At 38.6% G+C, this 72089-nt stretch overlaps 2 protein-coding genes across 5 annotated transcripts in view; one reads left to right on the top strand and one right to left on the bottom strand.

Annotated features, from left to right (window-relative positions):
• Positions 1–17210: 17210 nt before the first annotated feature.
• Positions 17211–65007, bottom strand: LOC128519249 (histone deacetylase 9-B). 3 transcript variants are annotated; one of them, XM_053492911.1, is made up of 12 exons: positions 64883–65007; positions 62397–62478; positions 45851–46062; positions 44274–44454; positions 43100–43238; positions 42188–42312; positions 34117–34251; positions 33720–33826; positions 30174–30296; positions 25740–25887; positions 23200–23411; positions 17211–19642 (listed from the first exon to the last, which is right to left on the bottom strand). In XM_053492911.1, the coding sequence occupies exons 2-12, from the start codon at positions 62416–62418 to the stop codon at positions 19283–19285; spliced, it is 1764 nt and encodes a 587-aa protein (XP_053348886.1). In that variant the 5' UTR covers positions 62419–62478; positions 64883–65007; the 3' UTR covers positions 17211–19282. The 3 variants fall into 3 exon arrangements, with proteins under 3 accessions (XP_053348886.1, XP_053348884.1, XP_053348885.1); XM_053492909.1 differs by lacking the exons at positions 62397–62478; positions 64883–65007 and adding an exon at positions 54647–56016; XM_053492910.1 differs by lacking the exons at positions 62397–62478; positions 64883–65007 and adding an exon at positions 54647–56016 and having other exon boundaries at positions 43100–43217.
• A 6164-nt stretch (positions 65008–71171) lies between these two features.
• Positions 71172–72089, top strand: part of snx13 (sorting nexin 13) — a 45989-nt gene continuing 45071 nt past the window's right edge. For both annotated transcript variants that reach the window (XM_053492344.1, XM_053492343.1), the window contains exon 1: positions 71172–71339. In XM_053492344.1, coding sequence (XP_053348319.1) covers positions 71328–71339 — 12 coding nt within the window. In that variant the 5' untranslated portion in view covers positions 71172–71327. The remainder of the gene's footprint in view (positions 71340–72089) is intronic.

Raw genomic sequence — 72089 nt, 5'->3', positions numbered from 1 at the left:
AAAAGACTAGTTGTATATGTGAAAAACTGTAAAAAGCAACCACATGTTCAACTTCCCACATAAGTCATGTGATTTATTCACACAAGAACATCATGTAAATTCTTTAAGAGTATGTAAGCAAAAAAGTACTGTAGCTGCTATTTTTATGATTTGTAATTTTTTTGTGTGTGTGTTTTTTTTTTACTGCTCAAGACATTTTCTAAGTTAGGGTTTACTTCAGTTTCCAAAGTGAATCAGGTGGCTAGGCGGGGATTTCCAGCCGTCGTAGTGAATAATCAGGAGCAGGGCCTCTGTATCGTATAAACACCACACAGCACTCAATTCCAGAAATACTGCCTTAGTAAACACTACGGGTTTACGTACAATGTTTTTTTTAGCAGGGAAGAGTTGATAATGTTGCTCTTTTCTTTCCCCTGTTGCTTTAGCTCGGAGAGTTTTTCCATTTCTGCTCTGGTCCCCCAGTCTCCCGTATCCACATGAAACAAACCCAAATCCTGTAGGATTAGAGTGAAAATGCCAATAGAAATAACCAGGACAAGTAACACACACAGCGTCCCGCGGTCCTGCCACCTCTCTGCTCAACCCCCACTGAACCAATAAAAAATCCCTCCCCAAGTCTGACTCACCCACTGAGCTGCTCCTGGAAAATAATATTTATTCATCATCTTTCTGTTCTGTCCTTTTGCTTTGTTCTTTTTGGAAGACAAGTGGACATCTAAAAATATCCTCTAAAGTCCCCTTACCTCTGCATTTCAACAATGATGTTAACAGTCGCCTTGAAATCCAGTTGTGCGCTAGTTGGTTTTTTGGTAAAAAAAAAAAAAAAATATATATATATATATATATATATATCAATGCTGATGAATTCCTAAGTCTGGCTTTCAGAGTTTGGAAGATAATGATAAATTTGCTGTAATGGAAGCTCTGACTATATTTACACATATAATCACGTTTCTATGAATATACTTGTATAATTTGTCACAGTTTCCAGAGCAACAAATTATTGATAGGAACCTGCAATGTGGATCCTCTGTATAAGTTTAGCTTCAAATAAACAGATTAAGCAAATATGTGTTTATATTTAACAAAGAAAAACATAAAGAAATAAATATTATGTTTTAAGTTTTCTGTTTATGGAATGAGTCACCAGCGTTAGTGCTTTGTTATTTTTAGGAAGTTTTCCATCATGGAAATATCTTTGAGATATTGTGTGTTTCTCATTTTCATTTTCTCTATAATGTTGTCTTTTTTTCTATCCTAGCATTAAATATACAGTGGCCAAAGTATTGAATTTAAATATTTAATGTCATTATTTAAAAAAATTAAGAATCAAAATAACTAGAGTATTTTTTAAGGTATGCAATTAAATTGCCTCCTAAAGCTTATGTACAGAAGATGGTTTCTTGGAAATGGAATTTTTCACCATTGTCCAACAGTTTACTATTAGGTTTAGGTCTGGTGATGGCTCCAGAAGAAGATTACCATAGCCATATAGACAGTTTTTCACAAGTTTTTTTTTTTAATTAGGTTTTTTAAATTTTAATTTAATTTTTAACTCTTCAGCCAGATAAACTTAAACTAATTAGTAAAAATCACCTATTCTGTGCACAGAGAGAAATACAATACATGGCATATTTAGTTTTAACACATTTGTCCACCACTGTAATTTATAATGGTTAAAAGCATTTTGTTAAATGTTAAGTAATAAATTAGAAATTCTAATCCTTGTGTGGCATAAATAGACTAAAACATTGCATTGGGCCAAATAGTGGACAATAAGAGCTGTGAGGTGGCAAAGCATCCCATGATCCCGGCCTGATTATTGCCCTATAACAGCACATCCGTAAGCGTTTTTTCTTTTCTTTTCTTGACAATAACATAAACTGCTTAGTTGGATAAACCTGATGCTATACACACAGCTTACCAGGATATTTTGTGCTAAGGTGTGGGTTGAATCACAGCTGCAAGGTCTTGCTCTCTTTTTCATACCAGAGTGGAAAAAAAGCGGCTGAGGAATTTCAGCCGCTAATTTAATTCCTTGCTCAGCCGGAGTCAGCCGGGTTTGAATTTCTGTTTTGGCACACAAGCCCTAATTAACCAGTTCATCATGTAAGGTTAAGCATCCTGAAATTTTTCTTCTTTACCCTACCTCATTTTTCTTCCTGGTTTGGAGCATCAGTCTCTTTCTATTGTAATCATTTTCAGAGCTGCTTTCGGTTACAGAGATAAGACTACACAAACAATTTGAGTTAAAAGAGAGATTGATGTGTTGAAACATAAGGGCATTCTAATAGATTTAATGGATCACTTCTGAAATTTGTGGCATTAAAATGGCTCGAAATGTGATGATAGCAATGTTGGCAATAACGTGTGCAACATGATATATTCGCCAATTTATTCCAAGTTGAGAGTCAGACACAAAAACATTTCCCCGGTGACAACTTTAATCAGTCAGGGCTATTTGATACAGCACTGAATCCTGATTACACAACTGTTTCGGAAACATTTTGTTTATTTATTCATTTATTTTTTGATTTTGGTGTCCTCGGATATGTTTGCCTAATGATGGCATCTCTACAGAAATCTCACAAAGCTCTAATCAGGCATTGATGAATATGGCATAAACCTAGGATTTTGCACATGTACAGCCAGACTCTTCACCACCAGTGTCAGTGATTTCTAGACACCAGCTTTGCAGAACCACAAAATTGCCCCGTCTACCTCGGCCACAACTAAAGCACCAAAGCGTAATCTAGCACATGTTGAGAGGTAAAAAAAAAAAGGAAAGAGCTTTCCGCTAATCAAACGCTAGACTGCAAAAGCAACCGTAGCCGTCCTGTCCCACTCAACGCCTTGATGAGAAGACTGTTGGAGTGCCCGAAAAAGAGCTGCATTTTAATACCTCCTTCTCAGCTCCAACACACAGAAGGGATTTGTTCTGCAGTGCTCGATTTGTGGCTTCATGTGTAAGCAGATCTGGAACATTTGACCTGTGTTAGTGGGAGGGAAATCAATGCGCTGATTAGAAGAGTGGATCGTATTTCTGATTAAACCCACAGCAAGTCCAAACGCAGAAGATTCCAGAAATTCCATCAAGTAACACAGCAGTGATGTCACTGGGATCATTAATATAAATAATATAAGCATTATTTATATATATATACATCATTTAAATTACATATCAGGATTTACTTTTGGTAGAAAAGGTAGATTGGCCAGATTTAGTTCTTTCCTGTTGCAAATAAGACATCATCCTAAACCCTTATGAATACACACACTGTTTTAAGGACAGGAATTACAGAAATGACCGTTAAACATGCTAAACAACATAAACAAGATCTTTGGTGCCTATCATCTAGCACATCCCACAGAAAAGCCAATGTAGCACAGATTGCTAATAAAGTTAATTCTGGCTATGGTAGAAAGCTATCAGGACACCCAGTACATTACAACCTGCCACGTATATGTGGCAGGCTAAAAGTTCTACAGGTTGTTGATCCTGTCTCCAAATGACCCAGATCTCAATGCAATTGAGCACCCATGGAATGGAGATCTACTGTATCGAGGAACAACTCCATAACCTCCAGCACCCACCGTACCATTTCACTAACATCCCAGCTTAAGACTCCACAGAACACCTCCACATGTCTTACATACTGTAGTCATACTCTAAGGGGCCAGAGCTGGCCAGGTGGAACATGGGCGACCTAAACAATATTGGGCTTAACTTTAATATATCAATATTGTGCTGAATGGTGTAAATCAAATAATTACATGTTTGATGACAGAGCACCTGAGATGATTTACGCTTGTAAGACCTGTAAATATTACATTCACTTCTGTAAACGTTTCCGAACTTTATTCATTCATCTTCAGGAAGCACTTTGACATCTATTAAGGAAAAGGCTGAAGTACAAAATATGGCCAAAAGTTAATAGACACCTGACGACTGAATATGCCACTCCAAAACCATGGGTATTAATATGGACTTGGTCTTATAATATGGACATATGGTCTTATAATATTAATATGGACTTTGATGTTAAAACATCCTCCACTCTTCTGTTAATGTTAGAGTGTGGATGTGGGGATTTGTATTCATTGGTAAGGTAAGGCAGGATGTTGATGTGATGATGATGTTGGCACAAAATCAGTGTTCCATTTCATCAGAAAGGTGTTGGGGTTGAGGTTACTTGAGTTCTTCTTCTTACATTTACATTTGGGCATTTGGCAGACGCTCTTATCCAGAGCGACTTACTTTTTTTTTTTTATCTCATTACACATCTGAGCAGTTGAGGGTTAAGGGCCTTGCTCAAGGGCCCAACAGTGGCAACTTGGTGGTTGTGGGGTTTGAACCTGGGATCTTCCGAACCGTAGTCCAATGCCTTAACCACTGAGCTACCCCCGGCCCCGGGGTTCTTACTTGGCAAACCATTGTGCACAGGAACATTCGCATGCTAGAACAGGTTTGTGTTCTTCAGTCTGAGTGAAGAGAAATCTTAATGCTACAGAATACAAAGACCTTTTCAAAATTGTGGCAACACTTTAAGAAAGTTGGGTGTTCAATTACTTCTGATTTTAATCAGTACAAAATAAAAGGCACAGAATAAAGTAATTTTCAATTAATATTTAAAATCATGCATCTCTTTTTTCTCATTTCCCCTTTATATTCTTCCAGTTCAACTTTTGAATCATTAATTATTGTAAATGTAAAATCAATCATGTAATTTAGTTTTTTTGTTTATCTGTTTTATATATAGTTAAACTTTGGATTGCAAGCATAATTAGTTCCAGAAGCATGCTTGTATATCAAAACACTCGCATATCAAAGCAAATATTACCATAAAAAATAAAGAAAACTCAGATAGAGTTTTGGGTTTCACAAACCAAAAGTATCACAACCCAAAAGTATTCATGTAATAATAATTAATACAAAATAGTAGAAAGTAGGAATAAAACAAATTAACCTGCACTTTACCTTTGTAAAGAATCTTGAATCTCAAAAATGAGAGTGGGTAGGGGGCTGCTGTATATGATGACTTTCACGCACACATGTGCGCGTGTGCGCACAAACACACACACACTAACAGAAACACTGCTCTGTGGGAAACCTCTTTAACAAGGAATCTCTCTAATGACACTTGCTTTTGCTGTACACACACACACATACATGGGGGCACAATGTTACTGTATATTAAACAGTACATACGCGCATGGATGTTAACTGTACAAGTGATGCACTTTCACTGAGACTGATCCCTAATCCTAATCCAACAGCACGTGAGAGAAAAGAACCATTGACTCAGTTGTGATCATGTGATGCCCGGCAAAGAAAGCGTATGATTACTACTCGTATGTCAAGCCCTCGCACATTTATTAAGTTAAAATTTATTTTAAAAGTTTGCTTGTCTTGCAAAAAGCTTGCAAACTGAAAGTTACTCACAATCCAATCGCACCGTACTGTGATACATATATTGTATTGTAAAAATGTCCTCAAGTATCATAAGATATTCTTCGCTCTCCCCAAGTCTCCAGAGTCAGTACTTTGTAAACGTCAGAGGTAAAGTTGTAACTTCAAACATGTGAAAAGCCTTAAGAACAAAGGAATTTACTTTTTCATGATAAGCTTATTTCAGTGAAGAGTAAAAGGATAGGCTTGTGAATGAATCAACTGTTTGTAGCTAATATAACATAAGTGATAACAGAAACTCACTTCAGGCATTCCACAATATAAATGTAACTATAAATACTGAAGATAAAAAAGAACAGCATGCTATTCTTTAACATTTTTTTAAAAGGATGTAATCAGTGGCAAATTTCTGCAGTATAAATATATGTAGTATTTTATTAGAAAATATAGACTTTTGGGGTAATAATAGTAACTGTCAGGCCACATCACACAACACTATTGTTAATTCTTTTTTATTTTAACCACACTTAACTAAGTTTTATTATTTAGATCTTATATAGGTGAAAAGTTATATCTTCCACAATATGCTAATGTTAATATATGAGGTTTAAAGGTGCAAAAGTTAACTAGGTGCTTCAGTTTGCATTTTTTTCTATATTTAAATTTAAATATTATTTTTCTATATTCTTTTTTTGCACTTTTAATGACCGCATGTTTGTGCAAAACTTTATGATCCATCATGTAGCGTCTGAACATGTGCTTCAATAGAAGAGCTTAGACATAAGAAAAATCTGACCTTTTGTATAAAGCAGGTGCCATAGTAGATATTGTATATTTTCTTATGCTTATATAGGGACAGAGTCTTGAGCCACCTGAATGACCTTTTTTAGAGTAATGCTTACTTTTATATACTATGATATACTGGTGATGCTAAATGTCCAACTAGGAACCATGGAGGCCAGTGGTGACCATTGTATTTTATTCCCATTTTTACAACTGTGTTAGTACCTCCGGTCAACATTCACAAGCACATTCACACACAACGGGCAATTTGGCCAATTAGTCTAATCTGCATGTCTTTGAACTGTGGGAGGAAACTGGACAATCTGGAGCAAACTCCATGCACACAGACCTGGCACAGGAATTTTACCCAGGACCTGGAGGTGCAAGGTAATAATGATAACTACTAAGCCACCGTGCCTTTAAAAAAAATAATAATGGAAAAAAAAATCTAAAACTTTAAATTTTAAATAAAAAATTCTCAGATTTCCATCACACTATAGCTAGCAGTGATTAAAGTACAGTCATAAAAAATCTTTGCTAAGAAATCATTGCTTATTTCTAGCTTCTATATGTTTGTCAAAGTCGATCACAATCACATGACAGCTGAAAGATTAACCTAATTAATGATGGGTTTGCTAGTCAAACTTATGAACTCTTTTCCACATTCGATCATCCTCATTGCTACATTGTGCTATTTCAGAGCCCTTAAATAACTTCTCTGACCCAAAAGGAAGTAAAGGTTAACCTCCTCCTGTCCAAAAACACTCCTGAACTCCCTGAAGCCATGTCCCCTATGTCCACCGGCTCAGGCCAGCCTGACCCCCAGCTCACAGCAGCTGCCCCCTCGCTGACCAACTGCACAACATCTAGGTGTGTGTATGTGTGTGTAGGGGTGAAGGGGGGGGGGGGGGGTAGGTGGGCTTTGGTAATGCCTTACAGATGTGTGAGGATGGAAGTCTATCCACACAGATAAAGCTGAAAAGAAAGTCTTTCATGGAAAAAGGTAGTTATGGACATTAGGCATCATTTCAGCGGGTCACCAAGGTGCATGAAGATTAGCAATATCAGCATATCAGAGAGGAAGAGAGAAAAATAGAGATAATTCTCTTTCAAAACTTGCTCTGGGATATTTATGTTAAATATTGGGTTAAGCATAACCTTTTTAGCCCCACTGTTTTGCAAAATACTTTCTTTTACCTTTTTTTTTTTAAGCCAGCCCATTAGTGAGGCAAAAACTCAAGAAGGATTATAAAGGAAAAGCAGTGTAGATTCTCAAAGATAGGCCATAATTAGATTCACTTTAGATTTTAGGACTTATTATTAAATTATAGAGTGTTTACTTTTTTGCATTCAAGTCCTCTTCTATAACAAAATGTGTATATATCTGATTAAACAGAACTTTGTCTCTGTCCACATATATAGGGGGGGAAAAATCTTTCCGAATGCGTCCTACTGATTTTCTTCTTTTTTTTTAAAAGCACAATACAGTTCTGTTTGCAGAAATCAAACGTCTCTAAGTTAGCACCCCTGGAAAATTGGCTGAATATAGAGAGCATCATGACCTAGATGATCTCAGTGTTGCAGGAGTATTGAAAAAGATACACACCCTGAAGTCAGCTTCAATTAATAATGAGAAAGATTCTCCACCAAGCATTGGCAATCACTGCGCAGTGGTAAATTCCACCAGAGCCAGAAGTTTCATCAGTTTAACTCTGAGAGACGTCTTTATTTTCGGTTGCACTCAGATTGCACGCCATCTTATTATACGTCCTTTACCTGGGGGACATTATTAGAGTTGCTTACTTTAAAAGTCGCAAACCTGGACCAAACTCAAAACTGTATAATGAAGATGAAGACCAGACCCCCTGGACTTCAAGCCGTGTAGTAAGATGTTTTATGGTCCTGACATTTCAAATATATTTTGAGCTCATTACCATGAAATTAATTCTCCAAACTCCAAAACTGTGTATTTTACTCTGTGCATGATTTTTGCTCTATTCAAGTTTTTGACTAAACTACGCTTAATTTTTGATGATTATTACTAATGAAACATAGTGGCATAGGATGTGTAGTAGTTTGTGTTGGAGTTCACTAGAACCAGATGAAAACTGGACCACCAAGAGTTCGGATGTCTTTATGAGCTGGACACTTTTTTATAACCTTGACCAACTTTGGACTCCAAGATAAAAAAAAAAAAAAAGGTCTCATCAATGGTTCATTGGACAGTTCAGGGTTTTTCCTGCTACTTGGATTCCTGTCTTGGGAAACAGCCTGTTGTACAGGTCCAAGTCTTTAAGGTAGGCCAAAGAGTCCACAATACTTTATGGTGCTAGATAAAAACTTGTTTTGTTCCGGAATATATGATATCTTGACTATAGTTATGGGATAATATTATAACAAAAAATCTGAATAGTGTTATTAGATCAGCGTATTAACCCTGCGAAGTTTGGCATGTAAAAACCCGAAACAGGACACCAGAAAATTGGATAAAGACCAGAGGACTTTCTGGTTTCAATGAGTATCTACCCTGTACCATCACAATCTTGTTCTTGGCTGAAGGAAGTGGAACCACTTGATTTCCTACCTGGCTTAGGGTTCAAAGTGTTATGTGTTTTGAGATGTTTTTAGGCATACCACAATTGTAAATAGGAGTTATTTGAGTTACTATAACCAAGAATGTCCAGTTCTGTTGCTCACATGCCTATTTGCATCAATAAGCCTTGGCTGGGCCATGACTGTGTCATTGGTTTACCAGTCATTCATTTTGGGCCACTTTTTGTACGATAGGTACTAACCACTGTATTCCAGAAACACCCAACAACAACCCAGTTTTCTAGCTATCACAATACGGCCCTTGCCAAAGTCACTCAGATCCATTTTCCTGCTTCAAACACATCAACATCAAGAACTGAATGTTTACTGGCTTTCTAATATGTCCCAAACCTTGAGTGGTGCCACTGTAACAAGATAATGTATTCGTGACTTTGGGGACACACTGTATAATTTTATTAATATTTTTCCCAGTTTTAAATGGTTTGTAGTAAAATAAACAGGTATTAATCTTTAGATCTGCTTCGTTTGACAGTACAATAACTACCCAGGTTTTAATAAGTAATTATATAGTAATTACTAGATTACTAGAAATGTTTATACATACTCTGTATAAATCACATCACAATGTATGTACTGTATAGGTACAGCCGGATCTGGTGAAATAATTATATAGAGCCTAACAAGTATGTATGTAAAGTAGTTTTAGTATGTAAAAATGTAAATGTAAAAAGGAAAGTGTGGGAGTTGATTCGACAAACAAAATACAAAAAATATGAATAATTATTATGATAGTTTGCATTAGAACATGTGCATTAATATAACCCTGTGATTTGAATTACAGTAGGCACTACAGTCTGCTGCTGTTAATGAAAATTAATCATCATCTGAACAATAAGAATTAAGTATTTAATCAAGCATGTTTGGATAGCTAATAGACTTGTTTCAATTAGATTTTTTACACAAAGTATTTCTTCATATTAATTGTATTTGTAAGTAAATTATTATTAAAGTGAAATAATTACTAAAGTAAAAGTTTACATAAAGTGCAGTATCAAATGTAGTACAGCTGTACAGCCCTGGTATTTTTTACAGTTTATTATGTATTGTACAAAAATCCATTATTCCTATAAAGTTATGTACAAGAAAATTACTAGTAATTATGACATACTTATTACAATATTGTAGCTAAAATTAAAAGGGTGACCTTAACTCTTTTTTCGTTTTTCCTCTTTTAATGTTCTTCCTCTTTTTATGTTTTTTCTTTTTTTTTTGATGTTTTTCTTGCATAAAAACAAAGCTGATTAATTTGGTATGAAAATCTCAAATGTAGATAGAATTAAAAGATTAATAATATCATTTAGCAGTATAAATCTACTTTTTCTTTTATTTTGTGAATGTGTTTGTTGTGGGACTGTGCTTAATGTGGAGCCTATTCGATTGATCATGGACTTTAGCTTTGAATTTGGCTTGAGTATCTTTTGTGATGACGATTGCTAAGCAGCTGTATACCCACTCGGACCCACTGAGCTCTGACAGACCCAGTAAAACTGTCACAGGAGAGACTGTTTTCAAGTTTTGGATAAGGAGGTATGTGCAGATGGCTCAGTGCTCTGCCCCAATGGGACGCAGGTCTTTAAGGTTCTCACCTTCAGCCCTGCCAATACTCATCATGGAGGAGATAAAACAGCTCTCTTTGAACTCCTACAGATATGAGACCTGCACTCACACTTGCCCCTCCTTGAACCCCAGGCCTTATCTGCTTTCTCTGCAGAGGGAGACTCGAACCCCTTAAGAAGGTATTGAGATAACAGTATGGACAATGTGAGCCATCATGCTGACAGGTTCATAAACCTAGTCTGGTCTGGGCTCATTCATCTGACTATAAATGAGGTGTGTGGGGGGGGGATCTCTTTGTAGTATTCTTCTTAAAAAGGCTAAGTAACTCAGTTATCACACATTTTATTGATGTTGAATAAAAAATGTGTGTCTGTGTCACAGCCTTTAAAAATTAATTGCATATTTAATAATAAAGATTCATTTTAAAAACCAATGTTCGTCATTGTACGTATTATATTCGATCGAATGTGGTTTGTGCCGCCACGTTTTGATCACTTTGAAAGTCAGAAGCAGTCGCTCACAGGTTCTTACGTCATCCTGCGTTTAACTCAATTTTCTCCATCGCCGTTGAAAGCACTATAACAGAACAAAGCCACATTTTATAGTCTCTCGCCTGCTCTGAGCCATTTTGGCTGCACGAACAATCGGACGGCACCGTGCTAGCATGGAGCTTGGCCAGGTCTCAGGATAACATCAGCGCGTGGCCTTCGGGAACTGGGCAGGAGACGGTGGGCAGAAATAAATAGCTCAGTTGAAGTCATCAGCAGGCCAGCTCCTCTGTTTGCTAGTCAGAGGTGGTCCTTTTCTTACGTTCACGCTCGGAGTCTTTCCCCTGCCTGGCCTGCCAATGCTGTCCCACGCTGCCCGTGCGGTAACCATGCACGGAAAGAATAACAACCATGAGCCATTACCGCTTCATACTCGAACGCCTGCGCACACTAGAGTTTTTTTTTCTCTCTCTTTCTCGACAGTGGGACGTTGAAAAGAAGGATAATAAACCAGATTCCTCAGACTGTCCCACGTGTAAGTCATATCATAGTATGTTTAAACATCTGAAGACGGCTAATAGCTGCTGGAGCATAACCGGCGTGATGACAGGTGGGGGGTAAAGCGTACCGGTGTTCGACACAAGTCAATTAGAGATCTTGAAAACCTCTGACCGTCCTAAGTGAGATTCTTAATTCCAATAGAGACAAGGTCAACAAGACAATGAAGACCACTAAATGGGTCAATCCTCGATTCTAAACTTATACAGTACAAATGACCTCAGGGTATTTCTTAACATTAATTTCTGCAAAAGCTTAATCTTTCATATTCCTCTTAAAAAATGACCCTCCGTTGACGCTTTTTCTTTTATATCCTGTATGATGTCATCCAAAGACCATCTTCCAATCCACCATTTCAAATGATCTTTTACACATTTAGCTATTTTATGACTATCACCCATGGCTGAATATGTCCCTCACACACACTCACAACGAATCTGTTTTTCTCTGTTCAGGAGCACGGTCCAGATTTCACACGTTACTCAACACAAATATATTATCTTATACACTGAGGTCTTACCGCAGCTGAGCTCATAGCAAAAGTATGTGGGGGAGGGGGGGGGGATGTTCTCCTCATTTGTGTCAGTAAAAAAAAAAGGAGAATAATAAACTCCCCTCTTAATTGAAGAAGGCCTTAGTGTCACCACAGTGTCAGAGCATTAATAGGGATAGATGTTTTATTTGTTTAACATCCTGGCATCACGGTATTTTAAGACTGATCAGAGGTTACTGTTATGTGCACATAAATTGGACACAGTCAGTCTGTCTTGATTATATGCCCTGTAGGAGAGACATTCTCCCTGCAAAGGCTGAATGTTTATAGACCGTATCTCTCTGTACTCATAACTCTCCATCCACACCCTGACTCCCATTGAAGCATACTGTTAAAGAGTGACAGAGTGAAGTAATGCAGGAATTCGGCAAGGCATGCATATTACTATTGAGCACGCAACAGGTGCTTGACAAGTTTTTTAACCCCGCAGAACGTTTACGGAGCGTGTCCATTCTACATCCCCATGTACAATTTTGCTAGGTTTGGAACCTGGCAGCCAACGCTACTGTCAGAGCTGCTGTAAGAGAAACTAATCAACACCTTCTGACTGATCAGAATTCAGAATAATCCACTGCGCTAGTATAAATCATGTTGTCATCATCGTCATCTACTTTTCATCCTAATGGTATGCAATCTTTGGCACTCGGCTTGATTTTCCAGTATATTATCCCAGAGAAACAGTCCACGTGGCACGGGAAGTTATCAGCGTTACCACAATTCACATTTCCCAAAACCAACAATGCTACATTTCTAAAAAAGAAAAAAAATTTATATGAAATAAAATGCAATATGTATCACTGTCAGAGCTGGTTCTGCAGAAACCCTTTCACGACGTTAGCTTGAAGCAGCGGTTTGTGGAGCAATGCTTTTGCTTTCACAGCTGCTAAAGTGTGGTCCAGGTGGACCACCTCCTTGGCTATCGTCTGTGCAAACGAGAAACCCCTTAGAGGCTGAAGGTGAATACCACAATCCAAAGGGAGAAGGGAAAACCATGCTAATTGAGTTGGGGATAATTTCCGTTCCCTCTGTCTAATTGAGGCGAGGATAATCCCTCGGTTCCGAAGTGCTTCCTAAGCTCTTTACAGTCGGGGTTCACCTTCGTTTGCAGAGGGCCCATGGGCTTCTTGGCTAAATCTGGAAGTGCACAGTTAAAGGGAGGCCTGACCACATCATTTTCCAAGGCGTAAAAGAGTAATATGGCAGCAAATGGATCATATCAGACCACCAACTTTACAGAAAAGCAAAGAGCGGTAATGTGCAATCCATGAGCAGTAGTTTAATGGGTTTAAACCGGAAAAGTCTGAGAAATATGATGTTGTTAAATACTACAACGTGGTATATGTAAGTGGATTGAAGAGAAAAAAAAAACATGACCATGGTGTTATAAGGTTCTGTTTGGAATTTTGGTGAAAAACGATTTAACCACTTAAGCATCATCACTTTTGTGACACTTCATTCCTTTCATTCTTTCTTGAATAGCCATTCAGTGGAGCAACTTGGGTTTTATACTGTTAGATACTACCATAACCTTCATCCAAGAACAATACCGGCTCAGTGCAACCTAGACCATCTTTAATCAACTTCTATGTTCTGTTTTCTATTTCTATGTTACATACTCACAGAAAGTAACTTCACTTCACAAGAGTAATATTAAAGAGTAAAAACAGATACAGTACCATTCTTGTACCTTAAGAAAACTTCAGTGTAAGAGAAAGGTAATATTGCTCTATTAGAGTTATTTTATTCTTATGCATGAGCACTATTCCTGTTGGTGCCGATGACTCTTTACCTACCGTAGATTTCCGTCTTTTTTTTTTTTTTTACAAATAGAGTTCTTTACATCCCTTTATTACACTGGTTCATGACATATACACACGCACACACCCATTCACACACTATGGACAAATTGGAAATTAACCTAATCTGCATGTTTTAGGATTTTGGAAGAAAATTGGACTACCTGAACCCACCAAGAATAGGGAAAACATGCCAACTCCACACACACACAGACCCCAAGGGCTAACCACTACATGGTAACATGACGCTTTTAGGTATTAGGAATGAGAAAATAAAAAAGACCATGATGTGGTTTTAAAAGGTCTTTCTCTGTTGAGTTTATTACCAGTTATTTAGTTGTTTAACTGAATTCTGAAAACATTTATTATTTCTATACATATAGAACATCGTGCATTTGAAATAACCTTGTTTATATGTAAATATCAGTCATTTCGCTGGGGAAATGACCAAAATTAGCAAATTTAAAACTGGCTCTTTATCAAAAGAAAATTATATATATATATATATATATATATATATATATATATATATATATATATATATATATATATATAAAATAACCATGACAATATTCATTTAGGGTTACATGACAGAGGTTTTTGTTTAAACCTGGAATACACAAAGGACCTACAATCACATATCAGATGGCTTCTGTGCTCTGTGATCTAGCAATCGTATATTTGCATCAGGGACGTTCTACCGTTCACAGCCGGGGAGATGCCAGAGCTGAGCTAAGCCCCACTTCAAAGAGTTAACCCGATCCCTGAGTGCTGGCAAAGCACAGAGGGTTAACGCAACGTTCGCCAGCGAGGCTCAGGGATGTGAAGGGTTGTGGGAAACGTGTCAGAGGAAAAGAAATGAGGTCAAGACTGAAGCCAGACCCAGTGCTGGACCTGACATGTCTCGATCCCGGGCATTTATTTGAGCTGAGTAAGGATCAGGGAGCACACATATAGACACAACCTTTAACACTGAGAATTGAAAATTCAATTAAAAAAAGAACTGCTACAGAATCAGTGCTCTACGCTGTTCTCGGCCTCGTGTTTATGTGACCTGGTGTTTACAGGGATAACAAGCCCTCACACCCCTCTCACCCCTCGACCCTGAACCAGCAATAATGTCATAATCTGGGTTTGAGTAGATTAAGTGTTAAGCTGTAGAAACAGCTTTAATTTATGAACTTAATATCAGAATAAACAGAATTTAAGGCCAAAGGCTCTGCTTCTTGTTATTGGTCAAACAATCCAGGAGGAAAAATATTGTTAAGCAGGGAAGCGTATCACTTATTCATGGATTATAATATGTGGATGTACTCTCTCTCTTTCTCACTTGTTTTCTATACCTCTTGTTCTGTACAGGATCCCTGAGGGGCCTGGAGCCTATCCCAAAGAACTGAGGGCATGAGAAGGGGTTCCAGCCAAGCACGAGAAGAACCTGCAACTCCACGCATACAGACATGTTTACAATTAATATTGCTTTAATTTTTATTTATTTCGTTTTTAAAAATGATTTCTTGATGACAAAAATGGAGTGCATGACTTTATAATAACAATTCTTCTTGGTACTGAACTTGACGTGAACCAAACCAGTTATGATGAACATCTGTACAATGTAAGTAAAAAAAAAATACATTGAGGAAACTCAAAATATTAAGGCGATGTGATGCAATAGATTTTTGAGAAACTCAAAAATCTATTGCATCACATCGCCTTAATATTTTGACTCAATTGACCTGAGCTTACAGTCAATTTACTGTAAGCTCAGGCAACTTAAATAGTTTTATTTACGTTACTTACTTTTTTTTGTCAAAAAAGAACTTTTGTTAAACACAACATGGGTTAAAGTTTTAGATCACTGTTTTGTCAACAGCAGAAACTAACAGTAGCCAGATAAGCCGAACACGTTTCTCTTGCACCACTCACGAGTCCGCACACGTGCTGAGACTGATCGGTCAGTTTAATGCTGCAGGTTTGTTTCTGACAAAAACATTGAAAGTTTAAGAATGTTTTTATTTTGCTTTGAACTGGCTGTTCAATCTTGGCACATCCATGAACAGAAAAGCTTTTGCCATCTCATCTGGAGATTGTGAGTTTGAATCCCAGCTGAGCAGATCAGCTGTACTTTTGGGGAGGACTGGGTGGCTTGTTTGCACTCTCACACTAGTCTGAGCAACACTACTCAATCATGGGTGCAACCAGATGTGGGCAAATAGTGCTGTTGACAAAACAATTATCGAAAATTCTTGTTCTGTTTGACTACAACAGGTTTTGACTAATGATGAAAAGTTAAGTAATATTCAAGCATTTCCAGCCTTGGGCTGTAAATCATAAAATTGGAACACACCATTTAAAAACTAACACCAAACTAATTAAGGATCATGGGCAAACAAGGATCGTCTATGCTTTTGGAGACCAAAGACTGCTTCATCTGGTTCCATTCCAACAGAAAAACCCATGTAGCACAAATTTGCTGATAAAGTCAATGCTGTCTGTGATAGAAAGGTATCAGAACACCCAGTGCATCGCAGCCTGCTGCATATAGCGCTTAGCTAGATCAGAGTTCAAGAATGTTGACCCGCCTTCCAAATTCCCCAGATCTCAATACAAATGGGCATCCATGAGATACACCGAACAAAAAAGTGTGATAGAACCACCCTGGAACCCACAGCACCCAAAGAAGCTGCCACTAAAGTGCCACAGCACACCCACAGAGGTCTTGTGGAGTGATGCCCCTAGTGGATCATAACTGCCTGTGTGGCAGAGGGGTCCCACACAATACTGAGCTTAGTCTTTGAATTTTATTGTTATATTATTTTAGGGATTTTAACCCAAGATTCATCTCTCTCCTACCAAACTCTTGGAAACCCGGCCACAGCTGGCCATGGCATGAGAAGGAGTTGAACTTGCAGTCTCCAGATCATTAGGAGTTGTAAATGTTTTTTTGTTTCACATTTCGTAGGGTTGTGGACTTGTGAGGGGGTTTGCAGTTCTCACATCTTGTTTATTTTATTTCACTCAACAAGTATGAAATAATATTTAAAAATCAATATTTGGTTAAAAACCACCGAAACCTCTTTTATTCTAAGAAATTGAACCAGATAGTAACACATGTACACGCCAGCATTCAACTGATGGATGAGAAGTTTAATTAAACTACACAGGATAATAATAATAATAATAATAATAATAATAATAATAATAATAATAATAATAATAAATGAAAAATTTACAGTTTTTAACAAATAGTCCCAGTGTTCAGATGAATAAACATCAAGATTTGTAGAATGTAAGAAAGATCACTCAAATGAACTTGAAGGTTTGGTGGTTCACTTTCAAGGCAAACGTGGCAGAATGCACACTTTATGTTGGACAGCACAAGGGACTAAATAAAGATCAGCAAAAGGAGAAGAAAAAACACTCATCCCAGTTCTAATATATACATTTACAAACAGAAAAGCTCACTATCATGGAGTTTTTACACAGACGCCGATGATCCTGGCGGGTAAAAACAAAATCGTGGAGGTCATGGCTTTTCGATATTATACACAGAAATATACACATGAAAGAGAGAAAAGAACAGCACAAATCAGTGGTAGACTGTCGTGTGTGTATCAGTGTCACTCAAAAAGAGAGAGAGAGAGAGAGAGAGAGAAAGAAAGAGAGAGAGGGAGAGAGATCACAGTAAGATGGCATAACCGGCATCCCAGCAAATATAGTCAGGGTGGCAAAACATTTTCTCCTTCAATTTTACAAACTTTAAAAAAAAAAAAAAAAAGTTTTTAATCAACATTTTGAAACTTCCTTACAAATTTGCTGAAACTGTTTTAGCTGAAGGAACAGAAATGTCACAGAGATAGTTAGCATCACACATCAACACATGGTGATGCAGAAAAGATTACTCTCCAAGGTCCGCCAGAGTCAAATATTTTTCATAAGTTCAACTACCTTTTCTTGACAACAAAAAGAAGACAGTCTTAAGAAATATTTCATCGATATCAGGGAGAACAATGTAGAAGAAACGAATTAAGGCAGTCAGCTTACATACAAAGTCACCAACAACAGCTTGGCACAGTCTTTCCACACAGTTCACCAAATCAATCCACATCCTCCACCACCGGCATGCTGCGGGGAATTTACTTCTCGTCAATGCCATGGCTTGGCTCCACTTATCTCATTAGTAAAAGGCTCACTACAAATCAATACAAAGTACTTTCTAGCTTCTTGTCCATCCTCATGATCACTTCCTGGATTCCACATCCACAAGGAAAGGACAAGGACTCACTGTCAAGTTTGATTAGGATGATATTGATGTGAATCTTGTGCCACGGCCTTCAAAATGATCAGATCTCAACTTAATTGAACTCTTACTGGAGGTTTTGGAGCGATGTGTTGGAGAGCCATTTGCCACAATCGTTGCAACACCAACTGAAGAAAAATGTTTGGATGAAACACTTTAAAGTTCTTGCAAGTTTTAGTTTTCTTCCTGATATATAATAAAAAGTTCTTGCTGCATTCTTAACATTCCCAGATAAGTCCTTTTGAAAGTACAGCATTCCGCATTCGTTGCTTATGACACATAGAGATATGCGTCACATATATGGTATTGATATATTTGTTTTAGACTTTGTTTATATATAGTGGTGTATTTCTAATTTACTAATTGTGCGAATTTTAGGTTTGCTTTTTTTTTTTATTGCAAGCTTTTATTTTAATATACAACCATGAGCCACAAAACTAACAGCACTGCCAGATGAATTAAATAACACTGATTATCAAACATTTACCAGTAAACTGGTGGCAGAATCATGGCGACTAAGGCTCACTTAAGCCTGCTGGGACCAAAAGCCTGTCTGGTCTGATCCATAGAAAAGCCAATGTAACACAAACTTTAATGCTGGCTGTGTTAAAAAAAAAAAAAAAAAAGCCATCAGAACACTCAGTGCATCACAGCTTGCGGTGTGTGGGTCTTAGCAGGCAAAGAAGTCAAGGTTGATCCCGCCTCCAAATTCCAATCTCATTCTGATCAAACATCTACGATATGCGCCAGACAAATACGTCTGATCGATGGTGGCGCCGCCCAGGTGCCAGACACCACAGCAGAAGAGGTTTTGAGGAGTCATGCCCGAAGGGGCCAGAAGTGCCTTGTTGGCACAATATTGGGTTTTGCGTTTTAATGTCATGACTGATCTGTGGGTTTTAGTGCTGAAACATTTACAAATATAGTCAATATAACCATATTTTAAAAAATTCTACAATGTGTAGCTCTTCTTCCTCGTAATTAATGATATTAATTATTAGAAAAAAAATAGAAAACATGAATATGTGAAGAAAAGAATAAATTGAGAGCCCTGTATTGAGACGAAATTGTGTTTTTACTCTCCTGCAATCATATTACTACATTCTCTCTTCTTTCTCTTTTTCTTTATTTTTCCTTTTTCTCTGAAACTTTTTACTGTATTCAACCTCTCTTTATATCCTTCTCTCTGACTCACTCTGGTTCTTTCTTCTTTTCTTCATCTCTTTCTCAGACATCTGTCTCAGTCATACTTTCTACATTCTGTTCAGACTTGACCCCCGTCATTGGTTCTTCTCCTCTTTCTTTTCTCTCATGCCTTCCATCTGGTACACCTCCGTCTCTTCCTCCTTCCTCCATCCTGCTCTCGGGATCCAACGGTTCTTCTTTCACCCTGATCACGCTGGCCGGGGCACTAGAGGTCTCGATCTGGCTGCTGCTCTCAAACTGAATGCTGTTGTTGCTGCTGCTGCTGCTGTGGCTCCGGATGACTCCAGCAGGGGGCAGAGTGAGCTCCAGGCCTCTTGGCTCTTCGTCCTCCTCCAGGTGAGCGCTGGGGTTTCTCAGCTGCTCGATGGATTGCGACAGCATCTACAGTACATACAGTACAGACCAAGATAAAGTTTTCTCACAAACACCAAAGCACAGATATTGATAATTATTTCTTCTTGTAAGAGTAACAAAAGGATCCAGCTAAGAAAATAAAGACCTCCGTGAAAATATTATAATTATACAAATTATGTGCATATACAAATAAAAAATGTGCTTTGTGTCCAATAAAATCCTTTGTCTGAAGTAAACTCTTATATAAAAACCTAAAGATATTTTAATATAAAGTATTATATAAAGTATAATTTTACACATCCACATGAAAAAAAAAAGATGAGCACTAACACTACAGTAGGTAAAAAAAAATAACTTGTATAAAAATAATTAATGACATGGCACAGAATGATTTTCCAGGAATAGCATCAAAAAGTTTTCCACAGCAATTTTGGATATTTTTTTGGCATTTATTATAAATGAATAGTTACATTATATGTTAAAACCGCTCGTTCCATAACCAGCCTTGTTTCTCCCTTAATAATTAATAAGAGAAATACTCCCACAGACACAAAAACTCTCCTTATGACAATAAATAAATATTTCCTTATTTAAAAAAAAAATCATACCATCAGATAAACAGCTTTTAACTCATTAATCCATGGGGAGCCTCTGACAAACAAGTCCTTGTGTATGACGGTTGTGACCAGAATCGATCATTTATTTTAATTAAGAAATCGGAAATGGCAAATGATATATATGATATGATGCATTTTATTGTGAACCTTGAAGCTTCACACCTTTCTGTATGAACTAACCAATAAAAAAAATTGATTTAAGTCAGATATAAATCCTTTCAACAATATTAGTCCTAATCACTTTATACGCAACCCTGTAGAGGTTCACTGCATAGGATATAACCACATAGTATTATCAAACCTACACAGTTCACTATACAATTAGGAAAATAGGGTTTGAAATTTAAATACAGACCTAGTGATAGTACCGCATATTTAATCTGAGAATTACAATTTTAAGATATTAAATGGTAAAAATATGAACTTTAAGGTATACAGTATGTATTCACCACAAGATTCACTACTATTATACGGCAGGGTGAAAAAGGTTATATGTTTTCCGTCTGAAGTTGTATTTGCCTAAAACTAAGATCTGCCACAATTGGATGATTTTTATCATGTTTTCACACAAAAACACATAGAGTAAATAAACTAGGGGTACTAACTTTTAAACAAGCGTGTATAATCTTGAAGGTGTACAATAATCTTCTTTAAACAGTTATTATTGAGATGTCTGCACTCATGCTCTTATGGGCTCTAATCTGAGGTGCTGTTAATTAACCGTTCAAAAAAAACCATGTTATTGTTATTGTAGAACTGTAAAAATTCATAATGTATAATCATTAGTTTTAACATAATCTTTAACCTTAAGCTTCACCAGAGTTTAACATAAACGTAATTCACTTTAACATTTTACAAACCTCATTTAATTTCAGACAAATATATATCTAAGTTCCAGTGGGTTTTTTGGTGGTTTTCATCATTTAGGCTGGTTGTGTGTCTAAGAGACGGAATGCTTTTAACATGATCCTGAGGCAAATGAGACGGGAGAATTCAGTCGCTTGTGCTCTTTTTACAAGAAAAGATAAATTAAACATGTATAGTATGAGAGTGTTGGCAGCTTTTCTCTCAGGCATTCAGGAAATGAAACTGAGGTACCAGGCTCAGGGGTAAGGGGGGAGAAGGAGGAGGGGAAGCGAGAGAGAGAGAGAGAGAGAGAGAGAGAGAGAGAATAAAACTGATGAGCTGTGGTATAGACTGAGAGGAAAAAGATTGAGAAAATCAACACATACTGTATGTATTTAAGAAGAAATGTTTACTACAGCAGAATGTATGAATGGAAGTAAGATCGACACAGGACGAGGAGAGAAGCACAGAATTCAAAGGTAAGAAAGTAAAAAAGGGGGAAAGAAATTAAGGGTAAAATGAAAGAGAAGAACGAGAAGAAAAGGTGAAGCCCTGTTAGTCTGTTAGTGTGGCCCCAGTGTAAACATCCTGCCAAGATTTATCCACTTCCTGTCGCGTTTAGGCAGCAGCAAGAGGCCTTTAATTCGCCGTCCCTTTACGAGCCCTGAGTTCTTATAAAAAGGCCATCAGGAGCCACTTAACCTGAGGGCTCATTAACTCACCTTCTACATTCTCACACACACACACACAGAGTAGTGCTAACGCTGTAACCATTATATTAAATGACTACGGTCAGTTGAATCTGCGCTGCAATTTACTATTATTATGTGACCTTACAGTATGTCGGCATGAAGCTTTTTAAACTAGTGACATAATGTCATATTTATCATTGAAACTTTTTTTCACCCACTGTAAAAAACCTCACCTGTGACTCACACGAAAACAAAATGCATACGAAAATGTTCCACCTTATCTTTCAGGACAAACAATTAATATAAAAAATGCCTTGTTAGACAAAATGTTAGTTTAGCCTGTGTTTAACCAGTAATTATGCAACAATTAGTCTGGACTGGGTAATCTGATTGCACGAGTGGTGATAACAGACGGTGACAGCAGGTATGTTTAACTGCAGTATATCTATATCTACATCACAATTAATTACACTAACTTTCAGTTGCAGTATGAGTGAAAGTAGATCTGTAGGGTCAGCAGTACTAGAAAGAGAAGAGAGTAGCTGCCTGACAAAAACGCACATTTAATACCGACGACGGAAACACTTTCAGCAAGAAAAGATACGTCTTGAAAAAGATACGTCTCCTTAAACAATGTGTCTTCTGAATAATTGCTTCGTTCCAAATTGTCTCTGAACCGTCTGTGTTGTTCTATTTACGTCTGAGGCAATCTACAAACTAGCTACTGACACAACCTGAATCCAAAATCCCTCTCTAACCCCTGATCAAATGCAGTACTTGGTGTGTGAAACGTGCACCCTAGTGCACTAGCGTTTGATTTAACACTATTCAGGATTTAACTCTGGAACCCGATATTAGCTGACATTCTAAAGTGGAATAAGTGGAACTATAAAAAGAAACCTACAGTATGAGATTTATAGGACTGTCCATCAACTGGTTTATTTTGGTTTAAAAAAAATAAATAAACAATAACTATACTTATGTGTGCTTTTGTAGAATACCAGCCCCACCACACATCCCTACCCAAACCAGCTGTGCCCTTTCTAAAGGAAATGCTTCAGTGGCAAGGCTGAAAAAGCACCTAGATGTGACTACTCAGGTCTGCCCCACTCAAACATAAAATCTGCCCTGCGATCATGATGTATAATCTTTAATTCCCAATTCTGATCACGTACATTAAATGTTTCTACCAGGCCCCTTACTTTGTTTTCCTTTTAAAATTCACTGTGGTAACCCACAGGCATGCAGCATTATAATATGGCTGACTCAGGGTGCCACTCCAGACTGTCACACTTCTGTCACGACAAGCTACAGTACTGCAAAGTTAGTGCTTTTCCAGACCGCACGCACTCAAACAGCTCCAACCAAATGCCACTATGAAAAGACCATGGTTTGAGTGAAATCTCAGGGTTAATGCTAACTGAGGTACCTGGTTGATGTGGACCTGCTGGTGGTATTGCTTCTGTTTCTCTACAAAGTTGTGGTGCTGCTGCTGAAGGACGAGTTGAGCCAGTGTGCTTTGGGGTAGCGGCGCTGACTGGGTCCGGTTCAGAGGCCGGTGCCGAGGCAGCCTGGGACGAGAGCCTCCTCCCGAACGCTCCTTCATCACCAGAGGAGACTGGGGGAGGACTGAGACACTGCCTAGAAGCAGACAGGGATAGTGGGACAAAGAGAAAATGAAAATTGATTTTTTTACCTTTACTTTTGTGTAACTATGGTTACCAAACTAAACCATGAATCTGCCATGATTTCGCTATGATAAAAATAACTTTTAATTATAACATCCTCATAATTTTACTATTGTGCTTCAGGAGAGCTTTGTTACTAAAACAGTGTTGTTAAATTCCTCAATTCTGATTGGTCAAAAAGTGGTGATTTTTTTTGCAGCAGCTGCTCTGACAATAATGCTGGCTATAAGGCAAATAAAATTTTTATATTAATGTCCTCCTTTAAATATGTTATCATTTCTTTGGTAATTTCTCTGGCTCCTTTTGAGGAGCATAGTGGCAGACTACATTACTTGTTAGGCTGCCAGAGCTAAAAAAAATAGAAGCCGTGTTCTGAAAGAACACCCGACCCCTTCACTTTTAATTTACGGAGGGAGATATATTGATCCTTTCTCGATGCAGCGAATTTCTCTGAGCAAACTAACAATAATTTCCATGAATGAAAAGATGGAGCTTAAAGTTAGGCGAAAAGAAGAAAAAAGCTTTATAGGTAAATTCTGTGAAATGCTTCAAATGAACAGATTATGGCTTTGGCGTGAAAGAAAGTTCCAGTTCCGCTCTGATTTATTTATTTAATTAATTCAAAAGATACAAGACAATACTGCCAAAATGTAACATTTACAGGCGGTTAGAAAATATTCTGTGCATTGTCTATTATTGTTTAAATCTTGAATTCATCATTTAAAGTTATTCAGATCAGTGCAAAGTTAGTATGATTTTGAAAGTGCTATACCTCCACCTGGCACAGTTTCACCCCAATGGAACAATCTGACTACATGTGCAGTGCCATGAAAAAGTATTTGCCCCTTTCTGATTTTTTTTCTTTGCATATTTGTGACACTTGTATGGGTGAAACTACACCTAAACACTTTATGGGGAAAAGAGAAATTGGCCTTTTTTTGTGAGATATCATGAACATTTTGCAGGTGGTATCATCGTGATGCAGTGTAAGATATACCACTCATCAGTGAAAGCAGGTCAGTGATGATGAACCAGTGTCTGCTGATGATGACCAACACCTCTCCCCTGATCTACCAGAGCCGAGTGAAAAGAATCAAACTGAACATGTAAGCTGGAATAAAATCAGTAGCAGCAGTAACTCGTGCTAGTTATTATTATGGAAGTCTATATTCATTCAAAATAACGTTTCTCAGCATTGTTTCGAATTAATATTGACTACCATAATAATTAAAATAAGCCACTAGTTTACTAGCGTAAGCTACTGCTGCTACTGATTTTATTTCAGCTTACCTGTTCAGTTTTATTGCCATTCTTTTTAAAATATTGTCTTTATAGATGTATATGTTGTTTGTCTTGATGTTCTTTCCTTTGTTTCTTTGTTTTAATGATATGGACCAATATATGTTCAGTGATACTTCAAATAATATGTTTAAATAGCATTGAATTCTGTACTGTATTATATTTTTATACTAGTAACTGGTGTTAAAAATGTTTCTCTACATTAATGAGCCAATGTATTATGATGTGGGCTGCTGTGGGCCAGGAAGTCCAGGGCCACTGTTTGGTTCCAGTCCGCCCATGCCTGTGGCCTCGCACCTCCATAGTCGAGGGTTCAATTCCAGCCTCACCTGTGTGTGCATGGTTTTCTCACACGTACCAAAGACATGCAGATTAGGCTAATTAGACTTACAAAATTGCCCATAGTGTGTGATTCAGTGTGTGAGTGTGTGATTTAGTGTGTGAGTGTGTGTGTGTGTGTGTGTGTGTGCACTTGTGCCCTTGTTCAAAAGGCTTTCTGTGACCCTGTCTAGGGTAAGCAAATATGCCATTCTTTAATGAAAAGAAATTGTATTTTTTAAGATTGCGGAGATATAAAAGGAAAAAATCACTCCCAGGCATGCCATTAAAGGAGAATGCTCGTTACACCAAAACAAACCGGTACTGATGATTTTCCTATAACAGCGCACCCTGCTGTTTTCACCCTATACTGTACTCTTGACCAACACACTTGATATTTGGCATGTTTATTTGGTATATGGATTAAAAAAACAAACATTCATGAAATGAATTACGAAGCTGACTCAGTTTGGAATTTGCTATTTTAACCAAAACCTAGTTGGTTATAATATCATTGGTGATCAGTGTATAATGATATATAAGAAATAAGAAATATAGTGGTGAGTAAGAGATTTCTTAAATGTCAATTATTGAATCATATGCATGAAGTAGGTAGTGTTTAGAATACACAGTACCACGCGTACACTTTGTAATAGAAACTTACCAGATGAGAGCATCTTCTGCTGTCTGGTCTGCTCTTTCAATAACAGGTGCTGCAGCAAAGCCTGATGGCTAGTGTTCACTTTCGGCTCCCTTGAGGCGGCAGACATCGAGCTCACCTCACATGCTCGCTCCTTTCCTGCTGAATTAGGCTGCAGGATGACCAACAGACAGAGAGAGAGAGAGAGAGAGAGAGAGAGTAAGAAGAAGGGTGTGGATATGAAAGCTGGAGACATTCTGAACCCATGAATTGATCATATGTATAGCTCAACCACAACGAGGAGATTATTAAAAAGTATTATTTGAAAAAAAAATGAATTAATAATATCTTTAACAAACATCTACAGACTTTATATGGCAATTTATTATATTTAATCAGCAGAAGTTTGAACATATTTTATAACCCTAGCCGTTCTGTTTTAAATGAAAAGAGGTGGAATTGGGGGTCAGTGTCAGATTTAACAATCTGAGACGAATGGGGGTCTGAAATCCTGAGAGAAGTGATGTGTGTGACGCTATCAGGCGATTTAAACAACAGTACACAGTTTAATTTTTAAATGCTTAAATTTTTCTAAACACAACTTGAAAGCACTGGCCTTCGAGCATTAAGAGATGCGGTGTAAATTTTTCAGACAACACCAGCCTTCTACATTACTGGTTAGGCTGCCAGAGCTAAAAAAAATAGAAGCCAGTCTTAGAGTGCAAAGGCGTGACTTAAAGGAAGACGGCTTTTTAGTGCAGTTACTGTACGCACCTCATTAACAGTTTGCAGAGCTCTGAGTTTTCTAAATGATTTTAAATGTGTACGCATCGCTCATCCAACCTGCATGTGTTGTTACAAAAAAGCAGTAATATGGGGTGCATTTCTGACACGTTTTATACAGCGCTCTAGACGCCAATGCTGTATGGTTAACCATCACACCCACTCTAATAGCGGATCGCCAGAGCACACGCTGAGACGGCTTAACACCAGTATTTGTTGGTTCTGTATAAATAACCAAATGCAAAGGAATGCAGCATGTTGAAGAAGGGCTTCTTAGCCCTTTATAGTGTGATTTTTGTGTGAAAGAGGCGTATTTTTCACCAAAATCACTTTTTTTTTTATTTTAAACATATTATTGAGAGTATGATTAATTAAAATGAAATGTCACTATCAAAGCATCTTATTTTTTGTCTAAGAACATCAAATAATATAGCTAGTTATATTATAGTACCCATATTTTTTATATTTATCTGTTAAGCCGAATGATACTTTTATCTTTCTTGATGCCATTTAATACCAGAATTAGAAAAAAAGTTCTTTACTATATTACTACGTATCTACATGATATACAGTACAGTATATCAATCAGTACTCCATGTTATTGCCTGTCAGTACATCATGAAATGAGCTCTGAATTGTATGTGCAACTTATCAGCTCGTGTTTGAGCAACAGTTCACAATAAAAATGCTCAGAATGATGTGTGCTCTAAAATCCTGCTGCTAAAGTACATTATGTTTGGTAGCCAAAAAAATGGACCTTGAGCATAAAACAAGTTCAAAGCATTCATGCGTGCACACGAGTTGCATAACAAGTGGCTAACCTGAAATCTAAAACCTGGCAGTGCATATTTATGAGGGGCAGTTACAGGGCCCAGTTTCCTTACGGTTTTATCAGGCTGTGATGAATGAGGCGATAAAGAGCGCACCCTGAAACCCAAAACTCACTCTCCCTATTTACGCACAAAGCTCGAAAGCCTCTAGGTCAGAGGGCAAAACCCCCCGTAGCTGTGTCTGCATGAAGCTAAAGCAAAGGCGGAAAAAAAAACGAATACTAACAACATGTGTCTTTTTTTCTCTGTTATTCTCTCTTTCCTTCTGTATATCTATTTGAATATCTCACTGTGTCTCTATCTCTCTCCCTCTCTTCCTCTTTTCTCAAATATAACATACTATCTCAGCAGTCCTGTTCACCTTGCACCAAAAACAGGAGCATGCTTCTCTCTAAGGAGAATGTTTCTGGTCATATTCATTTCTGTCCCAGAAGGAGAATTCCTCATACGGCATTTCTTGCTTTCTCCAGAAATAGAAGGGGCCCGGTGGATCACTTACTCCTAAAAATACTGCCTTCAGATACCTTGTCTTTTTTCTAAGACAACCTATTCATATCTGTTCCAGTGCAAAGGGTCCTGTTTCTCGACACATTCTGAATTTTACTACATTGTAACAATTATGGACATAGAGGGAAGAACAGAGTGGTAGCAGTTCAATTCTAGAGGGAACTAGAAATATAGTTTTTTTATTCATTTTATTTGTATAGGACTTTTAGCAGGCAGCACGTTGGCTTAGGGGTAAGCACTGTCGCCTCGCACCTCCGGGGTCAGGGTTAGAGTTTGCATGTTCTCCCGGTGTTTGGTGAATTTCCTCCCGATGCTCCGGTTTCCTCCAACAGTCGAAAGATATTCAGAGTAGTTTAACTGGTGTTTCCCAATTGTCTGTTGTGTCTGAATGACCATGCATGTGTGTGTGCCTAGCGAGTTTACACTGCCTTGTGCCCTATAGTAAGTCCCGTGGGTTATGCTCTACTCCCCCATTACCCTGTATACAGAAATAAAACGATAAAGACAACAAAGATGAACACTTTCAGTACCAGACATTGTCATTGGGCAGCTTTTAATAAATTCGGTCTAGATCCCTAATGCGAACCCAGGGTAACCGTGTAAAAGAAAAGCCTTCCGGTTACTTCTGGCACTCATTTTTGTGTGAAATTAATTAACCACAAACACCGGAAGTGAAAAATAAATGTATGCATCTCAACAATCCTAAACCAAGAGGCATCAATCCCCCAATACACACAAGCTAACTATTGTAAATCTTTCATCTTTTTCTAGGAAGCTATAATACATGCAGTAAATTCCAGCCCTTATAATAACCTTCAAGGGTCCAAACACTTTTACAAAGCCCAACTGAACAGAACAAATCGACACACCAACAGAACTGTCATGCACTGGTCAGCACACATTAAGAGTGTTCAGAGTTGGCATATTTAATAATATTTACCGGGGAAAAGTTCCTTGTGTTCAGAGTCAGGTTACGTACATGCTTAAGTTTATTTTATGAGCACTCTATTTAGGATACTAAAATTACGTGTGCAGTTCACGGCCGCTGAGGTTGTGCTATTTTTCTTTAGTGGAACTGTCTGAGATGAGGTCAGCTGTCTAGACCACCACCTTACAACATAGTTTTTTTAAGGGGACCTATGCAAAATATGTGCAATGAAAAATATAAGGGGAAAAAAAAAACATTCTCTGCCTCTTGTCCTTAAACAAGTCAATTAGATGTTTCCCTATAGTGACCTCATACAAGAAGACCCCCTTCCCCGGTTTGTTCCTCTGCTCTGCTGTTCTGTGGCTCAGCAGTAGCTCATTTACTCACACTGAAACAGTGCATTTGGAGGAAGAGTGAAATAAAGGTAAAAACACATTATCTGAGGGGAATTTAACACACACGTTGGGGAGATTTGGAATTTACAGTACTGTGCCAAACTCCTAAGTCCCCTCATTTCTCCATATTAAATTATATCAACTGATGTTGATTAAATTAAAGAAATGGGCCCTGCAGGTCCTAAAAATACAAAATTAGTTGTTTATGTAGTAGCCCCAACATCAACATCATTGCCCCTCTTGTCTTTTGCAACCACTCAGGATTCATTCAGCATCACCAGTATACTGATCACCGACCTGATCATCTGCCATCATCTGCTTCTGGTTCTCACTGGTTGATTCCTTAAGTTAGATGTTTATATATTTATAATGATTCAAAATGCATTCCTCTGAACCTGGTCAAGTGCAGGGACTGGACTGAAAATCAGAGCCAAAAAAGTCCTTCAGGAAGTCTGGAGAACTATTCCCCAAGACAAAATTCACTCCATGCAGCCTTGCAGGAAGAAGATCCGAAATCCATATACAGTATACATCTTAGACATTTTTGCAATGTTAGGCTTATAAGCAGACTTTTGCCATGAACCTTTCACTATAACCACATACCTCATAAGTGCTGCATGTCAATGTAAAAATCCTCTTAGGGTTTGTGGTGACCTTGTTTACCAATTGGTTTAGGATCTATATCAATTGCTAAGTACACATCGGCTCTGTTGATGCTAACAAGTAATGCTAAACATGTTTCCTATTTGATGCTAACGGTGCATTTACAATATCTGAATGTGGTGAATGCTGAGGATATTTTCAATAGCTCCACAGTAATGGGAACCATATGTGGTCAGATTTACTCAGCGACAATATCAGATAAACACAGGTAAATCAATGACAGGACAATTAATGTCTCAAGATAGCAGATACATTAAGGTCTAAATCTCTGAGCGCCGATTTACGATGATGGGTCTCTGATTATCTCATCCCGACTTATTGTCTTTCGCAGAGAGGAATGAAGATAACTCACACTGATTGGTGAAGGCCCAGAGTGGAGGCCTAAGGTGAGGTTAGGAAGAGAAGGTGACGTGTAGAGGTTCAACAGAGCGAGAGAGCCGTCTGCCTTGATAATTCCCCCCTGGGGTAAATACTTCTGCAACAGAGAAACATAAAGAGAGAGGAAGATACGGTTATGCACATAAGTACTAATATTCAGGACTGGCTGGTATAAACAGTTCGAAGCCCTCCATCTCTTAAAAAAAAAGCAAACTGTCTTTTTTTTGCATTTAGTTTTGTAAGTAAAATGATATGAAGATAAGAGCTGGGGCTGATTTCTTTTTAACTCAGATTGCAGCTTATTATTCACAGTTACGTCGTCGTTTAAAATAGCATAACAATTTATGAACGCAGTTTTCCTGCAGTAGACGATTTAAACGGCTTTATCAGTATCTGAGGCTGGAGTGTATGTTTGGAATGATCTAATGTTTCACACCTTTCCATAAAGGAACTTTCCCTATCATGGCCTCGGATAAGGAAACACTATATGTGTGGTAGATTTAGACAGTGTGGTCAGACAGCCTGTTCAAAATTAGCCTGTTCATCCAGACCAGGTCCCCTGTATGCGTGTATGTGTGTGTGTGTGTGTGTGTGTGAAAGAGAGAGAGAGAGAAAAAGAGAAATAAAAAAGAGAAAAGATATTCATAAGAAGATCAATACTGGAATTTACTCTTAAAATGATATTTTTTGAGGACAAAATATGGAGTCGCATAGGCACTTATTTCCAAAATGTTCTAAATAAATGATCCTTCTGTCATTCCACTGTATGCACGTTATTTATTGCCTCCTTTTTTAGAATGCATGTTTGTCTGGAATAGCGCATCATGGGTCTTCCGTACCTGCTTGTATAAATCTGTTTAAACACATTTAGATGTGATTTAGGAGTTCATGATAGTATTCTTAACTGTACCATAAGACACGGTGCCATAAAAAAACTTCCCTAAATAGTGCACTATATAGTAAGCGTGCAGTTTTAGAATAAAGTTGGACATCATACTTTCTTATTAAATATAACAATTTAACAGTGTATATGTCAAGAAATTACGGGAAAAGTAGACCGCAAGTCTTTGGTGTCTCTCTTGTTTTTTTTTTTTATTTATTTTGGGTTTTTTTTGTTTTGGGCTTTGATTGGGTTCGATTCCTGCCTCGAGTATGTGTGCATAACTTTTGCATGTTCTTCTCGTGCTTAGTGGATTTCCTTCAAGTACTGCAGTTTCCTCCCACAAAGACATGCTGAAGACTAATTGGTGTCCCCAAATTGCCCTTAGTACAGTATGTGAATGAGTGTGTGGTGTGGGCATGTGTGCCTTGAGATGAATTGGCACCCTTTACCAGGGTATATACCACCTTGTGCCTGAAGTTTCCTGGGAAAGGCTCTAGACTTCCTGCAACCCTCTATACATGATTAGCTGTATAGAAAATGAATGAATGAAAAAAATGCTGATTTTTTTTATTAATCATTTTATATTTCCTGATAATAAGACTAATTTTCTTAATATTTGATGATGAACACTACATAAAATTTAACTTGTACAAATATGGCACATATAGGAAAATTCTAAAATGCTTAGAATGTTTAAATTAATGTTTAAAATAAATAACATTCTTTTATTAAGATGATTCAAATAAAAAATAGCAGAATTTACACAGATTCCTGGCTAAATACAGTAAAAATTATGGCATATATATTAGTGACAGTGGAATATCTGAAATTTTAAAGTCATAAAGTTAATAATAAATCTATATTCTAAGCTTCTTAACTCACAAATGTCCCCATGTGATATTACTAAAGCGTAATGCCACTGTGATGTTATGCTATACTACAGCATTTTTTTTATGAAAACTATAAATCAAGTTTCAAATGAATTGGACAACTTGTATACTATATGCACATACACGCCCTGTCTCTTGGGTTTCACCTTTTTATTAAACCCCTGGGGATTAAAATAGAAAGTTTAATGTAACAAAAGCTCATGCCAGAGCACCATTAAGCAAACAGGAAGCTCTGTGGAATGACTGTGGTTGTGTCAATATCATACCAAAAGTCTGTTTATAAGTATGTATATATATGTGTGTTTATATGCACAAGAGTGTGAGCAGCAGCCTGGGAGGTCTACTGATCCCAGCGGCTGGGATAGCAATTAAGCCTTAAACATATACACACACCCACTTTCGCACTCCCTGTCACAGGGCCGTCCCTCCTTGCGTTTCACTGCAGAATTATGGCAGACAAACACAAACAGGCCGTCTCTGGGGGGGCCGCGTGTGAAGATGAGCCGCAGAAAGAACTCCATTGTGTCCGGGGGTCGTTCTCTGCCCCGTGTGCTGGCCCGCAGCCCGATGAGGAAATGCTTGGGCAGAACTTCACAGAACTGCCACCCCCCCGAAGGTCCCCCCTCATTCCCCTAAGCCCCCAACCAGCTATTAGACCAGAAACCGCAGCACAGAGCGGAAAGGACCTGTCACTCACAACGTTCTGAGCTAAACATAATCACGCCCACATTCACACACACTTACAAACACACACATACAGTACTCAGACACACAAACTTCGGCATGTGTGTTGAAACATTCTCACAAATGCATGCACAGAACGCGCTCTACACGTGCATCTAACAGAGGAAAATAGACAGAGAGAGGGTATTAGAAAAAAAGAAGGCAGGAGGAAGAGGAAAAGATGGGAATGACAGAATGAACAAGAGAATAAAGGGAGGATGACGAGAGAAGAAATAAAGAAACATAGAGAGATAGATTAAAACAGCAATGGAAGAGAAAGAGAGTCGGAGTGAGAAAAAGAACGAAAGCAGAGTGAGCTAGAGTGAGAAAGTGAAAGATGGAGTGAGAACAAAAAAAGAGAGCATGAGATGGAGGAAAGAGGTAGAGGGAGAAAGGAAGAGTGAGAGAGAGAAAAAGTAGCATAAATGATGAGTAATAAATGATAAAAATGACAGATGATGTGAGAAACAAAAAGAGAGGGAGAGGTAGAATGAGAAATAGGTAGAGTAAGAGATGGACAAAGAAGTCCAGACAAGGGAAGGGGAAGATAGATAAAAGACAAAGAAAAAGAAATAATGAAAGAGGGTAAAATAGAGTTAAATAGAAAAATGTTGAAAGACATAAAGGAAAGAAGACATGGAAAGAAAAATTGTAGAGAGAATGAGTGAAAGAGAGAGAGAGAGAGAATGTGTGTGTGTGTGTGTGTGTGCTAGAGGAAAAGCAGATGCCTGCGCTCTGGGCTCTGATGTAATCACACTGAGATGCAAAACGAGTGTTTAATAGCGATGTTTACGATGCTGTGTGTTTAACAGTACACAGTTATGAGGACACACACTCGCTCTTTCACCATGCTTTCACAGTCGCTCCAAAACAATGGATCATTAGCTGAGCACTCAGCCTCTAGCCAATATGCATAAACAACACATTGCGTGCTAAAGCAATGTAGAGGTTAACCTGTGGAGTTTACAGTGACAAAGCACGCAAGCTGGTGTTGCAACAAGTGACACAAGGTTTCAGTCAGTACCTCGATTTGAGAAGAGCTCGCCTGGAAGGTTGTGCCATTCTCATTGCTGCATAAGCCAATGGGAGAGCTGGGACCAGAGCTGGGAGAGCTGTCATTGGCTGATGAGTCTGTGTGAAGAGGAACAGGATAGTAACATTTTACTGCTAAAATATTGTAAATCCTTGCTCAGAAAGGAAAAATCTGAATTCAGTAATACTATAATAGTTGAGTTCCGCATGCATAGTGAGGATTTCATACGGTTAAATTGACAATTTCATTGCGCCAGTATACTTTGTATAGAATCGAGCAGTACAGTAAACTGGTTTTCTTGCTCTCCGTAATGTCATCTATATGTACTGTACAATAGCCTACGTGTGTGTTGTTTTAAGAAGATTTTACAGTATCTGAACCTCCTCACCACTGAGCTCCAGAGGGCGTTTCTTGGGTGGTGTGACAAGCACACTGCCGTCTCTGCGGCGCTGGATAGGGCCACTTCTTCTCTCAGAAACCTTCTGCTTCAGCCGTGAGCGCACCTTCAGATTAGGCTCGGATGCTGAGACGGAAGGAGAGATAGATGAGACACACAGCTCATCAGAAAAGACCTTAATCTACTATTGTTGTTGCTCTTACAGTTATAATTTATGAGTTACTATAGTTATTATCTTATCCACCTGGTCAGTGTGCAAAATGATACTACATACTACGGAAAGGTTTGTCCCTGAATGATGAAAAAGCCAATATGTTACTTATATGCTGCTCTACAAATTAATAAAGTGTATCTGGGTTGGGGTCTGTGGCAAAAGTCTTGGAATAAAAAGCTCTCTAAATACAGTATTGTGCAAAAGTCTTGAGCCATCCCATATTTCTTCATATTAAATTAAAGAAATAGGAACAAATGTTGTACTGTTACCTAAAGATACAATTAAAAAATTTATGTTTTTGCTGTTTATGAAACAACCTCAACAGCAACCTAATTTCCCCTCTCGTCTGTTCCAACCACACAGCATTCAGCATCACCGGTTTTCTAATCACCCGCCTGATCATCTGTCACCATCTGCACCTGTTTCTCACTGGTTCATGTTGGATGCTTTTCATGCTTTTTATTGATTCATAGGTCATTGTGTGGCTTAACAAACAAAAATCATTTCTCTGAAACTGCTCAGATACAGGAACTGGACTGAAAATGAGAGCCAAAACCTTACCAAAAATGAGAGCCAAAAAGGCCTCCAGGAAGCCTGGTGAACTATTTCTCAAGTAAAAATAAAAGGTTAAGAAATGAGGGCTGGTTCAAGACTTGTGCACAGTACTATATGACGATATACACTTGGCAAACATAACCTAATATTTAATAAAAAATGCAGCTGTATGACTTGTTTTTAACCTCCTACACCACCCCATTGCTATGCTCTGTCCACTAGCTTCCTATAGCTGCCCACATCAGATTTAAAACACTGATGCATGCCTACAATGCCAAAAACAAGTGCCTATCACACCCTCACAAATTATGTATGTTTTTTCATGCTACTGTTGCCTCTGGATGGATCTAAATCAACATGTATGTATAGCTGCTGTTTGGCAATGGCTATTGATACAAATTTTACCTATTTACAATCACTGAGCCAAGTGGGACATTATGTTCATATTATTCTTTTTTTTTTTTTTATCAAATGGTCATATTAAAGTGCTCCAGATATTCACGACACTCATCAACAGTTACTCAATTCTGTGAGAATTTTCCAACGTTCTTTATCTCTGCATATAAGCAAGATTGCTATACCTATAAACACGCTGTGCTATGCATCAAACACAGGTACATAACCTCAGCTAAGTGTGAGAGTTATGTGAGAGCTCGCAGGCCTCACTGGGACACATCCCAGCTGTAATGAAGTTGAAATAGAAAGGATCGTTTCGCTGCCTCATCTGGAGTGGATTAGTCCAGAGCAACAGAGCTCTAAGTGAAAAAGTCCGCTACCTGCCGGCCAGGCAACCACAGTCCCTGTACGGTAGCAGCAGTTAAACTAACACAGAGATGCCGTGTGTGTGTCCAGTGTGTTTTTGTATGCATCGGCTGCCTGGTAAAAGGGAATCCCCCACCTTAACTTTTCGTCACACATCACCATGCCCCAAGCTCTTCTCCATGACCTCCAACTGAGTTAAGTTTACTCTACTGAATCAGCACGGGGCACGCAAAATACGAGTCTCAGAGACGCCACCTTCATCCACAGGCAACCAGTGGGTGGGCATCAAAGAAGCAGGAAGTAAACACACGTCAGGAAACGCCATGATTATAATGTGCTTTATTCACCCACTGTGGGATATGGGCATTCATTAGATATGAGATGATAGAGGATATGACATATACTGTATACACACTGACTCACACAGACACGCACACACCCTATCTCAGCCCATTCTGCATTACTCTACTTTCAGTTTATCTACATCCATGGTACAGCCGCTCTTTCATTCACAAAAAAACTCCAAAGCAAAGTAGAGAAAATGGGAAGCGTGAGCAATTTCCGTGTGAATGAGTGTTTGTCTTTAACGTTCATTCAGATTTCACGCCGACATCATCAATCCCAAATCAAAGCCATGCCAGCCGAGCAGATTTACTGCCACTGTAAAATCCGGTCTCTGTGGAGCTGACGCTCATTAAGAGGAACGACCATTAGCTGGCCTTATTACCACAGAGAAAAATGTTAAAATTGATTAAAAACACTTGATTTATAAAAGAAATGCTATAAGCTTGAGGACGGGCCTTTGCTATGGCAAAATATTGTTACACGGCTTTCACTGACACATGATGAATAAGGGCTATTAGAAAAATACTACAAAAAATATTTACGCAACAATTAGCGGGAAGGATTTACATGCTTTTAATTCGGTGGAAAAATACTTCTTCCAGGCTGAGGTGTTTACATTACCGCATGTCATTAAAGGGCATTTCGAATGTGGCCCGACTCAAACTTCCTTAAACAAACACAAGAAAATTGGGGGCTCCCGGGCACGCATGGACCAAACGGGGAGCCATATTATAAACCCACATGCACCTGTGTAGCTTATTTTAGCTTCTCCTAAACGGACGCACATAAAAGTTAAAGCCATGAATACAAAGTGCTTGAGTGCAAAGACCTCAAGCTTGGTAAGGACATCAACCTTTCTCTTCCACCCTGTCTCGTTTTAGTAGTCTTTTCATCCTGTGTTCAGAGACATAGTCTGTGACATTAGCTTAAAGTTTGTGTTAGCAGTAAAGATGATAATTATGAATGCTAATTAAAGTCACCTCAGCTTCTAGTAGCCATCATGCTATCATTAGCTCTGAAGATTGTATTAATCATTGATGTACTATGCTTTAGGAATCCTCACAGACGTTTTATCCAACTAGCCCATGTTAACTAGCAAGTCAATATTAAAAGTAAACAAAATGAAAACATGTTTTATGACTATGAGAAAGACTGCAATGTTTCGCTCTTGTTAGCCATTTAGCCAGCATCAACAGAGAAAATGAAAAAACATCAATGAATATGTCCTGTCACACTAGCCAAGACTAGCTAGCTTGCTAGTGTTAGCTAATGTTTTTTTTTCAGAAATGCTCTCAAGTAATCCTTTCTTTTCAGAAATCCTGTCAAGTAGGCCCATGTTAGCTACCTAGCATTAGTTGTAAAAACTAGTGATGAGAACTTTTAATCATTTTAGTGACTCGGTTCTTTGAATCTCGTTCATCAAAATGAACGAATCTGTTTTTAAGTCATTTAGTTCATTTCGTTCTTTTGATAAAAAAATAAAATAAAATGTTGCATTTTCAATAAATAGACCCCCAATACGTCCACATACACAAATTTAGTTCCAGTAATGAAAATATTACAATGCAGCTATAGACATTTAATAATAAGAAGAATAAGTAGCTCACCTCATATCTTATAGTCTGAGTCATTCGTTCTTGTGAATCTATTGCACCGCAAAGCGTCTATGGGAGTCACGTGACAAAAGAACGTCCGACTCGGGACTTGAAGATTTGTTGAGAACTGTTCGATTCTGTTTCCTGTGTACTGCACTGCATAGCGTCTATGGGAGTAATGTGACAAAAGAACGAACGACTCGGAGTAGAAGAGTCATTGAGAAAGAATCGCTCAATTCTGTTTCCTGTACATAACCTACAGAGGTTTTGCGGTGATTTGCGCATACGCGCCCAGTAGAAAATGAACGAATCACTCTTCGAGACTACTCATTCTTCTGAGTCACGTTAAAGATTTGTTAAAAAAGAACGAATCATTCATGAACGACCCATCAGTAGTTCAAATAACAACATTCAAATCGTGTCAAAAGGTCTGGTTAATTTACTTATTTATATTTGGTTAATTTATGTCAGGTTGCTGTAGTACACATGATCAGCCATAACATGAACACATGAACACTTAACACTATGATAATCAATCATATCCCAGTAAATTGGTCCAATCCCACAGAAAAGCCAATGCAGCACAGCTGGCAAAAAAAGGCAATGCTAGCCACGACAGAAAGACACCAGAACACACAGCCCGCCACAGCCCGCCACACACGGGGCCAAGCAGGCGAAGAGCCCCACGCCACTGACCCGAACTACAAACTCCCCAGATCCCCATCCGATCAAGAACCCATGGGATGCCCTGGGCAAACAAGTCTGATCCTCGAAGGCCAACATCTTGGTGCCAGCACGCCCCGAGAGGCCCTAATGAGCCACGCCCTGCAGGACCAGAGCTGCACTGGTGGCACAAGGGAAAAAATCCTAGGTGGTTTTAATAGTTTTTATGGCTGATCGGAGTGTGTTACATCATACATGAGTACCTTCTATCTCCTCTTTGCTGTGGAATCATAAGGACTTATTATTTCAGTCATGAAACTCATTGTGTATTAGGGGTCTGTTTGTTGAAAATGCAACATTTTATTTTATTTCTTATCAAAAGAAAGTAACAAATTTATCCTCAAGGCTATACTGGGAACACCGGGAACAAGAACAAAACTGTAGGGCACCATGCACATACTTATTCACACACTCATTAACACTTCCGGGCTATTAAATTATCCAATTTAATCCAATCAACCTACTAGCATGTTTTTGGGACATGGGAGGAAACCAGAAGGTGAAGAGGAATCCCACACAGACATTGAGAGAAAGATCACTCACCTTATCTTGAGGACTAGAACTACCTGCTGCACCCCGTGCAGTGAGAACACTGTTTGTGAGATCTACGTTTCTTGATTTCCACTTTTTTGGACATTTTACTAGAAAAAGATATTTTTAAAGTAATTGTAACTAATAATGTAGCCTTTATATAATACCTTTGTACATACAGGGCTTGAGCAGAGCAGTTCACCCCTTTCCTCCTGCTGTCACCTCTCCTTAAACAAACACACCGGTCCCACTAACCCCGCATCTCCCAACGCCCTATCTACCTCCCTAACCTGTCAATCACTCATCCAAACAAGGTCCCGAGCAGGGCAGAGAACAAACGCTACATTTATGATCCTCCCTCCACCCCTGATTTCCCCCTCTACAGCCACCTCACCCCCTGCCAGCCAGAATCAGTGCAGGACAGACAGGAAGTGGGGGAGGAGTTCCTCATGAAAACACACACACATTCCAAGTCATAGACATAGACTCGCTTCCACACATTTGACATCTTTTCGGAATTGCATACATCACGCAGAGCGTGTTTTGATTGTGTTATACACGGCAAGCTCAGGAGCGAGCCTCCTAGGGGATTTTGATCGCCCTCGTAAAAAAATGGCCACTTAGCGCCCCAAGGAAGTGTTTCGTGTTTTAATTGGCCTTGCTGTCTCTATCTTTTCTATTTCTGATCTATTGCCTGTAACCGGAGATGCAGGAAGTGGTCCTGCAGACCGTCTTGTCAGCGCAGACAAATTATTCCGCAGCCATAAAAAAAAGGCTGTTTTTCTTTTCTCTTTTTTCCTCTCTGTTTCGTTCCTGTTGTTTTTGAATCTCCTAATGTGAGCAGCCGGCCCCTTTAAAAAACTGTTACCTGAGTTATTGAGGGAGGATGAAAGGCGATGGGGCCAGAGCTGCACGCAGGTCTCAGATGCAGCGCAGGAAAGGCCCCCTTGGAGGGTTACACTGTGAGCCACACGACCCTCTGCCTATTTTTCTTTTCTGCACTAGAAATTCTACAAAAAATCCATGTGTGGATGAAAACCAGGCCTATTTTTAAAGTTGCACTGTAAAGGATCTTAAAATGATCACACCCACAGCCTGCGTGTCGCCTTTCTCTGGAAAAGAGGCTTTGAAATGTGATTGGACAAAAGCCAGAGGTTGACATTGTGGCTGTCAGCTCCAAAATATTCGGCCAGAGCGAGTCATGCTTCCGATAAATTGGCTTAGTCAGATAAGAGTTCCCGGTAAAGCTTGAATCAGACACCCTCTTTTGGGTAATACTGTATGACAGTTATACATTTCTTGTGATTGACAATTTAATGAACAATAGAGAAAAATATATTGATGTCACAATAAACACTTTAAAGACATCACAATGCATCAGTGCTTAATCATTTTACTGTTACTAACTGTAACATATAATTAAGTGCAAAAGTTTTTCGTCGTCGTCGATCCCCCCCACCACCACCACCCCTCCCCCCCATGGATTCTGAGAGGGAAATAATAGAACTATACCACTCCTAATTATATTTACGAATAAAAATGAGGTCATTTCTAATGAAATTTCTAACCCTAAATTTATTTTCTTTTATAATCCACAATAACAAAAAATATTTTATGTAAGGGAATTTATACATGATGTTCAGAAATGTAGATGCGGAAATGTAATGTTCAGGTTCAGGTTTAATGTTTAAACCTACCAGGTTAATGTTGTTTGGAATCACTTCATTTATTTTATTTATCTAATTTATTCTGTTCTAAGCACTTGCAGACTTTTGTATTTGACTGTAACATGCTGTATTAAACCTTACATTTAAGTGTTTAATTTTCTAATTTTTCTCCTATTTTTTTCCCAAAGGTTTCCTAATGCAATGCGTTATATAATTATACTGTATAATGTAATTTCAGCACTTTGTTTTCCTTGCAAAGCAAAATGTCACTGAAAGAGAACATAAAGTGCCTTATGAAAATGAATAAGCTCACAAGTGAAAATTAATTGGAAGTAAAAAAAAAACTTCATGATATGATGCAGTAGAAGGGCCATTGGTGTCCTCAGGACAAGAGGAAGGCAGGAAGGCATTAGGAAGAAGGTGAAAGGTCAAATACTTATATTAAACGTTCTCTTGCGCAAATAACCAAGAGTAGGTGGTATAGCAGATCTCATCAGAGACCCAGTACAAGCGCACGGCCTAAAGCTAGCTCCCCTCTGCCCTCCACCTAGGAGGTTTAGCCCCTATCTAGTGTGCTTGCCCCTTTCGTCCTGATCAGGAGTAAAACTAGGAGCCTTTAACCTCTCCTATGGGTAATTGTTTGCAAAAGTCTGCTCTGGGTGCCCTGGAGCAGTCTTCGGGATACAGGCTTCCAGTATCACCAGTCTGACCCCGAAGGTAAACAGGGCCACTAGTAAGCCTCATTAGCTTCGGCCGCAGGGCTACGGGGCTCCGTGACACACGCTGCTGCACTCTGACCTCTGTGATTAAATATCGCTCAAGCTCATCTGCTAACATTTAGTCAGCGTTGCCAGTGCCAAGCCCCAGTGACACAGGTTTAATAAGGCTCTCGATGCCGCTCTCACACTCATCACCTAACACCTGTAGGACATGAAGGAAAAATCACATCCCTAAATGATTCCAGGAGCAGAAATCATTCCGTATGTTTACAGTACATCACCTGATTCAGAATGAATGACGTACCCAGGGACTCAAAAATATTTTCACAGTTACTTCTACTGAACGAATGATTCTATAAATACACTTTGGTACTTCAGGTTAAAAAGTGGTAAACTTACAAACCTCAAGTATTTCCTCAATAATTTTATTTGAAAAACTTGGATTGGATGATGATGCACCCAGAAACATTGGGCCAAAAGAATGTTATCCAAAGAATGCTATGTTATTTAATGCTAGCAGAATTCAGCATTGACAACATAACGACACTGTGGTATAATGCTAAATAAATAACTGACAAAATGAAAATCCTGCCTGCTCTTATCCAGAGAGTTGAAAGTTAAATCAATGTTGTACAACATGTTAACAATTAATAATTACTTGTAAATTATAATGTATGTTAGAATATACAGTAACAATGCAACTACTTTCAGCTAAACTACTTTTACTCTCTATGTGAGATTACAGAAGGAGGTAGGGCTTTGCATAAGCAGGTAGCGCTTTATCTAGGGCTTCTAAGGTATTTTTAGACATTAGGCAACATGTCCTATTTTGATATCAAGCTGAAATTCTATTTAAACACCATACTGCTCCCCATCTCTCTTTGGTTTTGTAGTTAGCTGGTTATTCACAGCAGCATTATTTCTGCTGACGACCTCTGCACTGTGACCTACCCGTCTTCCTGAGGGGGAAGTCCTCCTCCCTGGTGTCCAGGCCAGAGGGCAGAGGGGATTTGAATGTAGGAGGTGTCTCTCCTAAAGGAGGTGACTGCTGCTCCATTGACATGTGCTGACTGGTGCTAAGAAAAAAAATGATTGGGATGAATACTTTATGTCCAGTCATAATCAAAGAATATATATATATATATATCGCAATGCAAAAAAAATGTTTAATAATGATAATATTAATATTTCTGGTTTACTGTAAGCTTGAAGTGCATACTAGTGCATATTCTCCTAATTTTTTTTCTTCGTCTTCCTGCACTGCATCATCGCAGTGTTACAGGAATTAAATGCAATCCTATAAACAAAGCATACTCGATTTACTCGAAGTTTTTTCACCTAAAACCTTTTCCGTAAATGCATGCTATGGTTTTTATTTCCTTTCTAGGGTTTAAAGTGGAATCATATCATCGTCACCGTCGCCATCATCATCACCACCAGCAACGTCTTTTTTCCAGTAACAACGTTCAGCATTTTTTATAGATTACAGTAAATCACTCTAACTTGGCATGACATCAGTGAAGAACTTCTTCTGGTATGAGGTAGATATTTACAGTCTGAGCACATTTACAGGAAAAGATTTTGGGTCAAGTGAACCTAGTTACAGTGAAAGCTTAAAAAGACACCAACTCATCAACTATGTTTGTTATTAGTAAATAATTCATCCAAACTGTCTCAATAAAGGTATTTTAGACCCTTTGAAACATTTACCATATTACCATATGATTTGGATTCTAGCTTAATTTTCTCCATGCTTTTTGAGATTAAAATAATAATCCATACACCAAGAATCCAGAATCAAATGTCCTTATGAAGAGATTAAGCACTCTCACTTTAACATAACTTGAATGAAGCTTCACGTACATGTACCAGAGTTTGGCACGCTGGTTGAGCGGGTGACCAGGTGGAGGCGTGTCTTTAGCTGATTTATTTAGCAGGAAGTCGTGCAGTTTCTGTCGAACCTCTGTGCTTGCCATAGCACCTGAAGGAAAAAGATCCAGGCCTGCATTAAAAAAACGCATTGCATTATTAAGGGCAAAAACTCCACTCCACTGCCCCTGGGAGATGACATGAATGATCATTTGACCCAAACACTGACTAAATTACACAAATGTACAAACAGTGCCCCCTTCTGGTTGTAAAAGCATTCTGCAAGATCAATGCCACATCACAAAGCGCAAAGGGTGCTAGAGATTTATAAAGCATGAAGTGGGCAGGTATGATGTTTGTGCAATCTCACAGATGTCTTTCACTATCTTCCAGCCTGACATGTGCTTCTCTGATATATAAGCATGACTCAAGCTTAAGACTCACCCATGGTTAAATCGGTTTCTGCCTCTACAGTACCTCCAGATCTACATTCTTCTTCTATTCTAGACCCATGGTTCTCTAAATGCGGACTGAGGGAACATCAGGGATCCGTGACACTGACTTAGTGATGCCAGGTTTAAACTGATATTCTTACAGTTGACTTGGATTTAATATGTTTCTATAGGTTTTAAAAATCAGGTCCCATTTATTATTATTTTATCTAAAGCTTATTTTTAAAGAATGACATTGTGTGTTTTTTATTCCTTTACTGTTACATTTAATGGTGTACACTTCCATACATAACCTGGCGATTTTCCCTTCAGTCAGCACACTGTCAGAGCTGCTGTTACAGAAAAAATTTCAACACTTTCTAATAAAAAAAAAAAGAATTCTTCAGTTTCCTCCCGTTCAGAGTTGATTGTTTTTTTTCACCCAGTATATTAAACAGATATTTTTGCTCTTTGTAATGCATCACTTTTCCCACAACTACAAAATGTGAAACAGGAAGTAATGTGACAAGTTCAACCAATCAGGTCATTCGACACCGGGCCCCACAATCAGGTCACTTTCACACATGGTGAGGTCACAGTTGAACCAGAGATTGGTTTCCTGCACTGCACCTGGTTAGAAAAACAGCTTTCACAGCTTTCACCCTTACTATAAACTGCCTGAAATCTAAAAAAAAAAAGTGCATTCATAGACCTTAGATGAATGAACATGTACATACTCTCTTTGCTGCGCTCCTTTTTCCTGTGGTTAAGGTGATGAGGTTGAGGTTGCTCCCTTCTGTGGCGCTCCAGCTCCTCCGCCTCCACCTCCTCTATGTCCTCGTCTATCTCGATGTCAGGAGCGTGCTCCTCGGCGAGAGCATCCTGCTGCTGTCGGAGGGTCAACAAAGCCTGCTGGAGCTGGAGCATGAAGGACAAGAGTGTGCTATTGTCAGTATTTTGTATGACTGAAAACTTAAGAGTCAGCAGTTTGGTACTCGCACTACACACGGGTTGGTTTAAACATGGAGACAGTATGTAGATTTATGAGTATATGGAAAAAAAAATCACTTTTAAATTGAACTGCAATTGAGTATGATGATGATGATGATGATGATGAAGAGTACGTGTGCAGTAAAAGGCAAAATTAACATATTTCTAGGGTGGCAGAATTTGATCACATCACTATTATTGTATAATAATAACAAATATTGCAATTGTGATTTAAACTGTGATACTGTGATATTTAAACTGTGATATGTGACTATTGAACATACTATTTTGTATTGAAAAGTATCTATTTAAGACAATTAAAACTGCTAAGCCAATATTTAAATGTACTCTACATAAATTCAGAACTATTTGTATACTACCTATATTAAATTGCAACCATTTGCAATTAAATAAATGCACAGCTCTATTTTGCGATTTTGATTTTTATGCGATTAATTGTGCAGCACTACTCACAAAATGAGGGTTCGATTGATACAACATTGCATGTACATGACCCTGGATGATTTTTAAAGCTTCTAAACCTTATATACCTTAATATTTAAATGTATCCCAATAAATTACATTACATAGCATCATGAGAGTTTGTATTACTTTGTTTGCATCATAGTTTCAACAGAAAGAGCATTCTAGTATTGATAAGAGCTTAAAGAAATTCTTAAACGTAAGCGACCATAATGGAACATGGTAACAAAAATGTTTGGAAATTTGGAAATCCTTCCAATATATATAAAAACAGGCATGAAATAGTTGACCTGTGCATTATTTATATGTACTGTATATGTTTTGCTGCAGTCCTGCCCTCTAGTGGATATGACGTTAAATTAGATACCATCAGAGACCAGATACACATTCAGATGTAGTCAGTACAACAGAATCGGGTTTTTTTTTTTCGCCAAGTATGTTGACACACAAAAGGAATTTGATTCCAGCTGTTAATGGATTTCAAAGTCCAGGCCAATATAAAACTCTGTACATTGGATATAGACAAAACACTATATGCAGTCAGGACAGTAACTTTACAGATTAAATGAAGAAAGGTCAGGATCTTGAGTATGTAACAGATGTGCAAAGTGTTCATAAATGCATACATGAGTGTGCAAGAAAGGCGTGTATCACATATACTATAATAATTCGTGCAAATAGCAAGTAGCAGTAAAGTGCAGTGGGATGCATGGTGGTGCTTTAACACACTTTACAGTACCAGATGTATTGCAACTGCATAAACAGTTGGCTCACCTAACAGCCAAGTAACCACATGTGCATGTAGTTCTCTAAAGCGTAATTATCAGCGAACGGATCAAACCTTGATGTGCTCCTGTAGCTGAGCCTGGTGCTGTCTCAGCAGTGCCTGGTGCTGTTTCTGAAACTCGGCGATGAGCAATTGTTTCTGGATCTGCTGCTGCCTCTGGATCAGCAGGAGTTCCCTCTGTAGCTGCCTCTCCCATTCATCAGAGTCTCGCTCCCACTCCGGCATACTGACCTCAGACCTGCCTACTGGGGACAACACCTCTGATCCTGATACAGACACAAACAGATAGAGAGAGAGAGAGAGAGAGAGAGAGAGAGAGAGAAGAGAAAAAAGAGAGATGCAAAAAAAACTTTATGGCTGAATCTAACCTAGTCATGTGAGACTCAGATGCACATTCTGAGTCATAAATTAACAAGACTTTTTTTATATCTCCTCTTAAAAACACCATTATGTACAGAAAATCCCCTGTTATAGAGCCACACCCAGACAAGAGGATATTTTCAGTATTTCAGTGCTTTCTTTTTAGCTTGTTAGTTCTTTACAAAAGAAAGAAATGCAGAACTGTATATATATATATATATATATATACACACACATGTCTAGATCTTCATATATTTATAGGAATGTTGCTATCGACATAAATAATAGTGATAAGCTACTGTGTGTGCAGGTTCCCCAACATACAGTAGATAGTACTTAAGTATCCGTCCCGTCCCATATCTAGTATTATGTTCAATACCTTTAAGACAGAAGTTAGTTACAGGCTAGTTAGTTTTTTGTTAATTTATGTTGTAATTTATGTTAGGTCTCTCTGTCCTGTCTCTGCTAGCCAGCTAACTAGGCCTCTTGGTTAGCTAGTTTAGTGTCTCTGTTAATTTATGTTGTAGATTTATGTTGCATGTAGCACCTTGGTCCTGGAGGAACGTTGTTTCGTTTCACTGTGTACTAACTGTATATGGTTGTAATGACAATAAAGCCTACTTGAACTTGAACTTGAACTTGAACAGAAGCACAAGAAGCTTGTGCTAAATGAAAATATAGAATAAAGGTAATGACAGTTATCCAAGATGGCGACCACATTGTGTTAAGTTTTTATTTATTTTTATTTTTTTTATTGTATTTTTCATTTTTACTTATGGTGTGTCCTAAACAACATCTGCGATTCTTAAAGACATGAGTAATGAACTAAATAAATGCTTGACAAAGATATTTACGGGACTTTTTTTGGGTAAGGCAGACCTTTAGCTTCATTACTCACTAAACATGTGGACTGCTCAGCAACTTTTGTGTTTTGAAATAGAAAAAAATTTGTATTATCTGCATTAAAAAAGAAACATCCAAACATTTTATATTTACTTATTTACATATTTACTTACTTATTAAGCACATTATGTTACACACACACACACACACACACACACACACGTATACTGTATATAAGTGTATATATAAATTTTCTTTTCCATCTCCTTCTTAACAATATATACAGCACAGCTGGAGCATACCTGAGTCTCAGAATTGGCATTTCAATATACAACAACCCCAGTATTTTGTGCAATTTACAAAATAAAGTAAATAATGATGAAACAGATACAATCATTCTCTATTCTTAGACATAGAAGTCTACCTATAAGGCAAACTGACCCCGGGTCAACATTAGCAGGCTCAATGACAGAACTTCTTGGCCCAATTGCTATTTTAAGTCATCTTTCGCCTGTCCTTATTCAAAGTTACCCCACCATTGTATAAGATCAGACATGGCCTTTTAAAATAGCCACCTGGCCAGTGTCACTTTCCTACCTGGGACTGTACCGTATTTCTCAGCCAAGGCATGACACATGGCCAAAACATGACTTTTCACACAGTCATTGTCAGGTTCACATGCATAACCCCACAGTCTATCTAAGCCGAGGCATGTGTGTAGCCCAGACATCTTACCCTGTGCTGTTTCTGACAGTTTTGTCAGGTGCTTCAAGGCTGTGACCTGGAGGTCTTTTCCCTATGGATATCAACCCTCACGTCTGTGAGACAACCTGTGGTTTTCATTAGCAGCTCCACTCTCACTCTTCCCCTAGTGCAGAGACAAAGAGCTCCAAAACGCAACTGTGAAAAAGCCTAACCACCTACACCCCCTCCTCACACACACACACACACACACACACACATACACACACACCACTCTCCGCCTTTTGGCCCACTACCTGTGCTTCCTGGTTCCATTATTTTACAAAAAAATATGCTTATATGTAAAGCCTGTCTTTCGACAAACTTGGTCTATATTAGGGATGACAAAAGAGCATTGACGCATGATTGTATTGCCAATAATATAATTGCAATATTCAGTAAAGTGCTAATATGTTATTATATTATATTAAAATATCAATATCACAGTATCATATTTTTTTCCAGGGCAAGTCCTAGTGCAACTAATTAACAATTTTTCAGATTTGGTTGTAAATTTATTTTCAGATATTGTAGCTATAATTATTATTTTTTTATTTGTATAGCGCTTTTAACAACTGACATTGTCGCAAAGCAGCTTTAAACAACCAAAAGAATTATTTAAGTTCGAAAAGTTCATAATCAAGATATTTTCACTTGCTAAAATATAATTATTACATTATTCTTTGTTTAATTAAAGAATGTCATTATAATTTATATTACAGCAGCTACTGTATAAACAGTTGTTCCCTCATCAGCTTCTCTATTATGGACAAATATAGACTTTATAGCTGTATATAACTGTCAGAACAAAAATCATCCTTTCAGTAACAACATCTTTCAGATCTGTTAATGCGTCCACCATACGAGTCCATGTGAAGCCTTGTTGTTAGAGTAAATGAATCAACACCTTCTGACCAATCAGACGCAAGAATGAAATAAAAATGTACTGTATGCATGGCCAGAGTCAGGTTCTGAGCGAGATTGAAGAGACTATAAACATCAATAAACAGACTAAAGATTTATTTACTTAATGAGACAGGGAGGATATCATCAATATATTATATTCTGCACTAAACACTGAGATTTAGAGTTTTTTTCAGTGTGTATTACAAATGCAGACGGTATGAGTGGCCTTTGCTCAATCTTGAATAAAAAACATTATCTGTGGTCTGATGTAGAAGAGCAGTCTCGCGCAACCCCAGACTATTTTGCAAGTATCTGCAAAAATAACAGGAAAATGAAAAAGTCCCATTGAGTCACACTGTGTCAGTTGTTCCATCATCAACATGGAATTACAGAGGTGAAACCACAAAAATGAGAAAGAAAAAAAAAACAACAACAACAAAAAAACCCTGGTAATGATCCAACATTCCTCTCTTTACAGTAAGCAGTTCTATTCCTGTTCATGCAGTGTAACTCTACTTTAAAGCTTTACCCTTAAAGATCTCATTGTGAACACTGACACACTATACTGTGCTTACATAAAAATAAAAAATTGGAGTAAAGGTACTGTTTTTATTAAAGATGCAAAACTACACTCAGTGACAAAAAAAGGCACAGTTTAGTACCCTATATTTCCGGAGTGTGAAACAGCTCTATAGGTCTGCCGTTCTGTTGTTCTGCTTTCGATGTGCCCCATACAGGAAGGGGCGTAAATACTTTTTAGGCCATTGGGACTGATCTGCAAAAAATATCCCGCTCTCGCTGGTGCTGTGTGAACATCTCAGGGGTGAAAAACACATAAAGACATTCTGACCAGCGACAGAAATCTTTTTAAAGCTCAATCTAAAGACAGAAGGCATGTGACTGTCATGTTCGAGACGAGGTGTGCACTATTTTTACACGCGTGAACAAAACGGTAGAAAAAGGAAAGGCTGGTTGGCATGTGTGGGTATGCAGGCGTCGGTGTCTGTGTGCGAGAGTGATCTGGACCTGGGCCCTAATATATAAAGACCTGTTGTACACATGGCCTTAATCTGTTGTGTGAGACGGCTTTTAGCACTCGACGCCTCCGTACACACAACACTACAGAAGATAAATTTCTTTCTTCACACTTGTTTTTTTAGAAATTCGCACACAGGCCTACGTACACACATGTGCATGCACTAAAATATACAGACTTGATATCATGCAGGGAAAAAAATCCAATGCAAAGCCACGCACACACACACACACACACACACACCTTTGTAAATTCACTATGCAGTTCTGGACACGTTGTCAGTAACTGACTCACTGCCAAGTGTATCTGACTCCGAACACAACCATGACCGAAGTAAAAGTGTGTGTGAAGTGGCTGCTAGTCAGTCTGACTCCTGGGGCCCCTCACCCTGAAAATACACACTCCACAAAAAGCAGCGGGCACCAAAACAGAAGCACGACATTGACCTCCGTGTTAATTACTACTAACAGACCCTAGCATCTGCTCCAATCACAACAGCTACAGACAAGGCTTCTGTGACGGCCTGCACTGAGGAGACCTAACTTATCTACCCTTCCTAATTATAACAAAGAAATTATACAACCATGAGCACTAAAACTGTCAGATCTTCCCACACAGGTGGATGAAGGTGGTGTTGTGTCAAAAAAAAAAAAAAAAAAAGTGCCGTGTGCAACAGCAGAAACAGTGAGGTTTATAAATAAAGCCTTTCCGGTGGGTGGTTTTATTAGGAGTTGACTCAGACAGAATGATAACCGAGGCTAATCTTAGCACCCTAATGCCTTAAGCCCAAAATAACGAGGTCAGGAATAGCCGCAGCCGAGCGCCAAGGAGCCAGAACATTGAGTTGCCCTCATGCTCCACCGGCCCTGTGAGGCTTTGGGAGGTAAACAGCATGACCGTCACGCTAGTCTTTAACTCGCGCCAGGGGCCAAAGTCAGGTCTCCAGTGCTACAAAAGCTGTGTGAAAGAAAGATAATCAGATACAATCTGGCACAAGACTACAGAAATGGAGTAGTAGTTTCATCTTGCCAGCTTGAAAATAAATCCCTGAGGATTTTATTTGTGCTTTTTAAAACGGGATTTCATGAGCATGTGCATTCAGATTTTTATATTCTTGACGATTTAGACTGATAAAAGATAAGATCGTTTATCATTTCCACACCAGTGTAGACACTTGTAATTTGTATTTCACTAAAGATGAGGTTAGTGTTTGCATTATTTATCAGAAATGAATTCGACCAATCGATTTTTATTGTTTGTAAGAGCAAAAATATGTTAAAGTAATGCCACTTCAGAATTGTGATGCATTTTTAAAGAGTACACAATAAATAAGAAGAATATCCATAAAAATGACGCGTGATAACTCGGCCTTGCATATCTACTGTATCTATAAAAAATACTATTTGAAAATTGTTTTGTGCAGCCTGTACTTTTAGTATGCTAATTAGGCTAAACCTTCCTTCCATGGCACTGAGATCACACACTGAGACTTCATTATAACTTTATTCGACACAACCATCATGGTGGACACAGCGCCAACCCGCCAAAGAAGACCCAAGCTTTTTACAGACTCTGACAAGAAAAAATTTGTTTTGACACCTTGTCACTTGACCATTGCATTTGCATACTCATTAATATTCATTAGCCCCTGCCAAAGATGGGCGTATAGAGGAACAGTGCTCAATTATTTTAATATTTACAGTATGCAACACATTGTATTACACATGTAATATAAATTTCGAGAACCATTTATGGTCTGCGTCAATCTTTAAACATTTATGCCACTCAGCGATATTTAAAATTTGGCGTGTTACCACTTTAAATCCTTCATTATCAATGTCATTTTTTAGACCTTAATAAAAAATTCAGGCCAAAATGTCTTATATATATGCACTATATAGGCACTATATGTGAAATGAATTTGTGGCCTCCTGCCTGACATTATTGAATCTGAAATAATATGACATGATTTTCTGCCTTCAAGTAAAAGGAAAAAAACAATTCAACTAATATATATATATATATTAAACAGTGAAATTTGTCCGGACAGGCTTGATGTGCATTAAAGAATAAAAACACTTCAGCCAAAAAAATGACACGTGAATTGTTTCTGAATACTTTTCAAATTCCAGGATTGCTGGATCCACTTAGCTCTCATTTGTGTCAATTCTTAAGTCACTTCACATAAAAATAAAAGCGCCCATCATATGAATAAATTCAAAAATCAGACACGTAGGTGGTTGTTTTGCTCAACGAGGCTGACGTGTGTCAGAAAAATGCTCGACCTCTATCTTTTATTCAACAGCACCAAGCGGAATTATTTCCACTACATGCCGGTTTCTTAATGCCGTCTGTAGCTCCTATAGACTCCTGCGCGGCTATAAGCACTGACTCACGCTGCTCAACTCTGAAATGTCCCTTAGTGGCCAGAGTGAGTCAGAGCGGACGAGAAACAGAGATAGAGCTCAAATAAACAGAATCCCAGAGTTATAAAACAGACAAGGCTAAAAATGGAAGCGCTTGCTGACATTTTTGAGTTGACATGCTCATACTGGAAGTCACATGAGAGCTTTTAAACAAAAGTCCCTGGAGGAGTCTTTATAATGTCATACAGTACACCTGAGACTTGCAGAACTGCCATGTAAATGTATATACGGTCTATGCCCCCCCCCATCAATCCCCCCCTCCCCCCCAAAAAAAGACGACTGCATTTCTAGAAAAATACCTCCTTGTCTTCACTTTATAAGATCTCCAAGATAATAAACTGATCCTAATGGGAAAGCGGCCATAGCTAGGTTTGAGCATGTTCAGGATTCTGGCCCTGTACCAGTGTTTCCTAGGACCAGTTCTCCAAGGATTGTTTCTAATTTGGGCCTGAGCAGCTTAATGAAGTGTGCACTCTACATCCAGCTGCAAGGGACTATCATTTTGTTAAGAATTGGTGGAGGACAAGGAAAAGGTCTTTTATTAAATGTGTTACACTTTCACATACTCACAGGTCTTTCAAAATACTTATATTGATCTTTTATATCAGTATTTAAATATTCACAAGAATGTCTTTATTTAACAGCAAAATGTACAACAAATGTCAAATAATGTGCATTTAATCTTTTGTCTTTACATTAAGGACCATTCAGTCCAGTATGTGTAGGTTAAATCTAGAACCATTAGGACCTGAAATCTAACTGAACTCTAAGACCAATAAGATCCCAAACCTACGATAAATCTGGAACTATCAACACCAAAATCTACATTGATTCTAGAACCAATAATACCAAAAACTCCTAACTAAATCTGGGAACATTAATTAGGTTAATTCTTAAAACATAAAAAAAAAAAAATCTAGATTAAATCTAAAACCTTAAGTACCCAAAATCTGGGTTAACTCTAGAACTATTAAGACCCCAATCTAGAACCATAATATCTTAAATGTAGGGTGAATCTAAAACCATTAAGACCAAAAATCTTTATGAAATCTAAAACAACTAAAACTTACAATCCAAGTTATTTCTGGAACCATTATGACCCAAAACAAATTCAAACATTCATACACAGTCATACACAGTACGATATGCAGTGAAATGCTACATTTAACATTTAACATTTAACAAAAAAGTTAAATGTAGCGCTATTAGAGCTCGATTGGCCTCTGAATAAACTGTTCAAGGTTCTATATAGAGTGGTTCCCTATTGGAAAGAGCTCCAGACAGAACATTATAGACATTAAACTATATCCAGAAAATCTTGAAAACCCCAAGATAAGTAGTGTCAAGAGTGTATACTTATCCTATGAAGCAGATGTTTTTAAATCCAGAATAAAAATATCTACGTATATAAACTGATCTGGTTATAGTTATATAGATACTTTGTATCATTTGTAGGTATTCTTGCAAATGTTCATTTAATAAAGTAATGAGTTTTATCATGAATACCTTGTTGTTTGAACTGTTTAATATTTTAAACTGTAGTTATCTAAAGCATTATAAGATTTGGAATTATAAATAAATAAAGTTTTTTTTTGTGTATTATTCCTTTGAGTAACACTGGACTTGTACAGAGACATAAAAGAACTGTAACAGCAACGGGTGTCACTGTAACAGTGATACCCGCAATGCCCTCTGAATAGTGTTCTGACGTAATTCATCACAATATCATTATCACATTGTCGTATCAGGCACTTCTGCTTCTCCACACACACACACACACACACACACACACACACACATATGCACACACACACAAACATATGCACACACACACAAACATATGCACACACATGCCCACGCACTACACATACACGCACTATACATATACGCTACATGAAAGAAGAAATGCATGGAAATAAGCATAACAAAAACAGCTCTAAAATATACACCAGCAAACATGCATTTAAAGAGGAATGCATCGAAAGAATTAAAACAATACTTGACACAAATAGCACAAACACAAGCAAACACACATTTCCACGTACAACTTACAAAAAAGCAAAGAGGAACTGCAAAAGAATGAACTGGACATGTTTGTAAATAAGGGGTGGCAAAGAGGAGGGCAAAAGCACAATAAGGGGTGGCACAATTGGATTCTGTATAAGAGCAGGCTGCATTTGCAGAATATATGATAGCCAGTGTTTTTTCAATTTACAGTTTAAATCAGGCCTGCAGGATTTGGACAAGTTGCAGAAGTTTTAAACATTTTGGAAGAAAAGCATTAGACTAATACTAGGATGGTCATTGGGGTGCCACTCCACCCTGTGCCAGCTATACAGTCACACCCAAATGAGGGGAAAACATAGAAAAGCACATGAAGGGAGAGATGGAGCAGCTGAGAGGAAGTGAGAGACAGAGAGTTATACAAAGAGAAAAAGATAAATATAGAGCATATGTGCATGTGTGTTTGTGTTAAAGAGAGAGAGAGAGAGAGAGAGAGAGAGAGAGAGAGAGAGAGAGAGAGGGGGAGAGAGGTACCTGAGCCAATCACACTGGTGGAGATGCTGTGTGTATCCAGGAGGTTCCTGAGCCACTCAGCAGGGATGCGGGACTCGCTCTCATAAATAGTCTGCAGCATACTGAATACCGAGACGAGCCCTGTACCCCGGCAACCGATCCTCACCAAATCCCACAGCAGGGATACTCGAATCCTCTTTCCTCCTTCTGTCCTTTTTCAGTCTTTTTCCGTCGCTGCAAAAAAGGCCAGTCTGTTCCGAGTCTTTCAGCTGACCGAATGACTGACGAGGAAGAAAAACGGCTGCACTGTTGCACTGTTGTTAGTGCTCTGTTCTTCCCAGCTTCTGAGATTCACCCCGGAGCGCCGCCTGTCACACTCTGACTATCTCTCGATCTCTACAAAACTATGTCTCCCACCTCCTCTGTCTCTCGCACTTCCTCTCATCACCATGTGAATGTACAGCAGTTCTCTCTCTCTCTCTCTCTCTCTCTCTCTCGCTCTCGCTCCCAGGTGGCAGGAATAGCAGCAGGGCCGGCCCAGGACAGAAATAGGCTGGGCCAAACCAGGGGAGTGGAGCAGCGGCTAGACGCTTAAAATAGCAACACAAAAACACAGCTGTCTGCCTTCATCCTTCTCCCCAGCTCCCTGGTTCCTCTTTATCTCCTCCTCTCAGTCTTCCCTTATCTTTCTCCTTTATTTGCACTAAAATTCCCCTTCTTTCTGCAGCTTTTTTTCCCTGATAAGTCTGTCTTCAAACACATAGCGATCTGTTATTTCGTCAGCCTTTGTCTACATTATTAATTAAAAGGCCTCATAAATACGGTATGCTGCTCTTGTCTTTCTGGTGTTTCTGTTTTCTGGTGCTGTCTGTTCGGTTTCAATTAGCATCTTGTTGAAGATGCAGTGTGTAATTTTTTTAAGTGGTTCTTTAAAGCCTGTTATAATCTCCTAAATTACAAAGACAGTATAGAATAACTGCAGATCGCAATTGTGCAGAGCAATAGAGCGCGCTTGCTTTTGCATTTTAGACTATATTTTATACTTTTATACTTTTTTTTTTTTTTTTTTTTTACAGTTCTCTGGTCTGGAAATAAGCTCCACCCCATCCATAACAAGGCTGTTCAGCTTTGGGCTCCGCCTATTTTCCGAAAAAAGGCAACAAATTCACAAGGCGTATCAAGGTTTAACAGAGGAAGTGGGGAGTTTATGAATTACACTAACGTTCTACATACCACTTCTTTAGTGGCAGAAAAGCTAAGGCAAACACAACCTGAAGCGCTCCTTCCAGGAAAAGATACCGCATCTGTCAAACTGAAGCCTCAGTGCATGCCTTGGATGCATGCACTTTAATGCAGCATTGTCTGGAGTATCAGATTTTGTAACCTTTGCAATTCACTACTGCCTCTTATAACGGGATGAGTGGACTGTCAGTGTCACTTCCATCTGCACGACTCGTTAACTCACAACGACTTCAAAAAAAATATCTTGAGGGAGAAAAAAAACAAAAAAACATTTCAGACCAGAGTTATTGTATGAAACCATCTATATTTCGAACCCCCCTGACGTTATTTAAAGAAGCGGTCTGTAATTTTAGCACCCTCTGCTGCTTGCAATATTAACTGTAATTGCAATTAAAATTCCTGACATGTCTCCTTTGTCCTGCACCAGCTGTGCTAAAACTACACATGAAACCACACATGACATGATGTGTATTGTGCAACAAAAAAAAAAACCCGAGCAAAAGTTGAACAGCTCTGTCCCGGGGGGGGGGGCGGAGCTATTATGCAGGCCATAATAATGTAAATAGAAGCTTAAAATAAATCTGAAAAGCTCCAGGGGATTCACAATGATGTAAATCACAAGTATTTTTGCAGCTACTGTACGTACTGTATTTAATTATAAGGAAAGGAAATCACCAGGGATCATCTGATACGATTTTTTCACGATAGCTAGGTTCCTGAAAGTATATAGATTTTAATAATATTCTGATTTTGTTACAGATCTAATACACAAATAATTTTGCTGATGATACTGGGCTGTGTGAACAGCTTAGAGTGCACCAACTATTGGATTATAGAGGAACAACAATACAGCCGAAAAGATGTATAATGTAATGTATTGCTATACATTATATATTGATATAAATGATAATATTATTAATATTATATTAATATTATATACATAATTTTTTTTCTTTTTATACACACTTCAGGAAAAGGAAAACAGTATGAGGTATATTATATTAATATATATTAATATTTATTGTAATTATTATCATAATATTATCATATATATCAATGTATAACAGATAGCAATACATTTAGTATTAAAATATGTATTTATTCTATATAGATTTTTCTCCATCTCTAATGATTATTACATGTCGAAAAATACTTTCAAACATTACAATCTGCACTCTTGATTGAACTCACATGTTTAAAAAGGTTTCACCATGAGACTCGTTTCTAAACCTGCTACCCCATTTTCAAATTTCCCAACCTGGTCCATCCCCTGTAATGCGTAAAATGCTACGAAAATAGCCTGCTAAAAACGAACAGGCAGTTTGTGGTCGGAGAAAAACCTTTGCCACACCTTGGGAACGTGTATGTTTCCTCTGCTTTCAGAAAATAACATGTTTCCGTCAAGTTAGGAGCAGACTTTGTTTACTACATACCCGGCTTAACAGAAGAACTAAACAACACACACCAGCATGACACATGACACATGACACTCGAACGCGCGTAGATCACTGTCCCTTGATAATCTCACAAAGATCCAGCAATAAAATGATGACCTTGTGTGTGTTACTCAGTGTCTTAGTGTCTTATTACTCAGGTGATTCCTATGAAATAGTCCAGTTAGCCATGTCACACGTTAAGGAGTCTTCCTAAACACCATGATTGCTAGAAAGAGCTTTAAAACCAACCGAAAGATTTCCAGGGTAGTCCATTCTGGAAAACATCCAAATTAGGCAGACTTCGGAAGTCTGTTGAATGACTTAAAGGAAGGAAATGCTGTGTGTGTGCAGCCGAAGCGGTCCATATTCCCAGGGGAAACTGCTGCAAGCAACAGGTTTACTTTGCCGCCATTGTTGGCCAAAGTGGCATCACGACTTTTTACAAGGAACTACCCAGATACATCCTCATCCAGTTGACAATACCCTAAGTAAAACCTAGCTCTCACACACACACACAGACAAACCTTCTGCTACCGAGGTTTTCCTCTCTAGACAAAACAGACGCTGCTGCTTCGAAAATAGGTCATCTCCATAGACCTGTTCCTGACAGAAACTTTTCCCCAAGGTCGAAAAGACTAGTTTAAAAATGGACACAACAACGAGGCACACATCAGGCACAGTTTCCCTTGACAAAGCGCTGTTCAGAAAGAGATTATCCATTTAAAAATACTGGCGTAAATGAACCAGAGATCTATTTATACCCGACTACTCAGACCATGTCAGAAGGCTTGAAAAGATGTGACAGGGGAAAAAAAACTGCAAGTTCGTATTAAGGCCTTTAAATTTCCGAAGCTTAGAGAAAGGATGTGTTTCGGTTGTCAGTTGTGGCTTGGCGAGGCGGCTGCACAATTACTTTGTTCCTATATTTAAGCCTGGTTTTGAAATATCTGCACTTAAGCTGAATCTTTTTTTCCCTTTTTGAAAGAAAAATAAATGCTTGCTTCTAACATTTCTCATTCATTTCTCACTCTTTTATTCATTGAATTTTTTTTAGCTCATGATGGCTGCAGCATGAAGATATCATCACACACTTATCGGAAAATTCCAGCTTCTCCTAGAAGATCCTGAGATGTGAGACTTAATCTCTCCAGCATGTCCTGGGTTTGCACCGCAGGCTCCATCCTTTATTCAGGTGCTCCAAGGCTCTCCCAGATCATCATGATCTTCACCCCATCACAGGGAACCCCTGCAACCCTGATTTCCAGCACCCTAACACACAACCTTGTTCTTCTTTCATCACCAACATCTCATAAGACCAAATGCTTTATCTGCAAACTGAGCTCCTGCTTCACCACCAGATATTGACACAGTGACTATAACACTGTTGAGGTTGACCCGATCCATTTGTCAGTCTAGCAATCTCTTTTTATTTTCCATCAACCAGTTATAAGATTCTAAAATACTCCTGCACCAAGGGTAAGGTCTCTCTCTTGACCTGAATAGATCATCCCACTCTTTTTACAAAGAGACAAGCATGGCCTTAGACTTGAAGATCCCAACCACTTCAAGCTCAAGAGCAGAACATTTGAGTGTCTTTTAAAGGTCTCTTTTGGTTTGTGGACAAAAAAACAACCATTTACGTACAGTATGACTCACCTCATTGCTTTAAAGTGAGTTACAAAGCTAACTATCTTCTAAAACAAGGCTGAATCCCAAATCCCTCTTTACCTCCTGATCAAGGGAACTACTTGGTGTGTGCAAAAAGGGTTTCCAAACCATACAAGGCACAATAGCTTTCCAGTTTTACGCTATTCAAGATTCAACACTGGAATTAGTTAGTTAGTTAGCTGAGGCTATTCTAAAGTGGAATAAATGGAAACTTAAAGAGAAACATACTAGATGTACACCGCGCCTTTTGGCTACATAGCACCATTAAGAATCATTACGATAACAGAGATGTCACTTCTAGCAAGCAATACTGGGCACTTACACAACCTTGATGCAACTCTATTGTCTCTTAATATCCTGTATAAGAAAATATACAAGCGTAACCTTTAAAATACTCTCTGAAAAGCTGCACAAGATGGACCTGGTCCATCAATCCACACCCCACATTTGCACATAAAGTTATAACAAGAATTTTAGACATCTTGACAGCACTTAATATGAAGTCTTAACAAATCCTAAGTTGCACAATTAGCTAAAAATTCACAATAATTTCTCATTTCACTGATAGCTCTTTCTTTCTTAGATCATCTAATGTTCAACCTGAACCCATTTCTTAGCATTAAACTGAAAATGTTTAAAAGACAATATATTTAAGAACTTATGTTAAGTCATTTAAAATTTTTCCATCCAGGTGTGAGATGTGTGAAACAACCGTGTGTAATCAGTGTCTCAGCCACTGCTATGAACATACACACGTGCACAAACCATCGTACTTAGAACAGGCCACACTTCAGAAGAGCGTAAGCCATCTGGACTGGCAATCTTCAACATAGCGAATCGGTCATGGCTTAATGCTTAAAGAACTGCAGGACAACCAGAGCAAGCTTCACCGATCAATCACTGCTGATGAGAAGAACACTGACACACACTGTCTCGCTCTCCATTTGTCTCTCTCACTCACTCTCAAATCAACAGCGCCACCTTTGAACCAAAGGACAGCAGTGCAAGACGAATACACTTCGTCAATAAATGTTTATAACAGACAGAAAAATGCGACAAATCTAAACTTACAGAAGATCACGACATTTTGTTTATGTCATAAATTTGCATGATCTGCTTTCGTGCAATAAAAATGAGAATTTTTTTCAAGGATTTAATTTCTTTAGCATGTTTTGTTTATGTATCATAATATGACTACTAAATGTGTTTGTTATTGGGAGATTATCACGATTCTATACCATCCTACTCAACAAGCATCTCAGCAAGTATTGTGGTAGCACAGACACTTATCCCATGTAGGGTAATGTGTGCCAGGAGCCTAGCCTAGGGATTACAGAGTCCAGGGCGGGGTACATCCTGGATGGGGTGCTAATCCAGCGCAGGATAAAACACCGCACACTCGCACACTACAGGGAAATTAGGAAGCACCACTTAGCTTAAACTGCATGCCTTTAAACTGTGGAAGGAAACCTGGAGGAAACTCATCAGGTGCAGAGAGAACAGACTGGAGAAGAGATTCAAAACCCCAACCCTGGAGGTGCAAGACGACATTACTAACCACTAAGAGCCTGAGATACTAATTAAATTATCTCTGATACTACCAGTACTGTGACATAGACTGTGTTTGTTTGTGCAATGAACCCATCATATGCATTTTAAGCCTGCTGGACTCATGAATTCTTTACCAGGTTAAAAAGCTTTTGTTGAAAAAGCCTAATGAGTCAAAGCAGTGTCCTATTACTGTACGTCAAAACTAAGTGTCTTGTAAGCAGGAAATATTTGGGTGGAGGTCTTTTGGGATTTGTTCCTTCCTAGCTGTACAGATTAGTGTGTGCATGTCTGTATATGTGTGTGTGTGTGTGTGTGTTTGTATGTGTGCGTGCACTGTCAATAAATCAGGAATGTAACAAGCTTTCACCCTTCTAACCCCTTAGACAAGAACTCTTACATCTTACAAACAAACTGAAGCTTTTCATGCTGAGATCATTCAAAGACAGAGAATAACAGAATAATGCTTTCTTTAAAAATGATCAACTTACTCACTTTCCTGCTTGACATAAATGCAATCATGCATCACATTTGATTGACCGGCTCATAAACCTAATAATCAAGGCTAGAAAACTAGGACATCTATCTATATCTATATCAACTTGCTTATCGTTTGTATTGCTTTATCATGTATACGGAGTCGCAGGGTCCCTGGAGGCTTAGGGCACAAGGCGGGGTACATCCTGGACTGTGTTCCAATCCCTCGCAGGGCACACACACATACACATTACACACACATTGTTTAAAGATACTTAGCGACAATGACAAATTTTAAAAGCGCTATACATATAAAATTTGGGAACTCATTATGGGCAATTTGGGAACATCAATCAACCTAACCAGCATGTCTTCTGGGCTGTGGGAGAAAACCAGATCACCCAATTTTCCTTTTTGTGCTATTGTTTTGATGAATTAGATCATTCTATGTGTGAATTATTAAGTTAATGCGATGATGGTATTTTAAAATAGGCAGACAGATGTTTGTATCTGATGTTGTAACACAGATAGACCATTACATTAACACCGCATAACATTGTCACAATAAAATGTATTATTGATGATATAACAACAAACTGGTGACAGGATCATGGACACCCAAAGCTCACCCATAATCCCGGGGATCAAAGGCCAGCCCGTCCAGTCTCATCCCGAAGAAAAGCCAATGCATTCGAAATCGCTGGGAAAAAATCTATGCTGGCCACAATGTAAAAGGACCAGATAGGGATGGAATGAGATGAGATGGGATGCGCCAGACAATCGAGTCCAATACATGGAGGCTCCTCCCCACAACCCACAGCACCCAAAGGATACGCTGCCAAGGTCCTGGCGCCAGACACAACAAAACACCTCATGCCCCAAGGGCTAGAGCTGCATTTTTAATGATCAGTTTGTTTTAATCATTAATGTCTACATAGCTACAAAACCGACCACATCTATAAACACCAAATAAATATGAATTAATAAATAAAGTGCAGAAAACTGAGTACAATCAAAAAATCATCAAAAACTGAACTTCAAATGAAACCTGTTGTGCATCCCGGTATTTATGAGAAACAGAATGAGTGAGTGCAAATGGAAGGGAGGGAGAGAGAGAGAGGGAGAGAGAGAGAGTCTGTGCTGGTCTGATGAAAGTATCCACCTGCCAGTAGGGTCTCCATCTGCTCGCCTCCCTCTGCCAAGAAGCGCAGGAGGGCCTCGGGCATGCGGAGAACAGCGGATAAATATATCCTTCCACTCTCCGCCTGCCCACGGGAGGCCTCCGGCAGCCTGCTACGCTGACTTACGCTGGCCATAAAGATGCAGCGCACCTGAAAGGAGTGCTTTTGATAACAGTGACTAAACAACACACAGAATGGATAAAGCAGGTTTTACTGTACCTTGGTGCTCAGGGGACGCCATGTCAACACCATATATGAATGAGGGGACAATTCCAGGAGTGCGAGACTGGGAAACGGACACCTGGGAAATAAATACAAACACATATGCAGTCCCATTCACAAATATGTACAAACCATGACTAGCTAAAACATTTACATCATTTACAACATGACTAGCTAAAACATTTACATCATTGATGTTAATAAGACCCTGTTATGGTGGCACATGTCAATTAGGTAGCGAGTGAACAGTCTGTTCTCAATGACCATTTCCTGGAAAAAGGAAAAATGGACAAGTTCGTCAGGTTGCCATAAACGCTGTGCTGAGGTGCTGGTTAAATACGATATCGCTAATGTTTTGATGTCAGAAATATTTAAATTCAAAGCAAAGGAGGAACCATGACCGTATAAACTGTTGGTGTTTTCCTTCCTCTTTTTGTTATTTTCTAGGTGTCGTTTATGTTCTCACGCAGCACAGTAGCAGTCTGCCTGGTTCGATACCAAGTTCTGTTTTACATGTTCTCACTATAATTACATAGGTTTCTCCAGTTTCTTTCGTTTTTTTGCTCATTCCCAAAAAAAGAGCCAGTTGGTAGATTGGTGACTTAGAACTGTTTCTAGGTCTGTATGGCTTTAAACAAAATTTTGATTATGCAGAATAACAGAACACAGTTAAAAACGTTTATGTTTCTATATAATCCACTGAAACACTAATGCACTTATCCCAGTGTTTCACTACTGCTTGGATACCATTAATGCCAACAGTTTACTCAGTACACCATACCCATGATCAGACTGTCTGCTTCTTGTCTAAACATGTGGAAATTGCTTGGAGTGAGTTAAGGATTTTATGAGTGATATGGCAATACATTTCAGCTTGGTTCTTGTAATGTGCAAGTGGTGCTGGTGATGGTTGTGTGTACAGTTCCAACAGACAGATGCATGCATCTATTCTACAAGTTGTTGCCAAGTTATCCGCCAATTTTCCATTCACTGAATGTTGACAGGAACGACTGTCAGTAGAACGCTTTGCTTACCACTTACTGAAGATGAATGAATTATTCTTTGTCATTTTTTTACTTCTGATTAAATATTTGCATTAGCATTTGCATTAGCACATATAACTTGTTTGTTTCCGCAAGAGTACTCAACACAGAAATCAATATCCAGTCATGATCAATTTAAATCATCACTATAGATCATTTGCAAAGTAATACCTAATACACAGCAATTTTCTAACCAGGAATCCATGTTTATTTATTTTTATTTTTATTTTCTTTTTTACCGTCATGCAATGTTGCCTAATTTCATGCATTGTCATTAATAAAAAATATTATTAATTATTATCATTACAATTATCATTATTAAAAGACAACCTGCTGGACAGGTTGCCAATCTATCACAACGCACACGTTGGCTAATTTGGAAATACCAAATAACCTAATCTGCTTGTTACTGGATTGTGGGAGGGAACCAGACTACCACCAAGCCCGGAGAAACCATCGAACCCTCAAACCCTGGAGGTGTGAGGCCACAATGCTAACCACTACTAACCACCACCTTGCCACCTCTATAAATATAATTTTTTACAGTAATGACAAAAACTATAACAGATCATTAACAAAGTAATACCTACTACTTGATTTGTGTCCCCTCACACTGATAATCATTTTCAGGTTCATCATGCACCATAATTTAAAAATCTGCTATTTCAAATCCTGTATGATATTTACCTTGTTGCAGTTATAGGCAACTAATGCAAATATATGGAAAGGAATAATCACATGGACTAACACACACACACACACATACACACACACACACACATACCTGTTGATGCATGCTTTTACTCGAGCCTAGTTTGCATTTTATATTAATCTGATAGAAGGGAATACTATACTGTAAGTTATATTAAGGTGATCATGCAAACATCGTACTATGTGTTGCTTTTGCACATTTCTAGGCTGCTGCACTGCCAAATCTTTAGGAAAAGGCTCCACACTGGTGAGCTTCAAGCGCATAAACCCAAAATATAATAAAGCCACAAAAAGCATGCAGGGTTTAAATAGATTACAGGTCGGTTTTAAATAGGCTTGTGCACAAAACCACAGCGAGAAACTGGTGATCATGGGGATTTCTTCAACTGCCGCATGCTATATCGGTGCGTCCGCTCGCGCGCCCGGGCTATTTTTAGCGCGCGACGTTTCCCCCTGCAGAAACTAAACGGAAGAGATGCTCGGTACACAGCCGACGCGGAGCTTTTATTTATTTCTAATAAAAGCAGCGAGATGTTTGAAACAACACGCCGTACGGGTTAAACCCGTATTATCTCACTCTATTAGACTTCTACACGAAAAGACGCGTTTGTTCTGTTTATATGAAAAAAACTAAAACACTCCTGCTGTCTACGAGAATAAAATAAAACGTATAAAGTCTTTCCGAGATGACATGATGCTCCTGTCCTGTCCGTTTGTTTTCACACTTACCGGAGACTTGATGCTCTCCAGGTCGCGCGACAACCGGACAGCTCTGCTGCTCAGCCCGTGCGCGCTCGCGCGACTGGTTAAATAAGCGGACCCGCGGTTGAGCCCTGCACGCGCACGATGCCGATGGCCACGTCTCAAACACACACACACGCACACTACCCTCCTACTAAACAGTGCGCACTGGTATCCAGTCTGTCTCTGTGTGTGTGTGTGTGTGTGTGTGTGTGTAAACGCGCACACGAGCGCGGTAACTATGGTAACCTAAAGGGGGCGTATATTTTTGGCACACTATTTAGCAGGTTAGTATGAGGGTGTTTGGGAGGAAGCGTGTGTTGCTTGTTGATGCTAACGGTGACCACACACACACACACACACACAGAGAAAGGCGCACACAGGATAAAAATAGCAGACAGTGACACAATAGAGACAGCAGCAGGTCTACTGCACATCCTCATGTCCCTGGGAGCAGTTTAAACACCAGCAGATCTGAGGATTTATATTCATATACATTTGATTCTATATATAATATACAAACACACTTTACTTAAATTGTTTTAAAAGCCTAATTTTGGTATTGATATTACAGTAAGTGCAAAAGTTTGCACACCTGCACTGTGAAATTATGACCCACAGATATTTCATGCACATTTTACACCCATTCCTTTATTTAAATAGTAGAATTTGTATGGTACACTATAAATATTGAAAGAAGGAAAATCATCTGATTATCTTACTCGCTCTATTCCGTTATCTTTCTGAAATCATTTTATCCTTTTTTTTTTTTTTGGGTCGGTCTCTCTGCCACTATTTCATCTAGTTTGTCCTGACGGTATTTGCTTTTATTATATGGTATTATATTTGCTTTGCCCCCTCGTTTATGTGTTTTTTTTATGTAAAAAAAACATAATACAGTAAAATCTTAGTTAGTCTCAGTATTAGGCAAATACAACATCAGACGAACAAACCAATTAATTATTTGTTTCCTAGAGCTTATCCGAGGAGACTTTTGGTACACTTACCCTGGACAAGGTGCCAATCCATCACAGGGCACACACAAACACACACGCATTACGGGCAATTTGGGAAAACCAATTAACCTAAGCTGCACGTCTTTGGACTGTGGGAGGTAACCAGAAAACCACCAGGCACAGGGAGAACATGCAAACCTCATGCACACAGACTCAAGGTGGAATTCAAACCCTCAACCCTGGAGGTGCAAGACCACTACGGTACCACAGCACCAGTCTAACCTTATTAAATCTAATTCCTTTTTTGAGATGAGGCCATGGGCGATCATCTTTAACTTCCACACAGCACTCTGGTTTCCCCATTTATATTCAAACACACACAGATAGGTTGTGTATTACGAGACATGAGAGCATGTAGAATGACAACAAATTATTTATGATTTGATGGCAAACTTAAGTGATTAGATGCCAAAATAAGCTCATTTATTTGATGTGCTGCAAACACTTATTTACTGGATAAGAGAACGTCAAGATTTCGGATTACTGCTTATTGTCACCTGGAATACTGTTTATTGTCACCTTTTTGTGTGTCCTTAGTCTCTACAAACTGCCAGGAGCATTAAGGGGTACAAAGTATGTTATTTAATTGAAACACTAACCCCAAGTGTAATTTTATGAACAGTAAAATACAAGGCGTGTTCATATCAGCCCAAGACTTTTGATTGTGCAGATTAACAGAACCAGAGCCATGACTGAACGGCCAGCTTTATATCTAAAATACTGTCCTCCCAGGAGCTCCTTAACAGAAACATCAGTGTATGATGACCTGGGTTGAATTCCTGCCTCGGGGTCTGTGTGCATGGAGTTTGCATCTTTTCCCCATGCTTAGTGGGTTTCCTTATGGTAATCTGGTTTCCTCCCACAGTCCAAAGACATTCGGGTTAATGTGTGAATGTGCATGTAAGTGTTGACTGAAGGGCGTATCACAGTTGTAAAAATGGAAACAAAATACAATAATAATCACCATTGGCCTATACAGTGGCCCCTACAAAGGTTCCCAGATGGATGGACTAGACAAAAATTTTTGCCAATATGAGGATAACCTAGAATCAATTTCAGTGGATAATGTAAGTAGCTACAGGTTAATACTGATTAGTCACATTCTATGTAAAATTCTGATTAATTAATTAGGTATAAAGGATTAGTTAGCATTATGTAGCATTAATCATGCTTTTTCCAAGCAATGATGATTTCAGGCAAAACAACATAGTTGCTAATAAGAGTTTTATATAAGTAATAAATGTTTCATTGAAAAAACAGAAGTCAGAACTAATAATCAGAACTCCATCAGTTTAAAACGCTGCTTTAGTACTTTTTTCCAACTTTCATTTGAGTCACTGCTTGGCTGAGTATCACTGCACTTTATTAAGATTATTGACACATTATTTATACTTTCATATACAAACCAATGTAATCAGCTTCATGTTTCTGAAGTTTGTATAAGAAAATGAATGTGGGCATTTACACGCTGTCGTTTACAGCCATAAAGTTTTCACAGGTTCAAAGTTTGCTTTACCTTGTGATTGATACTATCATGTGGAAGGAAGGTTATGACCCAGGCAGACCTAAATCTTGTGAGTGCGTGTGTCTGTGTGTGTTATCAGTGTTGCAGTGTCAACATAATGTTTAGTCCTTTGAAACCTTAAGGTGCTATTTACTGGAACAAGGAAATATGAGAAGTAAGTGAGCGAAACCAGGCTTGTGTACGATGGGGAACCTGGTTACTGTAATTTCCTACAGATCTTCAGATGGAAGCTGGGATTATGTTTACGCCCACCCGTATCTGCAGTGTGACCCTTTCGGAGCTCTATTCAATTTGGGACAGGTATCTCCGTATACATGCTTTAACGCTCTCTCTCTCTCTTTGCATTTTACATTGTAGAACTGTGCAGAAGTCATCCAAAATATGCAATAATGTCCTGTGAGCAATTAATGCTCTTGACAAAACTGTAAGAAATTTTCCAAAACAGCTGACTTTTGTGTCTTACAGTAACAAATGGCCATTGTTGTTGCTGTTAGTTAGTTAGTTGGTAAGTTAGTTAGCTAGTTATGTGTTATTAGATAGTTTTGAAATCTTTAGTATTCTTCAAGAATGTAGAAATAAATCACTTACAACAAAAAAACTAAACAAAAAATACACACACACACACACACACACAGAAAAAGATTTATGCAGAATTCAGTAGAATTTGAACTTATGTTCATATGTAGAATGTTTTTGTAACAAAATATAAACCTATTTTTGGCTTTTAGCTTTTTCTTTATAAATGTATGTATTTTATTTTAATGTTTTATTTTATACTTCATGTTATTTGCTCCATTCATCCTGATTTTTGGTAAACATGAACAATCAGTATGTCAGAACTGTGACATACTGTACATGCAGTGGTTTGTAGAATTCTGTGCTGTGAGGTTTAAAAGAGGAGTAAAAGGAGTAGATGGTATTAAAGGTGGAGTTTGTTATTTTGACGACCATCTGCTGCCTGTGAAATTAATTACATTTGGAAACATTTTCACTAGAAACACTTAAATGCTTTATATTTACTCCAAACCAGCACTTTACCTTACCCCAAACTGATCGTGTTGCCTAATAAGGACGGGGTGAATCTAAAGTGTGTGTGTGTGTGTGTGAGAGAGAGAGAGAGAGAGAGAGAGAGAGAGAGAGAGAGAGAGAAGAGAAGATGGTTTATGTGTTCAGGGCCAAAAGAAAATATCTTCTTTCCTCTTTCCCTTCCCTTTTTCTCTTCTCTGGGAGGCCAGCACTTCAGAGGTATGCAGACAGTCAGATCACGGCTCCAGCAGACTGAAAAAACTTTCTACCTTGATGTTATCCAAGCACTTATTAAACGCTGGGATAAGCGCATTAGCATAGCAGGGGATTATATGGCGACATAACTGTGTTTTGTCCTCTGCACAATCAAAAATCCTGCTTTGATTTGAACGTCAACTTTGGGATTGCTTCTTCTCTCCTCTCTTGTCCTCTTTTCTCATCTTTTTTTCTTTTGTTTTTCCTTTGTTCTTTTTTCTTCTATTTTACCATGAGCAGAATTTTTTTAATTTTATTCCAGTAATTTTATTTTGAGACTTCTCTTCTCTTCTCCTCTCCACTCTTCTACTTTATCAAGAACAAAATTCTATTTATTTTTTTTATTAATTTTCATAACTTTTAATGTAACCTCTTCAGCTAAAAAAAAATCCTTAAAATTCATATACAGTAGTCATATACATCCTGCAAATATGTGGCATTTTATCAGCGTTATGAACGTAACATTAAATAGACAAACTTCAATAAGAAAGTACAGTACAGGTTTTCTACCCACTGTGCGTTTTATGTGGATTAAATTATTTAGGGGTGTCACAGCGGCTTAGTGGTTAACCTGGCACCTCCAGGGTCGGGGTTCGATTCCCAGCCGGGTTCAATTCCTACTAGGTTCAAAACCTTGATTTGTTCCTTAAGTCTCATGGGATAGGCTCCAGGCCCGCAGCAACCCTGTACACAGGATAAAGTGGTATAAATAATGAGTGAGTGAGAGCGAGTAAATGAGTTAATGTGTCGTGTCTAAATCAGCCCTCTACACACTATATAAAGAACATGATGGTATAGAGAGTTTAAACATAGAACATTTGTAATAGTAATTATGAAAATGTAACTATTAATCTATTATTATTATTAAATTTATTAAATTTAATGTCATTTTATTAAATTAGAATCTTTATTTTCTTCTCCTTTTCAAGTTTTATTGTTCTTGTGCCACTCTGATTTTTGACACTCAGTATTAAACTTTGCTGTTTCATTTACAAGTCAAAGTTTAGTCAGTATAAGCAGATGTAGTATTTTTAGTGTAAGGATATGTTTTGTAAAGAACTCTATTAATTATGCAATATGAAACTTTTTTCCCATAGTAATGTCAAGGGGCAACCTCCAGTTCTGAAAAATTCCAAGTAGGGATAACTGCAGGCAACGTGCAGTTCGTTGAATGACCACTAGGAGCTGGCTCTAAAAGTGAGTCAATCGCCTTAGACCCAATGTTAAAACTTTTATATGTTATAACTTTACAACAGAAATAAACGTTTGCAGCCTGGTACGAAAACCGATCTCCATGGATAGATTTCCCGTTTATGATAACTGTATGGGGGTAAATTTTCATGCAACTCATCAGCTAAAATTATATTATATAATATTATGCATAATTAGGGGTGTGGCCGATTTGAGTGGCAGCTGCACCTCCATGTTTGGGGGTCCACATACGGGGGGAAAATGCAAACTCCACACACAAACGAGTTAAAAAAAAAATAAGAAAATGGGAATATGAGAATAAATGAGAATGAGAAAATGGGAACAAATACAATGGTAATGCTCTGCAATGGTTTAGCACCCTGTCCAGTGTGTACCCCGCTTCAGCCCTAAGTCTCCTGGGGTTAGTTCCAGGACCCCTGATACTGTATACAGAATAAGGCAGTATAGATGATAAATGAGTAAGTGACTGAGTCATACAATGGTAATCATCATTGGCCGTCATGATCCCTAGTTGGAGTACAAATGAATGGGTAGATAGGCTTGTATTAACCGGGGTTAATGCCTGCTAAGATGGTCATCAGAAAAGACCTACGAGTGATGTCATGGAGGGTTAGACCTGTCCTATGGGTAAGGTTGACTTTGGCATGGAATTACTCGTATGCTATTCTACAAATATTTTGTAACATTTTATTAAAACTCTACTCTATTTTGCTTCCGTCTGATCCGCGCACAACTTGGCACAGGTTTCATGTTGGATGCCCTTCCTTATGTAACCCTCCCATTTTTTTCCGGGCTTGGGAACGGCAATGCGTCCAGTGGCTGGAGTTTGGGCGTTAGGTGGGAATTGAACCCATGGCAAGTGAGAAACCTACTGCTGAGCCACCAATGCCTCCAGCGGTGTCATTTCAGCGCATATCCAAATTAGTCTACGACGTCATCTGGTGACTTCTGCAAAGAATACAGGAGCATATGTACTTTCCCCTGAAAACAGTTGCAGACACTGGTTGAGTGGAGGTCCAGTAGTGGTTAAAGAGGTCTGATAAACTCTCCACAGCACCAGGCAGGTTAGAGTTACAGTACTATGTATTGTTTTGGTGTTAATAAACCAGATAACACGTAGTCTGAGTTAGAGTAAGAATTCCTTCGCACTAATCACGGGTGAGTATGTTGCGTCACGTCACTCCGGCCAATCAGTTCGCGACCTAGGGGTGTGGGCGGGGCATTCTGCACGTAAACCACGCAATATGGAGACTCCTCGGAGAGTGCAGCGAGTCTGGAAGCTCGTTTGGTTTTAAACAATTCAACTAATAAAAAAATAAAACACACAAGCGCGGTGTAACCCAGCTGGGACAATGTGGTGGGGTTAAAGAGCGCGGCTTCTGCCCCGACGTCTCACACCATGTTCGCAGAGGTGAGTGCGCGCTAACGCTTCCGGACTGACAAGTTGGAGTTCTATGCCGTGTTGTGTGACAGCAGTTGGGCTAGTTGGATTAGCCTCCATGATAGCTTCCCAGTTAGCTTAGCTTGTCTTAGCCTAGCTTAGCTAACAGGTAAACACAGGGCAGTGCACGGAAATAAACACGCCTTTCGGACGGATTACAGCGCTAATGCTGGGGATGCTAATCTTATGCTAGCTGGATGAACGCACCGTGGGAGTGAAGTGGCTCCATGGAAACGGTGCAGCTGGCTTTAGTGTTAAACTCTGATGAACAGCAGACAGTTTAGAACACTGCAGGGTTTAATACCGCTGCACCTGGAGTTAGCCTGCTCTCTGTCTTCTCCATCATGGTAGGAAAACATGGTTAATGATTACTTACACACACACATACACACACACACCCAGTGTTCCCAGTGTACATTTCTTACGGCTTGATTGCAACACAGCATCCTTTATTACGTCTTTAAAACACACACATACAGGTCTGAAGGCTTCCAACTCAATTTCAGAGGCTTTTCATTATCCTGTCTTGAACTGTTACAAAGTTAAAGATCATACTGAGAGATAAAACCTGCACAACTAATCAGTTTTCCCTACCTTGCCAGACTGTACCAGACAACATAAAGTTTCTCTCAGTCCATGTTGCTTTCTCATTATCTCCTACCTGTAGATTTAATTGGGCAGAGTGCTGAAAAAAAAAATGATGTACTGTTTTATCAGAGT

The sequence above is a fragment of the Clarias gariepinus genome, chromosome 3 (assembly GCF_024256425.1).
Source record: "Clarias gariepinus isolate MV-2021 ecotype Netherlands chromosome 3, CGAR_prim_01v2, whole genome shotgun sequence".
Taxonomy (NCBI): domain Eukaryota; kingdom Metazoa; phylum Chordata; class Actinopteri; order Siluriformes; family Clariidae; genus Clarias; species Clarias gariepinus.
Note: the sequence above shows the minus strand (reverse complement) of the source record. Positions and strands in the feature narration are given on the sequence as shown.

Excerpts from the sequence above, each read along its gene's own strand:
- LOC128519249 (XM_053492909.1), bottom strand. The coding sequence starts at position 54,746 with ATGCTGCAGACTATTTATGAGAGCGAGTCCCGCATCCCTGCTGAGTGG. Across the intron at positions 42,313-43,099 it reads CGTGCCAAACTCTGGTACAT|CACCAGTCAGCACATGTCAA; the intron begins GTACGTGAAGCT and ends TTTTTTTCTTAG. Across the intron at positions 23,412-25,739 it reads GCAGAAGATGCTCTCATCTG|GCAGTGTCTCAGTCCTCCCC; the intron begins GTAAGTTTCTAT and ends GTCTGCTTCTAG.